Below are 72,089 nucleotides of genomic sequence, written 5' to 3' on the forward strand. Positions count from 1 at the left end.
TTTTTCAAATGTTCTGTATAATTTACATAAAATAACTATACCTAAATGTAATACTATTTGTTTCTATATCAAACACATTTGAAACAGATTATGAAGCAATCATTTGTTTCAAGTCCAAAATAAAATATGAAATTATAAAATAGATCTAAAACAGATCTAAAAAGGTCTTATGAAAGGTCATGAAAGGATATTGCTATTACAAAGAAAAAAAACTACATGAAAACACATTTAGACATTACAAATAATATCTGTTAGTGAATGTCATTAACACATTCATTTAAACAATTTGTCCTTACTGTATATGCACACAGTCCATTGTGGAGTCACTAAGAGAATAAAAAAACATAATGAGATATCTCATCCTTTTAATTAGTAAAATTATTAGTAATTAGTTTCATTAAACGATAATTAGCTAATGTAAATTCCAGACATAATGAATCCCAATGCCCATCTACGGTAATTAGCATATCATCATTCTGCATCATATTTAACACAGGAAAGTTGAAGAGAGTCCAGATTGTGAGATGCAACACAGAGGGAGGGATGGCTGGTAATTAAAAATAACTCACTTTAGCATCATAGGGTTAATTATGATCTCTCCCAATGCTTTATGGTAGCACCACATCAACAGCACAAGTCTAGGAGGACATCCACAAACCAACAAGGAACTTTCTGTCAGTTAATCAAAGATGAGGCTACCTAATTTGCATTTCTAATTGGAATTACTGTAATGAGGGTGTCAATCAGTATGCTTGCCAAATTAGCCAAGTAGTTTTCTGTAAGTAATAAAATAAATGTGAATTCATTTGCCATGTTGTTAGATCTTCGGCAACAGTACAAAGCATGAGAGAGGTGAGGTGAAGTAAAGATGTTAACCCAGTAAGGATAATAAATATCTACAGATCAACATGCCAACATATCCAGTACCAACAAGAATTACAATTACACCATAGAGGAGTCGTCACCAACCCTGGTCCTGGAGTGTACAGGCTTTTATTTCAATCATCAATGGCTTGATCATTAGTGGAACAAAAGCAAGTGTTTAAAGTGTTGGTGTTTGGCAGGAACAGAAGTCTACACACCCTGTAGCTCCCCAGGACCAGTGTTGGTGACCACTGTGGGTAAGAGCAATATTTCCCATATGGTGGGTCACACTCTATGGCCACCATCTACGGTCCTGACTAAAGATAGATTAGGGTGGAATGTGTTCAAATCTATTGTCTTCATTTATAACTCTGTTGCCCTAAATCAATGAAAGTGCATCGTGAGTGCTAGCTTTTTTTGGTATTTAGATAGGTCATCATAGCAAAGTTTAGCAGCCAATGTTTAGCAGCCAAAGTTTAGCAGCCAAAGTTTAGCAGCCAGTACTGCAGAGAGCAAACAAAGCATCATTAGTAACTTTATTATTATTTATTTCTCGTGTTACTATTTTATTATTATTATATATGTTGTTTTTTTTAACTCTGCACCGTTGGTAAGGGCTGGTAAGCAAGCATTTCACGTTAAGGTCTACAACAGTTGTATTCGCATGTGACAAAAATGTATTTTTATTATTGAGTTGCAGGCTGTACAGTGGGAAATGCCCGTCAGTGTTTTGTTCTGGGGGTCACAAGAACATTCAAAAGACTCTAGATGGGTCATTATGGTACAAAAATTGTTTGGAACTGCTGGTGTAGGGAAAAAGCAATGCTTCATTACTGAATTGTACATTTCATTGCAGGAAGTGCTTGCACAAGCATACAGGCTTTAATTTTTAAATCATTAATGAAATTGGGTACAATATACTCTTTGTTCAAGTACAGTGGCTTTATGCAATACATTTTAAGAGGGTGGAACTGATGGAAGGCTCTGGCATATATACGTTTATTTTAGTTCAATATTAGCTAATACCTATTCATGATACTGTAGGTACTGTACATCTTTATTTTTTGATGCAATGGACTATGGATCTCTCCTCTTGCCCACTTCTGGTTGGCAAATGTAGCCTATCTTTCTGTTACTACTGATTTGGTACATCCTTTGTTTGATTATAGAGCTGGGTTCATTTTAAGATGACTATGAATCCCTGTACAGTGCTAGATTTCTTAAAACCCAAGGGTCTCAAGAAAGAGGATCTCCTGTTCATAGTTACCTATGGGTCCACTACAGTAGGCCTATCAAGGTTATTAGTAATACCTGTACAGGAAATGAAGGTTATTCAAAAGAAAGGTATATAACGTCAGTAGAAGATAACAGCACTGTGTACAGTACATGATATCTAATATGACACAAAGCATATTTATAAACCCAACATTTTATCCACAATGCACCAACAATTACTTGGTTCCAGTTTTCCAAACTTCAACATGTTTGGCAACATGATCAGCTCCCCAAAGCGTATATGGCACACGACCTTGGATGAGGTACTAATTCAATTGTGTTTTTGAGGGCATCACCTCAGGCTATTCACTCACCAGAGGGGCCAAGAGATAACTCCAGGCACTTGTCTGACAGCAAGCAATTTTCTATCACCAGTAACTACTTTAATACTTCATTAACAATTAATTAAATCAAGTCTTTGAGGAATTATGTCTTAAAAGTAAGATCAAGAGTAGAGACCATGTTCAATTTGGTAGTTTGGAACAGTCTGGTATGACAGTAGAATATGATCTTTAAAATATGTTGCTTAGTGTAGTTTGGTTCAATACATGAACCGTAACAAACTCTGCTTCTTATGTTGCGATTGTAAAATGCCTCGTTATAAGAGTTTTGGCACTGTACCATGAATATCTAAATATGCATATTTGTGAGAAAGCAAAGAAATTCTCAGATTCATTTTGACATCAAAGTTCTGATTTTATTCCAAAAGTGTTGAATAATTGCTGGAACCTTTTAACAATACAATAAAACATGTTAAAATCAATCCATAATTTAAACATTCAGTCCACAAAAATAACATCCATTTATGTATGTATTATTAACGGTTGTTACAAAAAGCTACAAAATGACCGATTATCTATCCACAGAGTACAAAATCTTGTAAAATATCAAGAGTAGTGTGACTGTACATTGCAACTTGTTTTAGCTTTCCTTGCTTCCTCCAGTATAGGAACTCAGTAGATGGAGAAATGTACTTCTCTAAAACCTTCTCATCTTCACCTTCTTGTCTTCGCCATCATGTGAATTTATATGTGAGATTGTTAAGGAAAGTTGTGAGCTGGGCTTTAACAGAACAACAAAGTGGATATCACAATAAGAATCACTACAATCAATTGACACAATCTTAAAACCCATTATTTATTTAAAAGGATATGATTCATAATCCATGTTCTGTGTCAATACTCCAGTCAATATAAACTCAGCATTGTGAGTGTCTGTTTGGAAGAAACAGGGGAGACAAGAGGTAGGTTTAGGCTAGAGTCAAAACAGGATGTTGAAACAATCAGCCACATCCAAAGCACATGTACGTGTGTACATTTACGGGTTTCTCTTACCAATGTTCTTCAAGAAGTACTCTCTACATAGATGAAGATCATTCTCACAGGATATCAGGATGATCTCAGGAAGGTTCTGAAAATAACAGAAAACATTTCATGAGTTCAGTAATAGAAGATCACCTCTGTCACATTCTTCGAGTACACATTTATAACACAATGATGTGACTACATGGAGATGACCAGTACCTTGTTCTGCTTGTGCTCCATTATTTTGCGGAAGGATGGCTGCTTGGAGAGCACCTTGCCTCCTGCGCTCTCTACGATGGCTTTCATAGTGGTAAGTCTGGGACAGATCCCAGGGGTAATGTAGAAATACTTGCCCTAGGGAGGGAGAGAAAAACAGAAAGACATGTTGAAGAGCCAGTTGGGTATCTAATGTAGGGCTGCACGATATGGGCAAAACATTGAACTGTGTTTTTTTTAACCAAATATTGCGATAGCGATTTGACTTGTGATATACACTGAGTGTACAAAACATTAGGAATACCTTCCTAATATTGAGTTGCACCCCGTTTTGCCCTCAGAACAGCTTCAATTCGTTGGGGCATGGACTACAAGGTGTCGAATGCGTTCCACAGGGATGCTGGCCCATGTTGACTCCAATGCTTCCCACAATTGTGTAAAGTTGGCTGGATGTCCTTTGGGTGGTGGACCATTCTTGATACACACAGGAAACTGTTGAGCGTGAAAAACCCAGCAGCGTTGCAGTTCTTGACACACTCAAACCGGTGCGCATGGCACCTACTACCATACCCCATTCAAAGGCACTTAAATCTTTTGTCTTGCCAATTCACCCTCTGAATGGCACACATACACAATCCATGTCTCAATTGTATCAAGGCTTAAAAATCCTTCTTTAATATTAACACTGATTGTAGTGGATTTAACAGGTGACATCAATAAGGGATTATAGCTTTCGCCTGGATTCACCTGGTCAGTCTATGTCATGGAAAGAGCAGGTGTTCCCTAATGTTTTGTACACTCAGTGTAGCTCAAAACACTTGGGTGACTGTTGGAATCATAGAAATAGAATGATTTATATTAAGAAGCAAAGTACCATCATTCTTGTTTGGAATAATCTGTTGACTGCATTTGACCTAATAGAACAGCATGCAAACTTATAGTGAATCTAACAGCGGGGACGAGGAACTGCGCTGCTTGAGTGACAGGGGGTGGGGCTTGGTGTGTGGGAAGAAGCCGCAAAAGCAGAGGGAGAGCGACGACAAACAGAGTAAACTATACAAATGGACGTTACATGCGGCTGACTGGCGTTTCAAAATATTGCATGTGATATGGATCTCTTGCAATATGGATATAGCACATGTCAATATTGCGATTTCGATGTGAATTTGATTAATTGTGCCCTAATCTAATGCATCCAATCAGACAAATTGACTCGATAACAATCTGATGACTCAACAGAACAATTAAATAAATATTTCCAAGTATGCACACATTGGTGTCCACTGTCCAGGCAGATAGACATTGGGGATATATTCCATAAGTGCATGGTTTCCACTAACCTTGAAGAGTGGTGCAGTGTGGGCCCTCTTCAGTGACTCTTCCAGACTGAAGCCAAACAGCACCTCTGCTTCTGCATCTCTCAGCATGTAGTTATGCTCATCTGGATAAACAAACACGTACTATAAGAATACACACATACTGTAGTCTAAAGCAGGGATCATCAACTAGATTCTGCCAAGGGACGATTCTTTTCTTGAGCGGATGGTCAGGGGGCCGGAACGTAATTACAAGTCATTTGTAGACTGCAAATTGACAGCAAGAAGCCCAAACAGATCATATTTGACTAAAACATAATATTTTATACCTTGCTTAGATTTGTATACGATCACATATACTGTATCTATCTATTATGCGTGGGAATACTTTAGAACATATTTCCAAAATTGGTTGTTTTTACAGTCTTATGTCCAACAATAATTTTTCAAAAAACGTTTTATTTGTTTTGCTCTGAAAGCTTGATGGGCTAAATAAAATCACTTGCGGGCCAAATTCGGTCAGCGGGCCACCAGCTGGGGAACCCTGCTCTAAATAATGTACAAATACTCTAAAACCAAACACACTCCCTTTAAGAACACACATACACTCTACAAAACTACACACTAAAAGTAAGCAATCACAACAGTATCTCGCAACATGAAACTCCCTCACACAGATCTATTATCTAATAACTGAATGCCAATTTAACGTACCAACAAACTTCTGGCTCTTCCAGCTCTCTTCTAACCACTCAGGGGTGACGATGTGCTTGACGATTGACATGGCTGTGAGAAACTTCACCGTCCTCGTCACCTTGTTGGCCACCAGATGGGTGCACTTCTGAGCACTCTCTGCAATCTCCCCTCCAAGGTTGTGCAGCCTCTGGAAAGACAGAAGGGGACATCGGATGCATTGTTAGAGGCTGGTCTGTGAGTGCTGAGAATCAGATGTGATCCTGTAATACGTTTTGCTAAATATCGGTGATTGATAACAATAATTCAAGACAATGACTGTTTCCTGCAGACTGTGTAGCTGTGCAGAGGCATAAAAAGGCAATTACCTTCATGAATTGCTGGACCTGTGTTGGCTCAAAGCCAGTAAAGAAAATGTACGGTGTAGACTCTGGTGGAAGCTTCTTGGTTGGGGATTGAATCTCCTCAAGTCTACAATTGAGAGAACATTTGGGTCAATATTTGGGTCATTGGGAGAGAAACTTTAGGTAATTGAGTTGTATCCAAAGATTTTTTTTAGAAACAAAGATTTTTCCAAACACACATTTTGCAGATTGACTCATTCAACATACTGTGCTACACAACACTGTGAAAAGTAGAGTGATGGAGACGCACCTTGGCTTCTTATTTGGAGGCTGAGAGTTGGACTCAGACTGTTTCTGCTTCTGTTGCAGTTGCAATGCCGCCAACGCATCAGGTGAAACCTTCACAGGAGCCCGCCAAGCACCTAAAATCAAAAGGAGAAATCCACACCTGTGTTTAAGAATTTTGTCCATCCCCCCAAAAAAGTGTTTTATCATCACCCATATGCAGTGCATTCGGAAAGTATTCAGACCCCTTGACTTTATGCACATTTTGTTACGTTACAGCCTTATTCTAAAATGTATTGAAAAAAATATATATACACACACAAAACCCCATAATGACAAAGCAAAAACAGGTTTTTAGAAATTGTTGCAAATTTATTAAAAAGAAACAACTGAAATATACATTTACATAAGTATTCTGACCCTTTACTCAGTACTTTGTTGAAGCACCTTTGGCAGCAATTACAGCCTCAAGTTTTCTTGGGTATGACCCTACAAGCTTGGCACACCTGTATTTGGGGAGTTTATCCCATTCTTCTCTGCAGATCCTCTCAAGCTCTGTCAGTTTGGATGGGGAGCGTCGCTGCACAGCTATTTTCAGGTCTCTCCAGAGATGTTCAATCAGGTTCAAGTCCGGGCTCTGGTTGGGCCACTCAAGGACATTCAGAGACTTGTCCCGAAGCCACTCTTGCGTTGTCTTGGCTGTGTGCTTAGGGTCATTGTCCTGTTGAAAGGTGAACCTTCGCCTGAGCGCTCTGGAGCAGGTTTTCATCAAGATCTCTCTGTACTTTTCTCCATTCATCTTTCCCTTGATCCTGACTAGTCTCCCAGTCCCTGCAGTTGAACAACATCCCCACAGCATAATGCTGCCACCCCCATGCTTCACTGTAGGGATGGTGCCAGGTTTCCTCCAGACGTGACGCTTGGCATTCAGGCCAAAGAGTTCAATCTTGGTTTCATCAGACCAGAGAATCTTGTTTCTCATGGTCTGAGAGTCCTTTAGTTGCCTTTTGGCAAACTCCAAGCGGGCTGTCATGTGCTTTTTACTGTGGAGTGGCTTCCGTCTGGCCACTCTACCATAAAGGCCTGAATGGTGGAGTGCTGCAGAGATGGTTGTCCTTCTGGAAGGTTCTCCCATCTCCACAGAGGAACTCTGACGCTCTGTCAGAGTGACCATTGGGTTCTTGGTCACCTCCCTGACCAAGGCCCTTCTCCCCCGATTGCTCAGTTTGGCTGGGCGGCCAGCTCTAGGAGTCTTGATGGTCCTAAACTTCTTCCATTTAAGAATGATGGAGGCCACTGTGTTCTTGGGGACCTTCAATGCTGCAGAAATGTTTTGGTACCCTTCCCTAGATCTGTGCCTCGACACAATCCTGTCTCGGAGCTCTACGGACAATTCCTTTGACCTCATGGCTTGGTATTTGCTCTGAAATGCACTGTCAACTGTGGGACCTTATATAGACAGGTGTGTGCCTTTCCAAATCATGTCCAATCAATTGAATTTACCACAGGTGGACTCCAATCAAGTTGTAGAAACATCTCAAGGATGATCAATGGAAACAGGATGCACCTGAGCTCAATTTCGAAGTCTCATTGCGAAAGGTATTTCTTTTTTAAAATAAATTTGCAAAAATGCCTAAAAACCTGGTTCGCTTTGTCATTATGGGGTATTGTGTGTAGATTGATGAGGATTTGTTTTTATTTAATCCATTTTAGAGTAAGGCTGTAACGTAACAAAATGTGGAATAAGGGAATACTTTCCGAATGCACTGTAAAGTCCCCTTGCCCCCACTGTAATACTTCTGAACCCTGTACCCAGTAGGTTCTGAACCAGATGCTGGTTGGGGATGAGTGGTTCCTGCAGGTTGAAGTTGGAGTATCTGCTGTGCTGGATCTGCCGGAGAGCCTCAAAGTTCCCCAGGAGGATGTCACAGAGCCACTGGGCGTTGACGCAGGGGATCCTCCACTCCTTGGCCTTCTCATACTTCAGACCACTGGGTCTGAGGAGACAGGGAGGAAGAAAGGGTTAATACAGGGGATTCCAACAGTAGAGTAAAACAGACATGATGCAGGCATAACACACACACACACACATAAAACCTGCAACCCATTCACTCAAATTCTGAACACGATTACGCCAATGACTTGATTGTGTCTACACCATTTACATGCCATTCTAAATAGGTGAGAGCATATCAATATCTTCTCTTACTCTTTACAGATGAGCACGGTGTTGCTACGACAGAGGTAGCCTGTGTATCTGGCTCCTGTCAGGTAGGCCATCAGCTTTAGGTCATCGCGGTCTGAGTCCACAAAGCCAGTCACAGAGATGATCTGAGGAGGAAAGAATGTTAGGAATGTCAATGGACATACTATAGAAGCTATGAACTCTATTTCTGAGCTATTCATTACATAGGCCTAGTTCTCCTTGGAAGTCTAATCATTACCTCATGATACACCAATGCAAAATGTATGATTGTACCCAGGGGTGTAGTGCTGCCGGAGCCACTCTCCCCCACTTCTCAGAATGCAACGGTGCTCATTTAATAAAGTTTAAGCTGAATCACAAGATCATTTAATGATTCATCAGTATTCAACATAACAAACCAAATATAATAGCTAGTATAATGTTACTGTTAGACCAAAAAACACGTAATTTCGTATAAGATTTTAGGATGATTGTGCTGAATGGTAGCATTTTTTTTATCATGCAGCCAAGACTCAACAGAACGCGCCACTAGGCAGAATATGTGCTTCGCCAAACAAAACACAGGTAGGGTGTAGCTTGTTAACACCATCTGCTCTAAAATTCACTCAAACAGTAGGTTTGTGGTCAAAAGTATTGGTCTTCACAAAGCTCGCTGCTTCAGTATTATGAGATATTTTTGTCAGATGTTACTATGGTATACTGAAGTATAATTACAAGCATTCCATAAGTGTCAAAGGCTTTTATTGACAATTAAATTAAGTTTATGCAAAGAGTCAATATTTGCAGTGTTGACCCTTCTTTTTCAAGACCTCTGAAATCCACCCTGGCATGCTGTCAATTAACTTCTGGGCCACATCCTGACTGATGGCAGCCCATTCTTGCATAATCAATGCTTGGAGTTTGTCAGAATTTGTGGGTTTTTGTTTGTCCACCCGCCTCGAGGATCGACCACAAGTTCTCAATGGGATTAAGGTCTGGGGAGTTTCCTGGCCATGGACCCAACATTTCAATGTTTTGTTCCCCGAGCCACTTAGTTATCACTTTTGCCTTATGGCAAGGTGCTCCATCATGCTGGAAAAGGCATTGGTCGTCACCAAACTGTTCTTGGATGGTTGGTAGATGTACCATTGTTCAAAATGTAAAACATATGAAAGCAGTTCCCAACCCATGTTAGATGTTTTGAATGTGGCGAGATAAAGAGGAAGTGATGCATACGTGTTGTGAGCAGGGCTTGGCTCCAGGTGGGAAGGCGAAGGGGAGGTGTAGTGTTCTGTGGGGAGGAACCATCTTCTTTTTTTTCAGGATTGTGTTCAGCCAGTGGGCAGTGACACAGCGCCTCCCCTCCCGTAGAGCCTGAGGTACAGCAACAAGAGAGATTACCTTTAAAACGCAATATAACTGACACACACACACACACACACTAGTCCTACACGGGTCAGTTTTTTGGAGCCGCACCTGCCCCACCCGATATACCCAACATCAGGACAGATTTTTCTCGCAACCCGACACACCCACATAGAATTGTTCTGAGAGCCGATCTGTGACCCGCCAAATAACATCATTTTTTAAAAATTGTTAATTAATTGAATAGAAGGCTATTATTCCCCTTCCCTAGCCTGTATGAATTAATGTGTCTGCATGTCTATTCAACATTTGGATGAAAGGAAACCATGCCATATATTTGTATTTTCACAATGAGATGCGGCACATTGACGACTCAAATCGCTTTGAAAAAAAGGGCCTTCTAATTAGCCTTCTTACCTAATGAAAACCTATAGCTGACATAACAAAACAACACCTTTACATTCAACATTGTTTAGATAATAAAATAGTTTAATTGAAACTTAAATAAACAATTCCCAGAATCGAATATAGGATGCAAAAATAAATGTATTTAGTAGGCTATACTCACAACTTTTACCAGGCACACCGGTTTAAAGTTGATATGGCCTGTGTATGGTCTAAATGAGTGGTTCCCAAACTGTGGGGTGCGCAGGGGTCAGCGGGTTCCAAAAAGGAACTCAGTCCAGCTTTAAAACGTAAAAGTTGTAATAGTAGAATGCACAAGGAGCAATTTAGAAATTGGGAATTGCATCATCAGTTCCTCTTGTCATGTCAGTCATTGCAAACCTTAGAGAGCTATTTATAACTTGTCAGAAATGTCCAGGTCAACTAGCCCATGTCAGCTAACGTTTTCTTATTTAGGTTTTGTAGCCCAGATATTGTTGTAATTTTGTTGTCACTCAAATATCACATGAACACACATTCGACATGGCAAAATGTATAGAATGGTAAGACAATTTGCTTTAAAACTGCTAAGTTATCTTTGCACCCCATGACAAAATGTGTAGAATTGCAGGAAATAAGCTTTAAACCTGCAAAATTCTCTCCACCAACAAGAGGGGTGTGAACAGTTTGTATCATGAACAGTGCTTGTGCCCATTGCAGAACGTTCCCCAATGCTGGAAGAGGGGCCACTGAGTGAAAAAGTTTGGGAACCCCTGGTCTAAATGAACAAAAGCCTGAATAAACGGGATAATAAACGGAATTAGCTGTGTATCCATCTACCGGGTTGTTGTCCTTGTCCACAATGACTCCAAAATCCTTCCCAAACCAAACCAAGGATTTCACCCACGCAGCACCTATTTCCACAATTATGAAATTCATTACCTTCTTTTTATTTCTCTAGTTACGTTAGCCATTTTCGTGTGATCTAGGCTATCCATGGAAACTAGGCCTAAACTTGGCAATGTATTCTCACGTGGGGGATGAAACATATGTTTCAGCACCACACAAATAATGGACAGTTCCCTGATCCACTGCATGCGTGGCTGATAGCCTAGATGTTTGCCTCACCACTCACAGAATGGAACTCACAACACAACAAGCTCCTGGGTTTGTAAAAAAAATATTATCTTGATTGAAAACGTTTCTGACCCGCAGTATAATTGTTCTGAACCACGAGCCGACCCGCGGGTTGAAAGAATGCTTTCATTACACCCGCCAGCTGATTTTTTTTGCGGGTCAACCGCGGGTATCCGACCCGATGCAGGACTTGTCCTTCAAACAAGCCTTTAGCCGAGATGAAAAACTCTTTAGTGATGCTTACCTGGACATACATGCTGCTGACTTGAGTTTCACAGAGCAGGTGAGTGCAGCGGTTGTTGAGAGAGGAGTCCACAATTCCACCATAGGCCTGGATAATCTGTGATTCACAAAATACAACTCAGCAATGCAAGGGGAAAAACAGTAGTTGAACAAATGCTGTTTGCTAAGACACAAGATAAGTCCAAGAAAAGAATGAACTTTTTTTTTTTTCTTACTCTCTTCCATGTGGCAAGGAGCTGCTTGTCTGCCATCTGCTCTGGGTAGTCAGCAACAGCAAACACACAGCCCACCAAGAAGCCATCTTCTGGAACTACAGCAGCAAATAGAACGATGTTTGGTTAGTCAAACAAATCATCACTATAACCATTAAAAACAGCATGATGATCATTGGATGTATATCATCTGATCACGATTGTTTCATGTATTTTGATGACATTTTGTACTGTATTTTTTTGTATTGAACTGTAACTGAAATTGAAACTTAAGAGAACTTACTCTCTTGTCCTGGCTCATGGCCAAACAGCTGGTGCACTTGAGGCGGCTGGAGCTGAGGCTGTAGTGATCCTTGCGGCTGCTGCTGGAGTGGCTGCTGGCTAGGATGCTGCTGCAGCGACTGCTGCTGGCTCTTCAGATGTTGCTGCTGCTGCTGTTGTTGGAGCTGCTGCATGTGCTGCTGCTGCATCTGTTGCTGCAGGAAATGCTGCTGCTGCTGCTGTTGGAGGTGTTGTTGATGGAGTTGCTGTTGCTGCTGGTTCTGCTGCTGTTGCTGCTGCTGCTGTTGCTGTTGGAGCTGTAACTGGAGCCTGTGCTGCTGGAACTGCTGCAGCTGCTGTTGTAAAGCATGCTGCTGCTGCTGCTGGAGCTGCTGCTGCATCGGTGGCCGGAGGAGCTGCTGCGGTCGCAGTTGTTGCTGCGAGAATGCATGTGGTGGTTGTTGTTGCTGTTGTTGCTGGGTGAAGATCTGTTGTTGGTGAATCTGCTGTTGCTGTGGCTGCTGCTGCTGGATGAACTGATGGGCTTGTTGTTGTGGCAACTGAGGAGGGAAACCTGGCTGAGGAACCTGCGGCTGCTGCTGCTGCTGCTGCTGCTGTTGTTGTTGCTGGTGGTGCAACTGCATGAGCTGCTGTGGTGGGAGATGCTGCAGCATGGGGTGCTGCTGCTGTGGCAGCTGCTGAGGTGGGTGTTGTTGTTGTGGCTGTTGTTGTGGCTGTTGTTGTTGTTGTGGCTGTTGTTGTTGTTGTGGCTGTTGGGGGACCTGATGGGACTGCTGCTGCAGTAACTGCTGCTGTGCTTCGGCTGTGAGCTGCTGCTGACCTTGGGGCTTGGCTTGGTTGAACAGGAGCGGGTTGGGTTGGGCGTTGGGCTGGCCCTGGTTCGTTTGCTGCTGCTGCTGCTCCAGTGTCTTCGTTGAGGCAGAGAGACTCTGTAGGATCTGTGGTAACAAACCAAACAAATGTTGACATTTTATCAATGCTGTTAGAAATGGACCAGGAAATTTGGACAACCAAGAAGGATTTTACACAGGGTTCTACACTAACTTTTTCCACTGGTGAAACTGGTGCTACCAACTTTTTCAGTTGATGGCATCGCACCAATTCTTTGCCGCTACGTGCCGATAATGACCTGAGACCCGTGACCCATATGTACCTGCATTCCATACAGAACCAGGCTAATAATGACTAGCCATATTTTAAATTAGCATGCCCTTGTGTTTTTAGATTGATTTGGATAGATTTACTCAGGGTTTAAAAACCTACTGGTCCGAACAGAATTTCTACTGGGTAGTTTGACTCTCCTCTCTGTAACTAGAACAAGAGTAGTTGCTTTGAAAACTGTATTCTTCCCGCAATTGCATTTTGAGCAACGGTCATATGCTTCTGTGCTTATTAGAATGCATCCCTCTCTCCTCCATGCGCAAAGTAGGAACAGGGAGTGAGAGTGGCTCGCTCACACAGCAGCCGACAGCCAAACAGGGACAGGCAGATACTTTCATATGGTTTATTTTTGGTTAACTGCACATTACGGTTTGAATAAATCATGCACATTTATTTTTTTTTAAAGCAAGTTGTTAACCAAAAAATAACGTGACCAGCTACATAAAAAAATTGCAAGAGCCATTTCTAACCCTGATTTCACACCACTACTGCAAAAGAAACCAAGCAAGAAAGAAAGCTTGAGAGAACGCCAAAGAACGGTGTTCTTACGTGTGCAACGTTGGAGGGCCTTGTGGTCTGCTGGATGTCAGAGTTGTTGGTGATGTTCCTTAGTGTCCTGGCCGCTGGGCTCCAGCTTGCCATGCCCTCCGTCCTCTCTGCCCCTGGCTGGGCACCACTGGGTACTAGGGCAGCCCGGGCTTCTGATGGCCCTGCACTGCCCGGCACAGGGGGCACACTGGCACAGAGGTTGATCAGGCCAGAGTCCTTCCCTGGCTGCAGTCTGCGTTTGGGACCTGGGGGCGGACCAGTCATCTCTGCTGGGGTCCAGTTCAGGTTCCGCTCCTCCTTCTCCGTGGAAGAGTCATCTGAGTCATCAAACATGAGCTCGTCTCGTCGCTCGGCTTTGGGCGAGGTCCCTCCTCGGCCGCTAGCAGGGGAGTCGTCTCTTGATGAGGGGCTGGATCTCCGGGACCTAGGGCCTGGGCGCCTGCGGCCTGGAGGGCTGTAACTGCCCTCGGAGCACGACTCGTACTCGCTCTCCTCATCCTCTTCCACCTCCTGGTAGGTCAGCCGAGGGTGGTACAGAGCCTCGTCCTTCCTGCTCTTGTCTAACGCTGAGTGTGTGATCCACTCCGGCGTGACAATTTTGATGCTGCTGTGCTTCAGGGCAACCTCATACTTTTCCTGGAACATACAATTCACGGCGTGAATCTACAGACATACGTTTCAGGTGTATGATTTTTTTCTGTGTACTGCAAAAATGTGTGTTTTTGTATCATCTGACTAACATAGTACAGCAATCAAGATGTCGAGATTAATTGGTTCATTAGAATACAACCTGAAGTAACACAAAGACGTGTTGTGTTCAGGCATTTCTCAGTAGCCAAGCAAAGACTAAACACTAGACAACAAATGGGGAGGCTCTACCTCCTGGTGCCTGAGCATAAATACGGCAGTAAAACAAGACATCCCCTTCCTGCAACAACCATCAGACAGACCAGTGCCAAAGCAAGGCTTATAAAATGTCCAACACAAGCAAGGTCTCAGCAGGCGCCTCAATAGATCCTAAAAATAGCAACATTTACATTTACGTCATTTAGTCAGACGCTCTTATTCAGATTGACTTACAGTTAGTGAGTGCATATATTATTTTAATATATTATTTTTTTCATACTGCCCCCCATGGGAATCGAACCCACAACCCTGGCGTCGCAAACGCCATGCTCTACCAAATGAGCTACATCCCTGCCGGCCATTCCCTCCCCTACCCTGAACGACGCTGGGCCAATTGTGCGCCGCCCCATGGGTCTCCTGGTCGCGGCCGGCTACGACAGAGCCTGGATTCGAACCAGGATCTCTAGTGGCACAGCTAGCACTGCGATGCAGTGCCTTAGACCACTGCGCCACTCGGGAGTTACATGCAGACATTCTTTTTAAAAAAGACTGTTCCAATTCACCAATTTGTCCATCTTCTCCAAAAAGGGTGAACACTTTAAATCATGTTTTTTCCCCCATATTTTCCTTTGAATCGGGAGAGTACTGGAATTATTTTACATTAGAAAAACACAAACACCACACAAGAATGACAAAACTTCATTTGGCAAGAACAGTATTGAAAAGTAATTACCCCTTTTGGCTCTGGAACAATCAGGTGAGTACATTTCTTGTTTAGGTTGAGTTGACAGTCACCGCCATAAAAAGTGATCAAGGCCCAAAGAGTGTTCAGATCTTCTGGTAGCTAAACAAAGAAATGCATGAGAAAGATCTTAACATTATATAAAATACTTATCCTAATAAATCCATAAAACAACATATATGTAAAAGCACATACTTTAGGCAGACATGCCGTGACACCAAAGAATATTTGTCCTGACTCTGGGGAGAAACCTGTAACTCTGAATTATCTTTTGTTAAGAAAGTCATTCAACTCAAATGCTAGGCTATTTGTTCTAAAACATAAATCAATTGCTCATGAAATTCATTTATATGAAAAGATACGGTAGCAGGTCTCCACATCTGACGGACAAAGTCACCCAAGATGGCTGAAAAACAAGGAAAACAGAGTTTAATGGTTGAACTTTTCTTCTTCCCTTCACACCACCAAGGCTACAGGTTTTTTAGTGAATTGACTACATAAAGGGATATACAGGTAACTGCCAAAAAACCTGTGTTGAGTCCCTCCAATAGAGTTCCAGACACTTGTAGAATCTATGCCAAGGCACATTGAAGCTGTTCTGGCGGGTTGTGGTGGTCCAACGCCCTATTAAAACACTTTATGTTGGTGTTTCCTTTATTTTGGCAGTTATCTATGCATAATCCACACCCTTACCTTGACAACTGGAAGGTCAAAGACCTCTCGTGACTCCCCAACCTCTGGGTTATCTCCATCCTCTGCTATGATGTGTGTAGCCAAGGCATTGTATGAGACCTCCTTGCCTTTCCCCGCTTTCAGCAGCTGGATAACCTAAAGTTTACATGATATCACATCAATGAAATAAAACAGACACCTGGGGGTCGATTGCACCTGTTATATGCGCATGATAAATTCGTGTGTAAAATTCAAACCAAAGTGTGATAAGGAAAGGCAGTAGGCATCAAATACGTTATTCATCAATCATGAAGTGGCCTGTATATTTAAGAAATTGACGTTATCAATGAGAAGTAGAAGATACTGTTGATTGCGGCTTTATTATTAGCTAGCTAGTAAATGACAAAAATATGCACGGTATAGGCCAAATCAATATCAGTGGGATGAATTATTTAAGGCATAGTTTGAAGGAACTATTTGAAATGTTAGTGTTGTACTTAACTGGGAATATACACCGTATGTACACGATAAATCAGTTTATAAACACAGGCGCGCAAATGAAAGGCATTATTTGGCAGGAAGTTGCAACTTGCATCTCTACAATGGCGGATTTTTCCTCGCATATGCGCAATGACAGGCGCAGAATTCAGCAAGCCGACGATGGGCTCTCACCTCAAGATTATCAATCCATCTTGTTCTAGCTATGGTAATCCATACATATACAACTACAATGCAAAACATGTAAAATGTATATTTATTGTATTACTAGCTGCATTGCAAATTGGATAACCAAGTCCTTAGAATGCCAGGGTAATGGTTGGCTAGCCTGCACTAAACTGGCTAGCTAGCTAAGCATCCAACTGGCTACGGTCGCTAACCTCATCAATGACAACTTCATATCTATTTGTAAAACGCAATGCATGTATTCATTTATAAAGCAAATCTGCAAACAATACGGGTTACAAAAGTTAAATGTAAACCGTAGACTGGTCGTTAGCGTTTCGCTATGCTAACCGGCTAGTGCGACAAACGTCATTGCTTGGCTAACATCTAGCTAGCTAGCTATATGGCAACAGTGATAGCTTCACCTTTTGGTCAATGTCCCCGACCACGTAAAATTTAACATCTTTGAAGAGCTCTTCTGGGACCTTCGGTTCTTCATCCGACATTATTATCCATAAAATGCTAATCGAGATATGTAAAACAAAATCACAAAAAACATGAAAAAGTTATTCCACTCAAGACAACACACTAGTCTCTAGCGCCAAATCTCACTGAGCGCGCCTGGAGGACTAGAGCGTGACAATAAGGGGGGTGGAACGGAATAACATTGTTTCATTTGTGTATTGTTTCTCAGATATAGTGATGTATTGTGTTATCCATATTAATTATATTCATTACTAACTGCATCGCCTTACATTCAACAGACCTCTACAAACATTTGTCAAATTGAAATGCTACCCCACAACAATATGAAACATGGAACGTCTATGGGAGGAGTTAAGTAATGACGCAAAGGTGAAAAGCCATGCTGAAGTGCCAAAATACTGATCAGTGCAGAGGGTAGGTACAAAAGGGGTATTTTCTTAACTACCTTTATTGGAAGTTAACCAGGGATCTCTTTACCAGCTACTGAAAATAGGTCTCATGCAGACAGATATAATAAGGCAGGTAACTGGAGAAGCTTGAGGTAATTAATGAACTCTGTTAAAAGCTGGAGATGCCCCTGGGGTCAGAGCCAGTGGCCCCCAAAGCAAAACTGTCCTCATGTCAGGCAGCTCCTACACTCCTAGAAAAAATGGTTCCAACACTTTTCTTCGGCTGTCTCCAAAAGAGAACCCTTTTTGAGTTCCATGTAAAGGGTTCCACATGGAACCCAAAAGGGTTATTCAAAGGGTTATCCTATGGGGACAGCCAATTAACCCTTTAAGGTTAGAGATGGCACCCTTTGTCTAAGAGTGTAGACAGGGCTTGATGCAGATGTTAGCCTTGTGGTGATGGCCTTTTATTTAGCCTAGCAGTGGTAGAGCAGGAAAAGTGCCATATTATCAGACTGTAGCAGACACAATGTATGGTTTAATGAGGCAAGTCCTGCAAACAAAGATATCATACTGAAAAACGTATAGAAAATGTATTATATTCATGTTTGTGGGTGATGACATGTATGTTAGATTAAGGATTGTGACTGCTATTAGGCTAACATCTACTATAGGACTGATATCGCCAAACCCACTGGCTCCAGGTCATCTATAAATCACTGCTAGGCAAATCCCCGTCTTATCTTAGCTCACTGGTCACCATAGCAACACCCACCCGTAGTCTGCAATCCAGAAGGTATTTCTCACTGGTCATCCCCAAAGCCAACACCTCCTTTGGCCGCCATTCCTTCCAGTTCTCTGCTGCCAATGACTGGAACGAACTGCAAAAATCTCTGAAGCTGGAGACTCTTATCTCCCTCACTAACTTTAAGCATCAGTTGTCAGAGCAGCTTACCGATCACTGCACCTGTACACAGCCATTCTGAAATTAGCCCACCCAACTACCTCATCCCCATATTGTTATTTATTTTGCTAATTTGCACCCCAGTATCTCTATTTGCACATCATCTTTTGCACATCTATCATTCCATTGTTAATTACGAAATTGTAACTATTTTTGCACTATGGCCTATTTATTCATTGCCTTACCTCCATAACTTACTACATTCGCACACACTGTATATATATTTTCAGTTGTATTTTTGACTTTATGTTTTGTTTACCCCATATGTAACTCTGTGTTGTTGTTTTTATCGCACTGCTTTGCTTTATCTTGGCCAGGTCGCAGTTGTAAATTAGAACTTGTTCTCAACTGGCTTACCTGGTTAAATAAAGGTGAAAAAAATAAAATAAAATAAAAAGATTTACAGTACCAGTCAAGAGTTTGGACACCCCTACTCATTCAAGGGTTTTTCTTTATTTTTACTATTTTCTACATTGTAGAATAATAGTGAAGACATCAAAACTATGAAATAACACATATGGAATCATGTAGTAACCAAAAAAAAATTAACAAATCAAAACATATTTTATATTTGAGATTCTTCAAAGTAGCCACTTGGCATTCTCTCAACCAGCTTCATGAGGAATGCTTTTCCAACAGTCTTGAAGGAGTTCCCACCTATGCTGAGCACTTGTTGGCTGCGTTTCCTTCACTCTGCGGTCCAACTCATCGAAAACCATCTCAATTGGGTTGAGGTCAGGGGATTGTGGAGGCCAGGTCATCTGATGCAGCACTCCATCACTCTCCTTCTTGGTCAAATAGCCCTTACACAGCCTGGAGGTGTGTTGGGTCATTGTCCTTTTGAAAAACAAATAATAGTCCCACTAAGCGCAAACCAGATGGGATTGTGTATCGCTGCAGAATACTGTGGTAGCCATGCTGGTTACGTGTGCCTTGAATTCTAAATAAATCACAGACAGTGTCACCAGCAAAGCACACCATCACACCTCCTCCTCCATGCTTCACGGTGGGAACCAAACATGCAGAGATCATCCGTTCACCTACTCTGCGTCTCACAAAGGCGGCGGTTGGAACCAAAAATCTCAAATTTGGACTCATCAGACCAAAGGACAGATTTCCACCGGTCTAATGTCCATTGCTCGTGTTTCTTGGACCAAGCAAGTCTCTTCTTATTGGTGTCCTTTAGTAGTGGTTTCTTTGCAGCAATTCGACCATGAAGGCCTGATTCACACAGTCTCCTCTGAACAGTTGATGTTGAGATGTGTCTGTTACTTGAACTCTGAAGCATTTATTAAGCAAGAGTGTGCAAAGCTGTCATCAAGGTAAAGGGTGGCTACAGTGAGGGAAAAAAGTATTTGATCCCCTGCTGATTTTGTACGTTTGCCCACTGACAAAGAAATGATCAGTCTATAATTTTAATGGTAGGTTTATTTGAACAGTGAGAGACAGAATAACAACAAAAACATCCAGAAAAACGCATGTCAAAAATGTTATACATTTATTTGCATTTTAATGAGGGAAATAAGTATTTGACCCCCTCTCAATCACAAAGATTTCTGGCTCCCAGGTGTCTTTTATACAGGTAATGATCTGAGATTAGGAGCACACTCTTAAAGGGAGTGCTCCTAATCTCAGCTTGTTACCTGTATAAAAGACACCTGTCCACAGAAGCTATCAATCAATCAGATTCCAAACTCTCCACCATGGCCAAGACCAAAGAGCTCTCCAAGGATGTCAGGGACAAGATTGTAGACCTACACAAGGCTGGAATGGGCTACAAGACCATCGCCAAGCAGCTTGGTGAGAAGGTGACAACAGTTGGTGCGATTATTCGCAAATGGAAGAAACACAAAAGAACTGTCAATCTCCCTCGGCCTGGGGCTCCATGCAAGATCTCACCTAGTGGAGTTGCAATGATCATGAGAACGGTGAGGAATCAGCCCAGAACTACACGGGAGGATCTTGTCAATGATCTCAAGGCAGCTGGGACCATAGTCACCAAGAAAACATTTGGTAACACACTACACCGTGAAGGACTGAAATCCTGCAGCGCCCGCACCGTCCCCCTGCTCAAGAAAGCACATATACATGCACGACTGAAGTTGTGGTCAATGAACATCTGAATGATTCAGAGGAGAACTGGGTGAAAGTGTTGTGGTCAGATGAGACCAAAATGGACCTCTTTGGCATCAACTCAACTTGCCGTGTTTGGAGGTGGAGGAATGCTGCCTATGACCCCAAGATCATCATCCCCACCGTCAAACATGGATGTGGAAACATTATGCTTTCGGGGTGTTTTTCTGCTAAGGGGACAGGACAACTTCACCGCATCAATGGGACGATGGACGGGGCCATGTACCGTCAAATCTTGGGTGAGAACCTCCTTCCCTCAGCCAGGGCATTGAAAATGGGTCGTGGATGGGTATTCTAGCATGACAATGACCCAAAACACACGGCCAAGGCAACAAAGGAGTGGCTCAAGAAGAAGCACATTAAGGTCCTGGAGTGGCCTAGCCAGTCTCCAGAACTTAATCCCATAGAAAATCTGTGGAGGGAGCTGACGGTTTGAGTTGCCAAATGTCAGCCTCGAAACCTTAATGACTTGGAGAAGATCTGCAAAGAGGAGTGGGACAAAATCCCTCCTGAGATGTGTGCAAACCTGGTGGCCAACTACAAGAAACATCTGACCTCTGTGATTGCCAACAAGGGTTTTGCCACCAAGTACTAAGTCATGTTTTGCAGAGGGGTCAAATACTTATTTCCCTCATTAAAATGCAAATCAATTTATAACATTTTTGACATGCGTTTTTCTGGATTTTGTTGTTGTTATTCTGTCTCTCACTGTTCAAATAAACCTACCATTAAAATTATAGACTGATCATGTCTTTGTCAGTGGGCAAACGTACAAAATCAGCAGGGGATCAAATACTTTTTTCCCTCACTGTATATGAAGAATCTCAAATATAAAATATATTTTCATTTGTTTAAAACTTTTTTGGTTACTACATGATTCCATATGTGTTATGTCATAGTTTTGATGTCTTCACTATTATTCTACAATATAGAAAATAGTAAAAATAAAGAAAAACCCTGGAATGAGTAGGTGTGTCCAAACCTTTGACTGGTACTGTATTTTCTATAATCTTGAGACTGTATTATGTTTTTCCCCTATATTCCAGACACATGTAATTCACTTTTTTGGAGATGTCATCTACTCTGGAATTCATTCCTCCACAGTTCTTAGTTAATTGGCCTAATTACTTCATTAATTAGAAGGTGTCAAATTGAAGTCCTATCAAACCGGCCATAGCAGGGGTGTGTATGATATAGCCATAGTGAATTATGGACATCAGTGTGAAAAGACCTTGACAAACTCTGAAATGCATCCAATTAAAGCTGTAATTGGATCGCTTCACTGACAGCTACATTACGTATGAGAATGTGACCTTGTGACCTCAGAGTTAGAATTTGACATCCTTGATCTGGAGCTTTTGACAAGGTGAAGCAGTTTGATTTAAGTCAATTTTACCCATATGAGCATATTGTCTTTCTCCTTTACAGGTATAGCATGCTCAAGAGCATTATATTAATCCAGCATGACTATCAAGGTCACTCGCAAGCACATTGGGGTAATGCCATTTAATAAATTAAGTATAGTGACCATTATGGCTATATGATTTCATGACAGGGAGTCCATCATGAAGCCACAGCTAACACACTGCGCCGAGGTCCTTGGAAACATTTTGGTCAGAGAAAATGGTTCATATTTTGAACATCAGAAACATCTGATCATTTATAGAGCACATTAAAAAATAATGTTGGGTTACTGATTCTCTGGTTCCATAGGCTACTTTCTATGAGGTACATTTGGATGAACTTTCCATTTAATAATCCACTTTATTCTGAATCTGTTTTTACCAGGACTCAAGACGACACACAGCATCACAAGTAGACCTTGTAGTCTATTTTTTATTTTAGTTATTAATTTGAATTACACTGAGACACCCATCTTCTCACTAACAGGTCTGCCACCAGGCTCACCAGCATCAACCATCCTGTATCAGTCCCTTCCATTCTGAGGCAGCTTCCTACATAGTCCTGGTGGGGGACTGACAGTCAGCCTTCCACCCAGAGATTTATGGGAGCAGGGCCAACTTTTCCTCCCTGGATCGACTCCATGGTAACCGTTCTGTTTCTTATCCCCAGCTGTGCCTCAGGTTGTGAAGATGAGTGTGTTCCAGCCATGGATCACATGTAGCCTATGTTGATCATTTTGTAATGACAATTATTACTTTTATTAACATAACACATTGTTAGGGCAATTACCATAAACTAGGTTTTTAGTTTATTTACATTTTAGTCATTTTGCAGACGCTCTTATCCAGAGCGACTTACAGTTAGTGCATACGTTTTTTTTTTATATACTGGCCCCCCGTGGGAATCGAACTCACAACCTTGGCGTTGCAAACGCCATGCTCTACCAACTGAGCTACACGGGACCAACTGAGCTACACGGGACCATCATGTTTACATGGTTAAAAAAATATGCTAATAAATCTTAGTTTTCTTAGATTACAGTTGGAAAATCAACTGAAAGAAATTAGAAAAAAAGTATTTAATAAAATCCCGTGTGCATCCAAAATATCCTAACCCAAATCTACCACTAGAGAGCACTGTTTACACTTTCTCTTATACTCTAGTTATTTACAATCACTCAGGATAATGCAAAGCAGAGACCCCTGCTGGAAAGCGACAACATTAACTTTATGAATTATTTTGCCTCTGAACAGAAATTCAAGAGCTACTTTCTAAGTGAGAGCTGGGATTGAAATCACAGAAAATCACTCACACAAACATGTGCATTTTGCACACACTTCAACGCACTTTCAAACAGTTTGTAGGGCAAATATGTCAAACCACCAACTTTTATGGTACAGTATACCTACTGTTGAAAGTTCAATATGGGGGTAACATCAATTAAATTATGGACATATTCTCTAAAGAAATAGTGAGCAGATCATCAGGGCTATTACATTTTAATAACATTCTGTTAATTGAAAACCTGAAAATGACCTGCTGGAGCAAAAGGGAAAGAGCCAGCATGTCTAATAAAATATCCCTGGGGTCCATATACAGTAGTACTTACACAGAGATTCAATCAGCAAGCTCAGATTAAAAAAGGGAGAAACACATTTTTAATTAGGGCATTGTTCCCGTTATTCTGTCAGAACTACTATTTGGTTGATGAAATAACACCACTAAAGTACTGTAAAGGAGATGGCTTCTAACTGTTATTTTATATTAGGTCAAGGTCATAAGGTTATCAATGCATATTTGTTTATGAGAAGTTATTGAATACACTCATATTAGTTATTATATGTAATTTAATGGTCAATTATAATGCTGAATATTCAAGCCAGTTACACCAAGCACAACACACTGTAGTGGTCTGAATCTTAGAAAAGTTCAATATGTCTAACTAAGCCAGTGCCTTTTGTAATTTGCTTCTTTGAACTGAGTACAGTATAGGCTATTGTTCACCAGTATAGGCTATGGTTACCATTCATGCTGACAGAGATTATTGTCAAATAATATTTAACATAAAGCAAAAGCATTTACTGCACTTGAACTGAATAAAGTTTTGCACAAAAATTCTCACATTTCTGCGTTCCACACTTTTTCATCTTTCCTTGTCTCTTTAGCTCTGAGAAAGAGTGAAGATCTTCATGAAGTATTCTTAAAATCTATGCTACATGAATATGACAAAATGCATTATAATGATAAGTATCTCTTCTGTCAAATCCAATGTCACATATGAGCCATCAAAAGATGTCACACAACAGTGGAGCATGCCATAATTTATTACACATTCACTATTGAATAAAGCCTACCTATAATACTTTTTAATGTACATATACATATTTGTACAGGGCATAATTAAGGGTACAAGACTAAATGAGCGTAAAATCATATATTAGAATAGATGATTGATAAACTTTCTATATGATGATCAATTAACTTAATACATCATTGACTACTGAAGACAAGCAAAAGACAACTAAATTCCTATTATGCACATGCGAAAACACATGGCTGGAATCCTTATGTCTATAAATGGTGACAGAAACTATGATGGGGAAAATGCCATCAGGATCAAGACAATTTGCTTAGCATTATCAAGTGGTCCTAAATTGCACTGCTGGTGTCAGTTAAATTCCAGTAAATGTAATTAAAGATGCAATTCTTTATATTTCTATAGGCCTATAATCATGTATCAAGTAGCCATAGGCTATTTCACTGAATTACGCTATCATTTATTTCCTGAACTGACCGAAATTTAAATACAATTGACTAAAAAACGTTTTTTTTCCCCGCTGTAGCCTGATATATGCTATAGTTGCTGCAACCATGGTCACCAAAAAGTAGAGGAAAAGGCTGGAGTGGAGTTGACTAGAGAAACCCAAACTGGCTCAGTTTTCAAACGACTATTCAGCTGGGATTTATCCACGCCAGGGCGATCAGGGGGATTAACCAGTAATTAAACCCCATAAACAATCGTCCCCTTGGCCTTTTCGACGTCTTGTTGAAGGACACTTGGTCACTTTGCACATAAAGGAAAGTGCGGACAGAGGGAGGGACAGTTTAGATCAACGATATATGAGTAAATAGCAAGCACGTCCTAAAGTATTTCAAATGTCATTTATCCAATAAATTACGTTTATGGAAAACTAGACATTAAAATGACACGTAGCCTATACGCCCACTCTACCTACATTCAAGTGAAAATATTGACAGCAAGCAGTTGAGTTCACGATAAATTTAACTGGAATATGACTATATGTGACGGGGTAAACATAATTAACGGGTTATGAGTATAAATAAATTCGCATAAGGACAATTAAAAATGTGTCGGGAGATTAAGTCATGCCTGTAGATAATCTACATAATCGAACCAAAAGAAAACCACTATGAAAGTTGGATAGGCTATGTCCTGGCCAGAAAAACCTTATCAGGGTTGAGACCAGCGTGCCGCACAGTTTTCACCAACAGCTTTCCAGACTATAGGAAGTGGTCAGTAGGCCTAACCTTTATCCTCATCCTCGGGGACCCCCTTAGTGTTTTCTCTCTCCGTTTGTTTTTCAAAGGCCAACAGGAAGCGCCAGGATCCCACATGACCCCTGCATTGTTACAGAGCAGATATCACAGCCATTCAATGGAGCACATCTGTGTGCTGGTGATCTGGGCTATGATCTGTGAGCTGGAGCCAATGCTATGGCGTTCATTCACAAATCCCTCTGCCCCTGTAGCATAACCCTTTCTGAGGGAAAGTAAACCAAATAGAAATAGACATTTACCGAAATAGAACGTTTTGGCTGAGTTTGGAGAGCTAGGATGAAAGTAACGAAAATGGGCACCAGATTGGGTAGGCCTATTAAAAATGTCAGGGGATGATTCTGTTAGAATAGGCTAGACTGGAATTATTGGACTCATAAGGAAATATTTTTCCAACTGCCAATAATTGGCTATACAGGAAAGTGTTTTAAGAAAAGTTGCATATAGGTTGAACTGCGGTTTTTAAATATGAGCAATTAATAATTTAGAAAAGTTTGAGTTGGCCTACGACTAACTCCGTAAAAGGACGATTGAACATTTGCAAACAATATGCCTAATTCTATTTCTGTTTGACAGCCAGTTTGGCAGATTGTGAGAGTTGGGGATGTCACCATGAAGGACAGAAACGTCCGTCAAATATATTTAAATGGCTAAAATTCACATCTCTGCACATTTGTTAACCTTTCCACATGAATTGCAATATTTCATAAGACAAGGTTATGAATGCAATTCCTAAATGCAATAACATGATTATAAGCTAACTAAATTACACAATAAAGGAAGTCACCATTTCAGTAGGCTATCGAATCTGCATGAGCTTGGATTGAACATTTTACACCCTTGTTGTGGTTTATTAATTAGTTAAAGTTACTGCTTAAAAGTGACGTGAGTATTTAGGACTTTTAAAGGTGTATATCCCCTGGAATGAGGTTAAATAAAAGGTCATTGGAGAGTGGATCTACTTTCTCCCACCTGCCCTGATTAAATGACGGAAAAGTTGCCTAGGCCTATAGAATGTAATTCTAGGATCCTTGTTTTGCGTGAGAAGTTCAAATCAGGTTAAAATACATTTCGAATAAGTGTGCAGGAGGGGGGGCTTAACAAAACATATCTGCTTGGACCTCTGACAACTTCAAGCTGCATGTCTTTTCGATTACAGGGTCCAACTTCCCCAACGAGTCCTGGTTCATTTGCAAATAAGCATTGCAGAACAGCGTAAATAATTTCAAATAACGTCAACAAGTCTGCAAGTGTTTTTCCGCAATATGGAATTGGAATTTCAGTGTTTGCTTCGTCGCATGTAGACAAGGCACACCTAGCCTACATGCAAAGCTGTCCTTTTAAATGCTATAGGCATATACAGTATGAATAGTCTATATGTCGCATTTAATGTTTGGTGCAAACATTAGGCCTTAACAATCAATATGACATTTACATGCAAAAATAGGCAGCCTAATATCCTGTATCAGGACAAAAATAGGCATACCCTAAACAAAACTAATCACAAAAATGAATTAAGACACCAGGACTACAAAAAAACACACATTTTGCTGAATTTCAAACAATTGTATTTTTGGAATATAAATTATTTTAAAAAACACGTGTATGATTTAATACAGCCATATAACGCAATGATTTTACCATTATAACTCAGTATTTCATGAACACATTGTTTTTTTCTCGGTTTTTGCTATATGCAAAGGTTTTTTGTTCTCTCCGTGATGTAGCCTATAACCCCGTAACCTCTACATCCAACTATTAAGACAATGACAAAGGGAAAGGGAGAATGAATACTAGATCAGATCAATCCAACTCAATATTCTCAAACAAAAGCCAGTCTTGGTCATTTTCTAAGGAGCTGTCCAAAACATTAATTTTCTTATGAGTTGGGTTTACAACCATTTTCAATCCCATCAAGACAGGACAGCCTTATGTATCATCATGATTATCAATAGGCTATTAATGTGCATTATTTGTTTACAGTAATCTTTTGCGGATCGTTGATAACATCTGGACTAACTTCTGCCTTCTACCTCCCCAACTAGGCTATAGGCCAACAATAATGTTCAAACGCTGTGTAATAACACAAAATAATGGATTCAGACATGGCCAATCCCAACAACTAGGCTAAATCGTGTTTTTGGCTGATGCCAAAGGCACTGCATGGCACATAGGCTATCAAATAGAAAATAACTATTTGCTCAATACGGCTACACTATATATAATGCACACCTAGTTCACCAAGTTTGGAGAGCAAGATCCGCGCGTGTTGACCTGAGCTCATTTCGCTCATCAATATGTCGAAATATGACCCACTTCGATTCTATAAGACAGTCAGAAAGTCTACATTTTACCGAAAGACTTGACCTGAGGACATCACCCATAGGCATAGGCCACTGAGAGAAGAATAGTCTTCAATTCTTCACGGCAACATGTGATATCACAGCTGTTTGATGGCATCGCCAATTTTTAAAGCGCCACGGTCCTTTTTATGCGCAAACCGATTTTGTCTATTGACTGGACTAAAGACCAAACAGATTGTCCGCGTCCACTAGGGCAACAATCTTATGATAAAACTATAAATTACATTACCCATGCCCTATAGTGGTTATAGATAATATTGGATAACCAGAGACCAACGGATGACTATTACACACCATCTTTGATTAGGCTACCTTAACAACATAGGGGTATATTAAGTTGCATTCCCGTATAATTTGACATATAGGGCTACATCAAGTGCAAGAAACGAGTAGCCTAGCAAGTGCACCACCCATCGTGTCCCCCTAGCCAACTATGCGCTACTCTGGGAAACACCGTTGGAAACTTATTCAGTAATGTTGGGCACTGCGAAAGCATTTTGCGGAGTGATGGCTCATCCCTGTTTGGTAATCTTCCTCATTAATATGATTTTTTTTTACAAACACATTAGAAAAACATATTTGAGGTTTCACACCCCTCCCCCATTCGAGGATACCCCATTTTCATGGGCATGCCTTATGTGCGCTTTGAACCGAAGAACCAACGAAATGTGGAGATTTCTCTATAACAAAAAAACTTTAAAAAACTCTCAGCAGAAAATAGTTTGTTTTTTATTATAAAAAAACTAACTGGGAAGGTTGACTGAATCAAAAATGGTGTCCTACTTGTTTATGTATTTTGAATACTACAGCTTTGAGGATTGGGTGAGGTGTAGGGGTGCTGTCATCGGTCTTCTAGTATTCTGGAGTCATTGGTCATGTGGTAACATTTCACGAACTCTATTGGTCCAAGGCACGTGTCTTAGATACCGGACTGCAACGTCACTGGGGGGACTCGTAGCCTATTAAAAATAAGAACGAAAATCCATAGTGAAAGTATTTCAGGAGCAGTTAGCGCCTCTTTATCTACTCGTAGTTTAGTAGTTGAAGCATCAAGATTGGATTGGTTCTGAAAGGGGACCACTACTACTCAGTATTTTAAATGGTAGATTACTTTCTCAACAAATAGATCAATCATAGCAAGGCGGAAAAATACATTTGAAGTATGTTTTTTCTTTGTGAAAAAGGCAAGAGGCGTGGTTTTATTACTACCAAAACTAGATACTGAAAAAAAAAACGGATTTCGTTTTTATTTCCAATAACATTTTATTTAAAAAACGCAGTGGACAAGGAAAGCTAGAACACTCATACATTGGAATTCATAATTTTGTGTGGGAGAGAGAAAGGTAGGCTACCAGAATTGGACATTGAGTATTTCACCATGGAAGAAGATGATAATCGCAATGGAGAGCGTCAACATTCGGGAGAAGAATTCAACAGAGCTATTCTTCCTCTTCTCCAAGCACCTGGGAACCAGCAACCGCACCGAATCACCAACTTTTACATTGATAATATTTTGAGACCAGACTTTGGACGGCGGAAAGACGGGACTTTTAATTATGATGAGAATCACCTCAATGGACGAGAGAATAGTCCTCGCCTTCCCCCCAAATCTGGGCAGTTAGGTGGGACGGTGGCAGGGGAAGGAACATCGAATTCTCGTTCAGTCGGTGAGCCCAAAAAAGATATTGTTGGAGATGCGCCTCTCAAGCCCCGAGGAGAAATTGGAGATCAGTGCCTAAGCTCCGACTCGGATAGTTCTCAAGCCAATTCTGCACCTTCGTCGAAACCTATGCTCTGGCCAGCCTGGGTGTATTGTACAAGATATTCAGACCGACCATCATCAGGTAAAGTATAGTATTTTCCTTGCCTTAGTATTAAGTAAGAATATGAATACCATTAACCACTGGATCACTTGTGCAATATAAACTGACTCAGTGAACTAAATAAATCAAAATATAAACCTGAAACCATCTCCTGCAGCCACATTATACAAACATAAAAATGATCCCTTTGTGTAGCTTATTTTCAACTATTTGTCCAAAACTTTTAGGAAATGAATAAAATATATTCGAATGATATTTTCGTTGCCAATTAATGTTTTTATTTTTTATTGTTTTATCCATAACGACAAGGAAGACTTCGATTGAGCTAGAATTCTGATTGGATGATAATGGCGGTTACAAACCAAATATTAGGCGTAGGCCTATTATAGGTAATGTTATCGTATTGTTACTGTTATTATAAGTATCTCCATAAAACATATTTGGCAAGTCATGCAATTATTATCAAGCTGACAATTCCGTTTGAATAGCCCTAATAAAGAAAACAAGGAAAAGGATGAAGAAAATAGAAAAGTCAATACTTTTTGGAGAAAAAAAAAGGATTGAAAGTATCGAAGTATTAAAAATATTGAAGTATTTAACTTGTAAAGCAACATTTAAAGCAGTATTGAAACATAGTTTAACGCCAGTGTTCCTCACTCGTCTTTGTTAATATTTAATTAGCATATTTTTTTGACAATGGAGCAAGGCAAAAACTATCCCATCCATATGCGAAATGACTGAGATGCATGCAATCACACTTTTAGAGTGCAAAGTTTCGAAAAAAAACTGGACAGACATTAGGAATAGAAACGTCGTTTTGTAATTACTTTTTACTTCCCTCCTCTGATATATTTAGCATGTAGTTTATCATATTCTCAAACTATTCTCATATTAGGATATTAGGCCTAGCATAAGCGCTTATCTACTGCTGCAGGACGTGATTGTCAGATTTTCCATTATGGCCTATCGGCTAATGTTTGTTATGTTTTGAGGTTTTTCATATAACGTCGAAGTAAATACACTTCAAAGTGTATCAAAGTAACAATTATATATGTTGTCCATTTTAATTTCTAGGCTATTTAATTTCTAGCTAACATCGTTTAAAAGGAGCACATTGTTAAGCTATATTGCATTATCCATTCATCTATTTAGAAGCACTAACATGAAGTTAATATTGATAATATCCCATCGTCGTATAACCTATAGGCCCTATATTATGCATAATGGAATGAATACGTTAACTTCTCCGAACAACTCGAAAATTGTAACAAAATAAAGTTCCATTACTAAACAAAAAAAGTTACCACTGTGTTTTATGTTGGTCTCATAGCATAGGTCTGCATGTAACGAAATAAACGGTATTAAAAAAAAAACTTCATTCCAGGAGTACGGAAAAATAGATAGGCATATTGATCATAATAACGTTCAAATGCTATTGTGAATCCAATAAACGTGCAGCTGCGAATCGATCTCTTATTTGGTGTAGAACTAGCCAACTCAAAATCAGTTTCATGAAATGTTCACGATATTCATTACATATTTATGAAGCTTATAAATGTAGTTCCTATGGTAACAGTGATAAAGGGGCGCCTATACCCCCTCCCTCTAACCCCACCCCCATCAACACCCACCCATCATCCTCTCCTATGCACACAAAACCCCGCACCCTTTTAGAATATTTTAAATTCTAATACAATTTTAGGTCTATAGCTTATTGTGCCTATACTGGCAATTTGGCTAATATTAATACCAACACAATACTTCTTCTGCTACTAAAGGCCCATTGGGCCTAATACTTGGCTATTACTGCTATCCTACTAGGCCTATTCTAGCATGTTAGAGTCCTACGAATCCGTTTTGATCGTCATGATCATCATATTAATTAGTCAGGCATTAGTGATCATGTTATTGAGGACGTTGAAGGCATCGTTTTTGTTCCTTTCAAAGTCTGATCATTGAATGTATTCTAATCTACAGGGCCAAGATCTCGTAAACCAAAGAAGTCGACCACTACCACGACGACGACGACGACCCCAAGCAAGGATGACAAGCGTCCAAGAACGGCCTTCACAGCAGAACAGCTCCAGAGACTAAAAACGGAGTTTCAGACTAGTCGGTACCTGACCGAACAGAGAAGACAAAGTCTGGCACAAGAACTGGGCCTCAACGAATCTCAAATTAAAATCTGGTTTCAAAACAAGAGGGCCAAAATAAAGAAGGCTACCGGGAATAAAAACTCTTTAGCCTTGCACCTGATGGCACAGGGACTATACAATCATGCCACATCATCTAAGGATGAAAAATCAGACAGCGATTGAAGAAAAAGATACAATGCAATAAATAACTTTAAAGGGCCAGTGTACAAAAATACCAGCAAATATTTAAAACATGAATGAGACAGGATTTTGCAATATTCTGTAGGTATAGTTTAAAAAAAAATCTGTTACTTTGCTAGGTATTATTACTGCATTGTTGGAGCTAAAAACACAAGCATTTCGCTGCACCTGCGATAGCATCTGCAAATCTGTGTACGCGACCAAGACACTTTGATTTGATTTAAACCATTTTGTTTTATAAAACTTTTGCCATGTTCTCCCTGGAACTTTAGAATTGCTTCAGCATCAAAGTTTGTTTTGTTTTTAGTAAGTTTTGTTTTTATCACATTTGACCGAAATAATGGAAACATGCTGAAGTCCAAAGATTTGTTCTGCTGCATTTTGGAAACTGTGAATTTAAATAGCCTAAATTGTGTTTATCTATGTTTTGACGATTTTTTTAAAAATCACACTGTTTCCTTGTATTTTGATGTTCATGTTGAAAATGTTTTTTTTGAGGTTCCTTTGTTTTGTGTAAAAATACAGCCTGTCTGAGTTGATATGGAAGGAACCATACGCATTGAATTATGCGTATTATCTGATAACAATGCATTTTTATATTAAAATTAAAGTTCTGCATTAACTATAGCTATCTCGTGAGCATTAAATATTAATACATTCAGTAAAATAATTCATCTTTGGTTACATGTATTGATATGAAACTGAGATTTGATGAAAAATAAATACATAATATATTCAATAGGCCTATAAGTTACTTTAAACTTGACCCAAACTATAGAAATTAGTTGAGTCATAAAAGGAATGTAGCCTAACTTCACTTTCACTAAAGGACCTCTGTTGAAATACCTATAGCATATAGTAAGAAAAACAAAACAGTATTTTATCAACTGAAATATTTGCCTGGTATGTAATCGCATAACACGAACTTTCTTGCAAGTCTACCATTGGTTAAGAATGCTATGATTCACCCCAAAGTTCAAGTTATGCGCGCGTAGCTCATATCCAACGGTTAAATAGGGAGGAGTGGTGGGGGGTGGGGGTGGATGACAACAATGGGAATTGAGCAGATATCCATTTGGAATTATCATGGAAATGCATCCGTTTTGGGTCACTTCAACCACCAACAAAATCCAATTTAACCCCGGCTCAAATCAGGATTTCAGTGCCAAGCGAGGACCTTTAACTTTGTACCATAGGCCTATATGGACCATATGTCTTCACTTCAATCATTTTACTCTTATGAAACACTTCACTGCTGAAGTAACGTCAATGGGCATCATATATAGGTCTACTGTACAAATAATGTATATCAAATTGTCCATGCATTCCATAGTTTTAAATACATTTTATTGTTATTTGCAAATAACATAATATTCATATTTATAAACAATCCTCATAGTCTAAGCGGCCATATTGTTTCTCGAAAAGAAGCTCTGGAATGTTTACATAACTTATTTTTCTTGCAATAACTTCTTTTTGTGAATGAAACGTTTAGAGGCCTTTGCATGAAATCTGCAATCTGTATATCATGAGACAAAAGTTGCTGTATCTACCAAATTGTGGTCTTATGATGTGAATGATCTTTTATTGTCAATCTTAAGTGTGTGTAAATTAAAATCCAAATTGAAAAAACACACTTTGCCTTAAGAATTCTGTAAATGAACTTTTCTATGAGTACTGTGCTACAAAGAAATAACACATGAAATGTTTATATCAATAATGGGCTATTACCATTAGAGATGGTATACAATGTTAATTTACAACATAATTTTTAAGAATATGTATAAAGAACGACAACGTTTTGGTTGTATTTTTCTGTCAGTATTCTTTGATACGAGACAAATGTAAATAATTTGTATCATACTGTGTAATTAACCAATAAGTAAATAAACCACAAGAATACTAAGACAAGTTTAAATCCTTTATTTTTTTTATAGTGATATAAACATGTCAATAATCAGAGTGCTCTAAAAGAACGGGCTGACCAATAGCTTACTGTTAATTCAGAAACACCCACTCTGGGAACCATTGCTGAGGCATACATGTGATATGGCCAATCCACATGTGTGTTGAAATAACCTAATATCAATTTGTATAACAACTACTGGCCTGTCTTGAAGGTAAATGAAACAGCGAGGAGAATTTCATCCAAGTACAGAACAAATAGTGCCACTTAAAAATATTGTCCTCGGATAGGCAATTGATGGGTTTATGTATGATGCATGATCATTTCCTTGATACAAGGCCTGCCCCATGCCTCTTTCTGGATGGGCTAGCTCTCGATATACATATTTGTGGACGTGTTTTCTCATACAGAGTAGACTGCATTGTGTGATTGGCTATTTGCACGTGGTCATCAGCTAAATAAACCTATGAAGAAGAATACAGTATTTCATGCATGGAAATTATGATTATACTTGTTTTACAGTCTGCAATTTAAGTGGTGTTTACATAAATTACATGCTGGTAATGACCTAATATGCCTACTTGCATTCTGGTTTCTTTGGGTTTTATTCAAACAAGCAGCACTTACACAAAATGGTACCAGGTAGTTATAGTTGTGTTGATTTCTTGGAAGTGGTACCAGAAGTATCCATAGTTACTGCATCATGTCCTTGTAAATACCAGGGAAAACGCAGGTGAAACCGTAAAGTAACAGGACTGTAAAGTGTTAGTTAAATTACTACAGAGTTCAAATTACTTAAAAAAGTTGCACTGTTCAAGATTAAGTATGAACAGAATTCAATCAAACTTGGTATGCAGAGAAAGTATCTTGTCCCTGTGCCAGGAATGACATTTTTTTAAATTACAATGGAAAGGACAACTGTAGGTTTCGCCAGGCAAACATAGTCTACAATGTATTTACTAAATGCAAAATACTAAAAAGAAATGTTGACCACAAAGAAAAGTTACACATAACTTGCACCAATATGTTATAATCAGTCTAAGTTATATGCAGCAGAGTATACCTCATTTTAGTTTTACAATTGAGTAGTGTTCGGGTGACCGCCACAACTCATACCAAAGACAAAATACAGGTTTACATTTCTCAAGTCATTGGTGCGCAATGCTGAATTCAGGCCACCTATACTTAGGAGTCTTGAATAGAGTTTAAGAGAAGACCCAGCATCTCAAAAGGGAATGTTGTACTCCTTTCTGTCTCTCAAAAAGTGCTCTGCAATGATCTCGAAAGTGTTCTTAGAATCCCACGACAGCAATTTCACTCAGTATTCCACTCAGTTGCTATAACACTCACCTTCAAATAATTTGCTCTGTCAAACATATCCACAGCAGAATAACAAACTGGGAATTAAAAGCTTATGGAAACAATAAAACTAGTTGGTTCAATAGAATACATATCCTCATAAATGAACGTTTTGAGACTTGCATTGTTTGGTTACAGAGGAGGTAGTAATCCAGAATGCTGAATGCTTTCCCGTCACCAGTTTCTGCCTGTAACAGAGTCTCTCATCAACAAAGTCAATTTCCCCTCACATACATCAACCAAGTAAGGTTGATCAAATCCAGAAAAAGAATGACACCTTTTGAATATGATCATAATATAGTTCTCATGTGGATTTCAAAACTGCCATGCATAACCAAACACATCAAACATGGCTGAACTTCAGTCACCAATACAGGTCACAACATTCTGCAGTCTCAGTATTACCTGATGCTCTCAAACATGTATAAAAGGCCCCAAAAAACTGAAAAAGGATCCAAACACAAAAGGGAGAGCTATCTGTGTGGACCATTCTCAGCATTGACCTGCTCCTCAATGCCCCAGAACCTCATCTGCATTTCTATTCTGGCCCAGCTTGTGAATGTGGAAGTAACGCCCAACGGTCACTGACTTGATGAGCTCTCTGGGTTAGAAAAGCTGGTGCCTTAGACGCTGAGCTGAGCAACTCGGTTAGTTCCTCAATGGAGTCTGTGGCTGGGAGCCCCTGATGAAGGTCAAAGCCCTCTGTCACAGCTGCAGGTGGCTCATTTCCTTTAACCCATCACTTCTTCAACACCTCGGAATTCAAAATGTCCCTAAAAAAGGAATCTCATTAAATTATGTACATTTCCACAAAAATTCCATCCTCAAAAAGCTTGTATGTTCTCTCCTCCAACTCTCCATACCAGTGATGCATGATATCTTTTGAGCATCAAATACACAAAAAGTTCCTGCATAACTCTTCATGTTGATGAAAGTTAAAGTTTGGATAGAAAGTTCTGCCACAATTTCATTCCCTGCCTCTGGACATGAAAATGAACATGATTTCATCCACCACATTCCAGCCACCACTTTAGTCACAAGACTTTAAAAAGGTCCACATGCAAATGCCCAGACAATGAAGAAATAAATAGCCTGCCCTACATCTTAGTTATCATAAGTTCACATATCCCGTGTCATAAAATTTAACCTCTCCAATTGGCAGAGGCAAAGGGCAGTCATATCAGAAAAGTATTGATGTCTCTTGTGTGTCTCTCAAACAAAAGACCCATCCTGTCCCTTCCCCCACTGAGTTATTTATCCATAGTTCTTAAATGCTTCCTAGTCAAACTTGAATATGGAATGAAGCGCTAGGGCTTTGTGGCGGAAATATAATTAAGCTGGTGAAAGATGTATATGGTGAAGAATGGGGATGACATCAGGCCAATTTCACACTTGGCACTCGGATGGCCGGGCCCAAGCTAGGCTCTTGCCACGCAACACAGATCAAAGCACACTGCCACTACCAAAAAGGCAAAGGAGGACTTAAGTATGCTAATCTCCAGGACAAATATATTTTAATCTTGTTAGAATACAAGTTAATGCTGCAGATCAGTGACTGAACTTTATAGAGAGTAAGGGAAAGATTCACTTTCCCAACATTTCTGAATGAGATGGTCTTCCTGGACCATTGAAATTGCATTTAAGAAATTGTACAAATGGTTTATCATATAGTCCTCATTACCTGTGTGAAGGTTGCATTTCATCTGAGAAACCCCCTCCAGGAGTCCACTCAGCATAGTGCAAAGGCACTAACATGCGTAGGAAATGAGCATTTAGTGGTCCAGTTTGCCCCGCCACTTTGAGCCCCTTGCCAACAGCACCTTGGTAACCCTTGATCTGTCATGAAGTTAAGCTCAAGCCCTAGACATCCAGAGACAGCTATGCACACAAAGCAAAGCTGACACTTTCTTAAGCCAGAAGAAACTCCCAACACAAAACTTCTAGGAATATGCAACAAGTTGAAAACTTTTGTTTTAAAAGAACTGGATGTGCAGTTGGGGGAAAATGCTGTAATTCCTGATAATGAAAATTATATATCCTGTTTGTATTCAACTTGCCTGCTTCATAGGGTTTGTTTTCAGTCACATGTAGCCAGTGGAAGTTTGACACATACAAAACTTGACCCATGCATTTGTTCTTTGTTCCTTAGCAAAGGAGGTTTGAATTTCTTTCTCTAAAACTGACCCAAATCTTTCCACAAATAGGTGTAGATACATGTTGGGTAAAACTGTCTAAAAATGCTAAATAATATTTAGATCATAAAGCCCCAAAATACATATGTGACTATTTGTTATTATTGGATGAAGCTGTGAGGGTCATTATATGAAAAAGGAACAACATTGTCCATGAGGTTTTGCATTTCCCTGGCATATAGCAATGTGTTCAATCTGTAGATGGTGAATTTACAACCTGTGTGCTCTGAGACATGAGTGTTCTCAATTTTGATGATAGTTTACTTGATTTAGAAATGTTTTTATAGGGAAATAAGCATATCAGGCACTGTATAACTATCAATGCTCTCCTGTAGGTTCTTTTTACCCACCTTGCATTTTTTGTTGTTGTAACATTGCTAATTCTGCTTATCACCGATAAAGGGAGATCCATTTGGATACATGTTCTGATCTATATTATAAAAAAATGGGTCATAACATCACACAAAGTTCAAATAAAGAAATACATCCCAAAATAATATCAATCAAAAGGGGTATTTTAGAAAAATTGTTGGATCAATTGTCATACTTCCCCATATTTCAGAGCACATACTAATGTTTAAAATGATACCACGACTGGAATTCAATTGTTGGAGACAGCAGATGATGGGACGTAATGGGACTGCCCATTTCAACTCTCTCCTCCACCCAGGACACACAGTGCAAATCAAATGCAACCTGCCATGCGGAAATCCACTATCTCAAACGGTTGAATTCTGGACCAAGAAAAATGGTCTGTACAATCAACAGATTTGGAATTCTGTGACATTACAAACAATTCTAAAACTGATCAGCTGATGAAGGTGAAAGCATTGCTGATCCAGCTCATTTTGACATTGCCTGTAGGACACTAAGCCATCTTTTTTGACATGGCTGCTTCCTTACAGTCCCTCAAGGCTGAGTACAGCACATTCAAACTTGGTTATTTATTTTTACACCAATCTTATCATTATTTTGAGTGCCACTTCTTCCTCCTGCATATTTAAGAAATGTATAATTTATGACTTTTTGACGACACAGCACCCATCTGGAAGTTACTAGGACTACCTCTAAAGAAACACACCTGACTTTCTATATCATAATACAATTCCGTGGATTTGACAACGTTAGTCCAGTATCTCAATTCAAAATAGAAAACTTTATTTATAAGTATTCAAGTTGATTGATACAATATCCTTCAAGAATGATTTCTTCATTTGAAATATATATCTAAACTGGTCCGGTCATTGGCAGCGGAGATGCATGCAAAACTATAGTTCGTCACTCTGGAATTTGGTGCCTTTACAGTGATCTGGAAATGAAATATTGACAAAAATGAGTTCGCCATCTTGACAGATGGCCTGTTAAAAATAACTATAAATAATTGCAGACATCCAGTAGAAGACATACCATTTACTGCAATGACACTAGCAAAAAACTAATTACATATTGAAAAACATACAGGAGATAGGAGCTGTGGTTTCTTTCTGATGATAAATTCCATATAACCCTGATACTCAAATAGCAGCGATGAAGCCAAATCCGGCCTGACTTTCTTAACCTAGCACGTTCAAACTATCGGCCTACGACCACGATCTTGTTGAACAAAAATTGCCCTTTAGCTTTTCTAATGGAGTACTAGTTTCATACAGGTTCACAACATCATCCTCTGAGATTCTATAACAGTTAAATAAACTGTTTCTGCTCAGAAATAGTACTTGGCCAGTTGCGCTGCTGTTTCAGAACCCTCACTTAACAGGGTTGAAACAAAATGGTGGATCAAAGACGACAGTTACATAAGGGGAAAATCATGACACTACAATCAGCGCTGTAATAAAGGTAGTTAGTGTCTGGATGTATCCATGTTCATATTCTGTTTTAGGATGCATAATAAACAAGTGGTCATGTTTGTATTCCCTGGTAGCTACATGGTACTCTTCTAAACATGTTTGTATTCCCTGGTAGCTACATGGTACTCTTCTAAACATGTTTGTATTCCCTGGTAGCTACATGGTACTCTTCTAAACATGTTTGTATTCCCTGGTAGCTACATGGTACTCTTCTAAACATGTTTGTATTCCCTGGTAGCTACATGGTACTCTTCTAAACATGTTTGTATTCCCTGGTAGCTACATGGTACTCTTCTAAACATGTTTGTATTCCCTGGTAGCTACATGGTACTCTTCTAAACATGTTTGTATTCCCTGGTAGCTAAATGGTACTCTTCTAAACATGTTTGTATTCCCTGGTAGCTACATGGTACTCTTCTAAACATGTTTGTATTCCCTGGTAGCTACATGGTACTCTTCTAAACATGTTTGGGGTAGCACAATAAAAAAACAGCAACATTAAAATGTTCTGATCACTAAATTGAGTATTTTGTAGGGCATCTGTCTGCTATTCTTCACAAATCAAAGCTCTTCAAAGCCCAAACACCCAGATACAGTGATTATTTGTTCATATAAAAAAAGAGTGAGTAGTCATTTTAATAAACTAATATAAACGCTAATCACTGGTGTTTTCTAATACTCCATTTGGGTAACGATGTGAGTAATAACATAGTTCTAGTTAGTATCATTTGGGTAACGATGTGAGTAATAACATAGTTCTAGTTAGTATCATTTGGGTAACGATGTGAGTAATAACATAGTTCTAGTTAGTATCATTTGGGTAACGATGTGAGTAATAACATAGTTCTAGTTAGTATCATTTAGGTAACGATGTGAGTAATAACATAGTTCTAGTTAGTATCATTTGGGTAACGATGTGAGTAATAACATAGTTCTAGTTAGTATCATTTAGGTAACGATGTGAGTAATAACATAGTTCTAGTTAGTATCATTTGGGTAACGATGTGAGTAATAACATAGTTCTAGTTAGTATCATTTGGGTAACGATGTGAGTAATAACATAGTTCTAGTTAGTATCATTTGGGTAACGATGTGAGTAATAACATAGTTCTAGTTAGTATCATTTGGGTAACGATGTGAGTAATAACATAGTTCTAGTTAGTATCATTTGGGTAACGATGTGAGTAATAACATAGTTCTAGTTAGTATCATTTGGGTAACGATGTGAGTAATAACATAGTTCTAGTTAGCATCTATGCAGTAAGGGGCAAACAGGAGGCCTGGTGAGAGAGAAACCACAACATCTCTGAAACCGTACCTGATACTTCATTGCATAACTTGTCGACCACATGGTCGGTCTCTTTGGCAAAGAGAGAGATGATATCATCTTCAAACTCCTCCACAATGCTTTCACACTGTAACAGTAGAGAGGGGATAGGTTACCACTCGACAGACAGCAAAAACAGGTCTTCCGCACATGAGAGGTTCACAAGCATGTAGTTGGGCACGGCCGTGAGGCAGACTGCCATTTTTCCTCTCGCCATGCCGTTCAGCCATCTTGGATGACTCATGTAATCTAGATAGGCAACACGATTGTTGGCGATTCCACACACACACACTCACAGACAGACATCTTTGCACATCATACAATTTCTTACTTGTGGTGCCTAACTTGATCTTAAATATGCGCAAATTACATGTAAGACCACAATATAATTCTAAATTAACAAAGGAAAATATGTTATTGCCTGCATTTTGGGTTAACATACAGTACACCCCTGGCACCAAAATGACAAACTTCAACATTGAATGTTACACTGTATAACTGTATAAAATACAATAATAATGAAAAATACAAATGCAAGATTTAATCCACATATTTCCAGAGTTCTTGTTATAATTTAAATTAATGGCTTTCTATATTACAGACTACGGTGCATGAAATAGATCTTAACTAAAAAGGTGATAAGTAAAGTGGAAAAACAATATCAATGTACGTTTTAATGTTACGGGCACAATTATCAAGAATGTAACTGGATTTTCAGATAATATCAAGCTGTGATATCAAAGGCCAAGGTATAACATTGACTTCTGTGCTTTAAATTACATCAAAGTTTCATCCTGGTTAACAAAACATAATAAGCAGTTTCCCTCTGCTACCAATATCTCTATTCACTTTTGAAAGACTTAGTTAATACTTTTTTTTAAAGACTTGGACATGCAGAACATAGGAAAAAATTTAGCTACTTCACCTGCACTTTGAAGTATGTACAGCATGATGTACAGCATGAGTGAAAATAAATGAATAAATATGTGAGTAAATTAATAAATTATTGCCACACTTACCACAAATTTTAGGGCATTGGATCCCTCTGGGCCATCAAACTTAAAATTTTTAAAATCAGGAAAATCCCCAGCATCAGAACTTCTTGGAGCAAATCTTTTGTATTGCTTTTTCTTGGTGTCTGGGTCCACATGAAGAGCATAGTCACTCATGCTACCACAAACTCCATCCAGAAGCTCACTCAAGTTGGTCTCAGATCTAGCAAGAGGGACCTGGTGGATAAAAACATACAAATAAAATATAATCACATTATTTAAAAATTCCAGTTCTATGAAGTTGCTTGGGATCCGACCGGGTCATGTTGGTGACCCCTAACTTCCATTCCCATCACACAAACAACCCCTACTTCCCCTATGCTGAAACTATGACATTTAACCTGTAGAAGTATACCCCTTCCCCTTGGAAACAGGACAACACATGCAATGGTGTCTAGACAGGTCAAGGTGCACTATGCTCCCGCCCCCGTGGCCTCCCCGGAAGGAGAGAGGGGAAAGGGTGACGGGGGGCAGTGAAAGGGCCGGGGAGGGGGGCTGAGTTAAGGAGCAGGGGGAGGCCTAAACAGCAGCCAAGTGCAGGGTAAACAGTTCAGTCTCATCCTTTGGTCCCTTTTGGCGGTTCATCTCCTCCACCCTCCAATGATCAAAGCAGGAAGTTTTCCTTGTCAATCCCGGTCAAAAGGTGCTGGGCGAGGGGAAGGGGGGCATATTGCAGATGAACTGGATTTTGTGCAATGTAGATATATCCCTGACCCTATTGTCCCCTTTCAGCCTCAGTATGGACCCTTCCGGACCCACTGATTACATTATAGAAGCATTTTCCCCCTCCTCTTTTTTTATTTTTTTATATCTGACTCTTAGTGACACAAAGGGGCTTCCGTGGCTCACTGCCATCTGCTCACAAATAAGATAAAAAGGTCTCAGGGAACTGCCTGAACCTTGCTACACATTTCTCTCCTTTTTCAATGTACAGAGAGATAAGTAGTTAACATTGAGGATGGTCTATCAAAAAAAATGTATGGTTTGACTACTTCGTCATTAATGTTTAACTGTTAACTAATAAGTCACTTCAAAACAAAAATGGGAATATCAAGTGTGCACTGCATTCAACCATAGCAGCACTTTTTGGCAAAAATTGTGATCATAACATTTTGCTATTCTGATTATTATTACTATTTTTTTTTACACCATAGGGGTTTTCTATGAATATGTATGATGAGATTTTAACCTAATTGGTCAGAAAAATCAGCCTTAAATGCTTTTTTTGTTTTTTTAAACAACATCCAGCATGAAAAAGTCCAACCTCAAGCCAAATCCTTATCATGCAATCCTGAAAATGGTGTGGAATTAAATTCCTTCCTTACCAGTCTAAGGGGTTTGAAAGGGACCTGTCAATCACACATTTCCTGAAGAATGAGGAGGGGACTAGGCAGACCTTGCAGAGAAAAGGCTTCTCAGAGATGCTATCCTCCATTGAATTCCCATTGGAAAACCAGCCATTATTGGAAAGGGGCTTTCAATTTCTGGTGTGAATAATATGGACCAATGAAAACACATTCATAAAAACTAGAACCTATTAATTCCACAATTTACAACAACGTGTAATGTTGTTATAGTCTTCAGATAAGGAAATATGTGCATAAACACACAGATAAACGATTGCTGCAATATTTACCTTTATCATGACAATCCAAAAAATGCAATTAATGAAGAGTGACAGCCATTTTTTTTTCATGGTCCAACCAGAAACATTAAAAGCCATTCATTGAGAATTAATACATTTATGATATACTATCTATATACGAACATAAAAACGTAAGACATGAACAACTTTCATCAACTTATTCATCTAAGTTCAATGTCTTTGGCTTAATGATTCATTGTTGTAGGTTTAACTTTGTGGTGTGACTGGTGTCAACACTGCCTTCAGGGAGCCCCGCTGCTTGCTGAGGAGAGCAAAGGAGACTTAAGACCAGCAAATCTCCGATGATGGCATCTAAGCTTGGACACCCCTCCCACCTTGATTCAGACAGGGTCAAAAGCCAGTGCGGTGGGGTGGGGGAGGGTTTCTTGGATTTATGCTCAGAAGTCAAAACAAGCCAGTGATTAGTGCAAAAGGTACACTTCCATAGGGCAGTAAGTATAGAAGTTGATCAAAAGAGTTGATCAGCCATCACGGTGTGTTGGTCATTTCACTTAAAAGTCAATGTGCTTACTGTTCAGAGCACTGTAAAAACAGGTACATCATTAAATACTTAACTCTTCTCTTACTAGTATTCATTTTGATTCAGTGATTATAGTGGAGCTATATCATTGCATTCATAAACTCTCTCTCTACTAACAACAACAGGGGTATTGCAGAGGCACACCCACACAGCTTGAGGGCAAAATAAATGGAATATGAACAAGACTCACAGAGGTATAGGAACTGTAATTAGCATTTCTTTTCAAATTAACCCTCTTTTAGGAAACACTTAATGAGAGTCTGTGAATATGACATACAGAGCTGATCCATAGACTGAGCATAATAAACAGGAAGGACAGAGACTAATTGATGTCAAAAACTATTCATGTGGCAAGAGAAGGTCAAGACGATACTTCAAGTAAAAACTCATCCAACTCTATAATGTTTGTTATACTATGCCTATGGAATGTTTGATTGAATTCAAATCAATATGAATGAGAGAGAGTTGGAGTTGTCATATTATTAGATATATCATAATCCCTTTTACTTGAAAGTTAACTTGAAATGGCCACAGGGGAGAGGAAAAACCACAAACAGCCTAGCTAAATAAACAGCATGTTACTAGCTATCAATTACCATCAAAAGGGGATTAACCCCTGAGATCAATAGGGGAGCTGACCAGCTAATGACAGTCCCTGGACACTAGTGATAGGACACTGGAACACTACCAGACCTGACCTCTTCACACCACAACAATGCTTGGGTCGAAATATAGGGAAATACAGTGGTTTGAATTTCCAGATGGAAATTCAGGTGAAACTGTAATAAAGCGGGTCCCAATGCTTACAACCACCCAAAATGAAATTAAGTTACATACTGATCTGTAGTCCCGTGTAGCTCAGTTGGTAGAGCATGCGCTTGCAACGCCAGGGTTGTGGGTTCGATTCCCATGGGGGACCAGTATGAAAATGTATGCACTCACTAACTGTAAGTCGCTCTGGATAAGAGCGTCTGCTAAATGACTAAAATGTAAATCTTTATTTTCTTGTTTCACACTACACTAAATTCCATTTCTCAAGGTACGAGATCCAGGAAACCAGGAACTACTATGAAACCACTATACCTATGTTTTGCCAAGTATTTTAAGTATGAATATGCATTCTTCACTGTATAAATGATGCATCGATCTCTAAATTCATAAATCATCAAATGTTTTATTTCCAGAAAATTCAATCGATAGCTTTATGTTTACTATGAGATGTTTTGCTCCAGTGGAGCGCACTTTGGAAGAATTTCGTACTTTTGCAAAATGCTTTTACTGAGGTAGCTACCTTTTTATCAGTCAGGCTCCCATCAGGGTTGAGTCTGAAGCCTCCCACATGGATAGTCTTCTTCGGATCAATCTGACTGATTGAATAGTTGAGCTCATCAACAATAGCCCTGCATGCTAAAAGAAACTGACATAGGTTAGAACAATCCACAGCACTCATTTACTATAAAATAAGTATATTTAGATCCATAGTATGCCCACAGCTAAAGAAAAGCAAAAGTAAAACTGCAATAAAATTATTTTTAATGAAATAAGCTTGAAAATCTGATGATTAACAGCATGATAGCAACATTGAGAACATATACAGTACCGGTCAAAAGTTTGGACACACCTACTCATTCAAGGGTTTTTCTTTATTTTTATTATTTTTTACATTGTAGAATAATAGTGATGACATCAAAACTATGAAATAACACATATGGAATCATGTAGTAACCAAAAAGGTGTCAAACAAATCAACATATATTTTATATTTGAGATTCTTCAAATAGCCACCCTTTGCCTTGATGACAGCTTTGCACACTCTTGGCATTCTCTCAACCAGCTTCACCTGGAATGCTTTTCCAACAGTCTTGAAGGAGTTCCCACATATACTGAGCACTTGTTGGCTGCTTTTCCTTCACTCTGCAGTCCGACTCATCCCAAACCATCTCAATTGGGTTGAGGTCAGGGGATTGTGGAGGCCAGGTCATCTGATGCAGCACTCCATCACTCTCCTTCTTGGTCAAATAGCCCTTACACAGCCTGGAGGTGTGTTGGGTCATTGTCCTGTTGAAAAACAAATGATAGTCCCACTAAGCCCAAACCAGATGGGATGGCGTATAGCTGCAGAATGCTGTGGTAGCCATGCTGGTTAAGTGTGCCTTGAATTCTAAATAAATCACAGACAGTCTCCTCCTCCATGCTTTAGTTGGGAACTACACATGCAGAGATCATCCATTCATCCACACCGTGTCTCACAAAGACACAGCGGTTGGATCCAAAAATATCAAATTTGGACTCCAGACCAAAGGACACATTTCCACCGGTCTAATGTTCATTGCTCGTGTTTCTTGGCCCAAGCAGGTCTCTTCTTCTTATTGGTGTCCTTTAGTAGTGGTTTCTTTGCAGCAATTCTACCATGAAGGCCTGATTCACACAGTCTCCTCTGAACAGTTGATGTTGAGATGTGTCTGTTACTTGAACTCTGTGAAGCATTTATTTGGCCTGCAATTTCTGAGGCTGGTAACTCTAATGAACTCATCCTCTACAGCAGAGGTAAATCTGGGTCTTCCATTCCTGTGGCGGTCCTCATGAGAGCCAGTTTCATCATAGCGCTTGATGGTTTTTGCGACTGCACTTCAACAAACGTTCAAAGTTCTTGAAATGTTCCGTACTGACTGACCTTCATGTCTTAAAGTAATGATGGACTGTCGTTTCTCTTTGCTTATTTGAGCTGTTCTTGCCATAATATGGACTTGGTCTTTTACCAAATAGGGCTATCTTCTGTATACCCTACCTTGTCACAACACAACTGATTGGCTCAAACGCATTAAGAAGGAAATAAATTCCACAAATTAACTTTTAACAAGGCACACCTTTTAATTGAAATGCATTCCATGTGACTACCTCATGAAGCTGGTTGAGAGAATGCCAAGAGTGTGCAAAGCTGTCATCAAGGCAAAGGGTGGCTATTTGAAGAATCTCAAATATAAAATATATTTTGATTTGTTTGACACCTTTTTGGTTACTACATGATTCCATGTGTTATTTCATAGTTTTGATGTCATCACTATTATTCTACAATGTAAAAAATAGAAAAAATTAAGAAAAACCCTTGAATGAGTAGGTGTGTCCAAACTTTTGACTGGTAGTATATACAGTATCTCACAAAAGTGAGTACACCCCTCACATTTTTGTAAATATTTGAGTAGATCTTTTCATGTGACAACACTGAAGAAATGACACTTTGCTACAATGTAAAGTAGTGAGTGTACAGCTTGTATAACAGTGTAAATTTGCTGTCCCCTCAAAATAACACAACACACAGCCATTAATGTCTAAACCGCTGGCAACAAAATTGAGTACACCCCTAAGTGAAAATGTCCAAATTGTATGTCACAGTATTCATGGTTCCCTCAATGAACTGTAGCTCCCCAGTGCCGGCAGCACTCATGCAGCCCCAGACCATGACACTCCCACCACCATGCTTGACTGTAGGCAAGACACACTTGTTTTTGTACTCCTCACCTGGTTGCCGCCACACACGCTTGACACCATCTGAACCAAATACGTTTATCTTGGTCTCATCAGACCACAGGACATGGTTCCAGTAATCCATGTCCTTAGTCTGCTAGTCTTCAGCAAACTGTTTGCGGGCTTTCTTGTGCATCATCTTTAGAAGAGGCTTCCTTCTGGGACGACAGCCATGCAGACCAATTTGATGCAGTGTGCGGCGTATGGTCTGCGCACTGACAGGCTGACCCCCCACCCCTTCAACCTCTGCAGCAATGCTGGCAGCACTCATACGTCTATTTCCCAAAGACAACCTCTGGATATGACGCTGAGCACGTGCACTCAACTTCTTTGGTCGACCATGGCGAGGCCTGTTCTGAGTGGAACCTGTCCTGTTAAACCGCTGTATGGTCTTGGCCACTGTGCTGCAGCTCAGTTTCAGGGTCTAGGCAATCTTCTTATAGCCCAGGCCATCTTTATGTAGAGCAACACTTCTTTTTTTCAGATCCTCAGAGAGTTCTTTGCCATGAGGTGCCATGTTGAACTTCCAGTGACCAGTATGAGGGAGTGTGAGAGCGATGACACCACATTTAACACACCTTCTCCCCATTCACACCTGAGGGCTTGTAACACTAACGAGTCACATGACACCGGGGAGGGAAAATGGCTAATTGGGCCCAATTTGGACATTTTCACTTAGGGGTGTACTCACTTTTGTTGCCAGCGGTTTAGACATTAATGGCTGTGTGTTGAGTTATTTTGAGGGGACAGCAAATGTACACTGTTATACAAGCTGTACACTCAATACTTTACATTGTAGCAAAGTGTCATTTCTTCAGTGTTGTCACATGAAAAGATATACTCAAATATGTACAAAAATGTGAGGGGTGTACTCACGTTTGTGAGATACTGTATATATATACAGTGGGGAGAACAAGTATTTGATACACTGCCGATTTTGCAGGTTTTCCTACTTACAAAGCATGTAGAGGTCTGTAATTTTTATCATAGGTACACTTCAACTGTGAGAGACGGAATCTAAAACAAAAATCCAGAAAATCACATTGTATGATTTTTAAGTAATTCATTTGCATTTTATTGCATGACATAAGTAGTTGATACATCAGAAAAGCAGATCTTAATATTTGGTACAGAAACCTTTCTTTGCAATTACAGAGATCATACGTTTCCTGTAGGTCTTGACCAGGTTTGCACACACTGCAGCAGGGATTTTGGCCCACTCCTCCATACAGACCTTCTCCAGATCCTTCAGGTTTCGGGGCTGTCGCTGGGCAATACGTACTTTCAGCTCCCTCCAAAGATGTTCTATTGGGTTCAGGTCTGGAGACTGGCTAGGCCACTCCAGGACCTTGAGATGCTTCTTACGGAGCCACTCCTTAGTTGCCCTGGCTGTGTGTTTCGGGTCGTTGTCATGCTGGAAGACCCAGCCACGATCCATCTTCAATGCTCTTACTGAGGGAAGGAGGTTGTTGGCTAAGATCTCGCGATACATGGCCCCTTCCATCCTCCCCTCAATACGGTGCAGTCGTCCTGTCCCCTTTGCAGAAAAGCATCCCCAAAGAATGATTTTTCCACTTCCATGCTTCACGGTTGGGATGGTGTTCTTGGGGTTGTACTCATCCTTCTTCTTCCTCCAAACATGGCGAGTGGAGTTTAGACCAAAAAGCTCTATTTTTGTCTCATCAGACCACATGACCTTCTCCCATTCCTCCTCTGGATCATCCAGATGGTCATTGGCAAACTTCAGACGGGCCTGGACATGCGCTGGCTTGAGCAGGGGGACCTTGCGTGCGCTGCAGGATTTTAATCCATGACGGCGTAGTGTGTTACTAATGGTTTTCTTTGAGACTGTGGTCCCAGCTCTCTTCAGGTCATTGACCAGGTCCTGCTGTGTAGTTCTGGGCTGATCCCTCACCTTCCTCATGATCATTGATGCCCCACGAGGTGAGATCTTGCATGGGGCCCCAGACCGAGGGTGATTGACCGTCATCTTGAACTTCTTCTATTTTCTAATAATTGCGCCAACAGTTGTTGCCTTCTCACCAAGCTGCTTGCCTATTGTCCTGTAGCCCATCCCAGCCTTGTGCAGGTCTACAATTTTAACCCTGATGTCCTTACACAGCGCTCTGGTCTTGGCCATTGTGGAGAGGTTGGAGTCTGTTTGATTGAGTGTGTGGACAGGTGTCTTTTATACAGGTAACGAGTTCAAACAGGTGCAGTTAATACAGGTAATGAGTGGAGAACAGGAGGGCTTCTTAAAGAAAAACTAACAGGTCTGTGAGAGCCGGAATTCTTACTGGTTGGTAGGTGATCAAATACTTATGTCATGCAATAAAATGCAAATTAATTACTTAAAAATCATACAATGTGATTTTCTGGATTTTTGTTTTAGATTCCGTCTCTCACAGTTGAAGTGTACCTATGATAAAAATTACAGACCTCTACATGCTTTGTAAGTAGGAAAACCTGCAAAATCGGCAGTGTATCAAATACTTGTTCTCCCCACTGTGTGTGTGTGTGTATATATATATATATATATATATATATATATATATATATATATATATAAAATGGTGTGTATAGACAGTATGGACAGTTTATGAATAGAAAAGGTGTGAACAGCAGTAGTTATATAGGATGAGCCATGACTAGAATACAGTCCCTTCAGAAAGTATTCATACCCCTTGACCACAGGAGGTTGGTGGCACCTTAATTGGGGAGGACGGGCTCGTGGTAATGGCTGGAGCAGAATCAGTGGAATGGTATCAAATACATCAAACACATGGTTTCCATGGTTTCCATGTGTTTGATGCCATTCCATTTGTTTCTTTCCTGCCATTATTATGAGCCATCTTCCCCTCAACAGACTCCACTGCTGACTTATTCCACATTTTGTTGTGTTGCAGCCGGAATTCAAAATTGATTGAAAATGAAATACAGAAATATCTAATTTACATAAGTATTCACACCCCTGACTCAATACATTTTAGAATTACAGCTGTGAGTCTTTCTGGGTAAGTCTCTAGGAGCATTCCACACCTGGATTGTACAATATTTGCCCATTATTCTTTTCACAATTCTTCAAGCTCTTTCAAATTGGTTGTTGGTCATTGCTAGACAACAATTTTCAAGTCTTGCCATAGATTTTCAAGCAGATTTAAGTCAAAACTGTAACTCGGCCACTCAGGAACATTCACTGTCTTGGTAAGGAACTCCAGTGTATATTTGGCAGTGTGTTTTAAGTTATTGTCCTGCTGAAAGGTGAATTCATCTCCCAGTGTCTGATGGAAAGCAGACTGAACCAGGTTTTTCTTTTCATCCTGAAAAACTCCCCAGTCCGTAACGATTACAAGCATAACCATAACATGATGCAGCCACCACTGTGCTTAAAATTATGGAGCGTGGTACTCAGTAATGTGTTGTATTGGATTTGCCCCAAACATAACACTTTGTATTCAGGATAAAAAGTTAATTGCTTTGCCAAATTCTTTACAGTATTACTTTTGTGCCTTGTTGCAAAGAGGATGCATGGTTTGGAATATTTATATTCTGTACAGGCTTCCTTCTTTCCACTCTGTCAATTAGGTTAATATTGTGGAGTAACTACAATATTGTTGATCCATCCTCTGATTTCTCCTATCACAGCCATTCAACTCTGTAACTGTTTTAAAGTCACCATTGGCTTAATGGTGAAATCCCTAAGCGGTTTCCTTCCTCTCCGGCAACTGAGTTAGGAAGGACACCTGTATCTTTGTAGTAACTGGGTGTATTGATACACCACCCAAAGTGTAATTAATAACTTCACCATGCTCAAAGAGTTATTCAATGTCTACTTATTTTTTTACCCATCTACCAATGGGTGCCCTTCTTTGCGAGGCCTTGGAAAACCTCCCTGGTCTTTGTGGTTGAATCTGTGTTTGAAATTCAGTGCTCAACTGAGGGACCTTACAGATAATTGTATGTGGGGGGTACAGAGATGAGGTAGTCATTTAAAAATCATGTTAAACACTATTATTGCACACAGAGTGAATCCATGCAACTTACTGTGTTGCTATGCACATTTTTACTCCTGAACTTATTTAGGCTTGCCAGAACAAAGGGGTTGAATACTTATTGACTCAAGACATTTCAGCTTTTCATTTCTAATTAACATAATTCCACTTAGAAATTATGGGGTATTGTTTGTAGGCCAGTGACAAAAATGCTAAATTTCATCCATTTTAAATTCAGGCTGTAAAACAACTAAATTAGGAAAAAGTCAAGGGGTGTGAATACTTTCTGAAGGCACTGTACATATAAAGTCGGTAAAACAGTATGTAAACATTACTCAAGTGACCAGTGTTCATTGACTCTATGTACATAGGGCAAAGCAGTCTCTAAGGGGCAGGGTAGAGTACCGGGTGGTAGGCAGCTAGTAACAGTGACTAAGGTTCAGGGCAGGGCAGGGTGGTGACTGTTTAACAGTCTGATGGCCTGGAGATAGAGGCTGTTTATCAGTCTCTCGGTCACAGCTTTGATGCTTTGATACAGTAGGCTACAATAATAGCGTACTGTGCTGAGAGTTTGCATTGGTAGCTTGACAAGTGTTACATAGTCATGCAAGGATGACTCCAAGGTTTGGTAAGACTGCAGTGTCACTTGAGTTTAAAGAAAGAAAATGGTCACCAATGACATGTGATGAGCTGCCTTTCACCAAGTTTAATTTGGCTTTTTAAAACACAATTGCTAAAACGATGTAATTGCTGGAAAATTTGAAATATTATGATGGAAGTTTTCCATAGTGCGCCTTTCTTATTTTTAGATAAAGAATATTGTAAATTGTCTCTGTCCTTCTACACTTTTGAAAAAAACTGCATGCACAAAGAATAACACCTCAAAATAGTTTTACTAATATAATGAATGTCCAAAATTGCACAGATGTAGAATAGGAAATGCTGCCCTGGCAGGTCAAATGATAGGGAACGAACTTACAAGACATCAGTTTGCTTGAGTTAACTTGTCACAAAATAATATATTTTATCACAATACTTCACAACACTTTGCAAATCTATGGTCTGTATTGACTATTAACAGGTGCTGCATTACATGTAGGCCTAAGTCCTGAAAAAAGCATATTGATAGGTAGAAAAGGACAATTTACCTGAACAATACAGCACTTTGTCTTTATTCCCTTCAGTAGTTTCGATTAAGATACTCATTGCCACCAAGGCAATTTGAATAATCCATGGTGCCATATTCGTACCCTGAGGGAAAGAGATATGTATAAAGCAGGCAAGCAAAGCCAATTCATTATTCAAATTCAAAAAAGGTATTTGCCATTGAGCGCCACCCACAGTCTATCTAGCAAGAGTCATATTCTGAAATCAGATTGTGAGGCAAATTACTACAGAAGTAACCTTACTTTAACACAAAACAACAATAAAACTGATTTCCACAAACTGTCTTGACGTAACAGAATGTGTTGAGCTCCAAGAAGTTACACTATCTGTGAAGGGGTATAATTGTACAGAGCTAGAGTGAAACTGGGTTTAACATGGGCCACAAAACTGAGTGCCTCTCCACAAGGGTGTGGGGGGTTGGCCACAAGTTGTGTTATCTTTAGATCACATATTCAAACAGAACTTAGTCTACAACTTCACGGTGGTGAGAAGTATTGAAAAATAGTGAACAGAGGTGGAATACAACCTGGTGTTAGCGGTCCTTGATGTGCCCCTCGGTCTAGCAAAGCGTTACGAGTGTAGTGAATGATGAATGTTTGCAGAGTCTGTGTAGTCTAGAATAGTGGAGTATAAACAGACCCTTAAGCTATGGTCGCAAGTCCTTTATTCTAGCAGTGATATATTTTGATTGGATGCTGAAGCTGAACACAGTTTGAATGAGAGAAAACGTTATTGTGAATCTACCAGTGTTGTTATGGGGTTGATAGCCTAGATACTGTTAAAATGTCACAAAGTATCTTTAACAGTAGAATCAACAAAATGACATTGCAGGAGCAGCACTGCAGATATTATGATGAGCAAGATACAAGACTTCGCTCTCACACAGTCACACAATGTATTGGTGCATGTGCATGGGTTCTTACAACATGGTAGCCATGGGACCAGTGCCGCCTCTGTCTATACGCAGACTACGCGCTGCGCGTAGGGCCCTGAAGCCGCTAGGGAGCCCCCGACCCCCAAAAAAGTAAATTAAAATAAAATGTTGGAACTCAGTCGCGGTTTGAACTTACTGTTATGAGTGATAAAAGTAGAATACACAAGGTGCAATTTAGAAATGTGGTAGTACATCACAGTTATCCACTTGTTATGTCAGTCATTGAGCACGGTTACATGCACAAAATAATATGATTATTGTGGATAGTCAGATTAATATAATAATTCGATTAAAACATTTACATGCATTACAAGAAGAACGATTTCCCTCATAATCCTGTTTACATGGACACATCTGAAATCAGGCTACTGATGGCACTCTGATAAATGCAGAAATTCGCCAATCAAAATAAACGTTCTACCACAGCGTCCATATTGTTTTTGGGAAGCATATTTGATTCTGAGTTCGGACATATAAAGCTTGTATGCGAATCGCATCTCTGCATGTCTGGCAGACATATCAGTGTGGATGTCAGATCACCACCTCAAGCTGAACCTTGGCAAGACGGAGCTGCTCTTCCTCCCGGGGAAGGACTGCCCGCTCCATGATCTGCCATCACGGTTGACAACTCCGTTGTGTCCTCCTCCCAGAGTGCAAAGAACCTTGGTGTGACCCTGGACAACACCCTGACGTTCTCCGCTAACATCAAAGCGGTAGGTTTGTAGGTTCATGCTCTACAACATTCGCAGAGTACGACCCTACCTTACACAGGAAGCGGCACAGGTCCTAATCCAGGCACTTGTTATCTCCCATCTGGATTACTGCAACTCACTGTTGGCTGGGCTCCCTGCCTATGCCATTAAACCCCTACAACTCATCCAGAACGCTGAAGCCCGTCTGGTGTTCAACCTTCCCAAGTTCTCTCACGTCACCCCGCTCCTCCGCACACTCCACTGGCTTCCAGTTGAAGCTCGCATCTGCTACAAGACCATGGTGCTTGCCTACGGAGCTGTGAGGGGAACGGCACCTCCTTACCTTCAGGCTCTGATCAGTCCCTACACCCAAACGAGGACATTGCGTTCTTCCACCTCTGGCCTGCTGGTCCCCCTACCTCTGCGGAAGCACAGTTCCCGCTCAGCCCAGTCAAAACTGTTCATTGCTCTGGCACCCCAATGGTGGAACAAGCTCCCTCACGACGCCAGGACAGCGGAGTCACTGACCACCTTCCGGAGACACTTGAAACCCTACCTCTTTAAGGAATACCTGGGATAGTATAAAAGTAATAATTCTACCCCCCCCTACCCCACCCCCACAAAATAAAAAAATTATAAAAAATAAATAATAATAAAAGAATTGTAAAGTGGTTGTCCCACTGGCTATCATAAGGTGAATGCACCAATTTGTAAGTCGCTCTGGATAAGAGCGTCTGCTAAATTACGTAAATGGAAATGTATGTGAAAACTACTTCTAAGACGCATACATTCAGTTGTTCCGAAATCACTTCATTTGGGCTAAAGAGGGAGGCTTGCTTGGCTGGTGCTAGCACATGCGCAGATCATATACACGGCTGGAACGCCGATTAAGGTGTTTACATGTTCTAATAATTCGAAAGATTGCTCAGAAAACCAGGTGTTTTAATTGGCGTATGCTTACTTCGATTTTGACCTTACGCTGATTAAGATAAGCAGAGTAATGTGTCCATCATCAAGTTTGCTGACGACACCACGGTCGTAGGCCTGATAACCAACAAAGATGAGTCAGCCTATAGGGAGGAGGTAAGTGAACTGGCATTGTGGTGCCAGGACAACAACCTCTCCCTCAATGTCAGAAAAACAAAGGAGTTGATTGTTGACTTCAGAAACATGTTCTGATCCACATCAATGGGACTGCAGTAGAGAGAGTCAGCAGTTTTAAGTTCCTCTGCATCCACATCACCGAGGACTTGACATGGACCAACAACACCACCACTCTTGTCAAGAGGGCGCAACAGCGTCTGTACTTCCTAAGGCGGCTGAAGAAATTCATCATGCCACCCCGGGTCCTCTCCAAGAACTACCGCTGCACCATCGAGAGCGTCCTGACCGGTTGCATCACGGCCTGGTACGGGAACAGCTCTGTCCACGACCACAAGGCCCTCCAGCGGGTGGTGAAGACAGCCCAGTACATCACTGGGGCCGTGTTAACACCAATCCAGGACATCATCTCAAAATGGTGCCTGAGTAAGGCCCGCAGCATCATCAAGGACCCCACACACCCCAGCCACGAGCTGTTCACTCCCTTACTGTCGGGGAGATGGTATCGGAGCATGAGGTCTGATACCAACAGCCTCAGAGACAGTTTCTATCTACAAGCCATCAGACAGCTGAAAACTTGAACTGGACTGACCTCCTGCTCTGATTCTCCACACACACACACACACACACACACACACACACACATACACACCTGCTGCTACCAGACTCTTATTATGATTGCTAAATACTGCACAATTTAAACACTTGCCTGCAATCCTCCCTTCCCCAAAACATGTGTAAATATTGGACTATACATTTTGTCTTCCTGTATTATACTTATGCTAAAATGTTTTGCCTGCGAGGGGGGCCCCCCAACCAAATCTCGCTTAGGGCCCCCAAAAGGATGGAGGCACTGCACTGGACCAAAACAGCAGAGAAGTTTAGCCTTGCTGTGCTCCAACACTCTTAGTTGTTGTGGAAATAATTGACCCACTATGCTGTTTACTTTGTTCATCTATGTCATATTACTGACTCTATCTTTAAAATCAACTTCTGGTAGATCACTGTGAAATAATCAAAGGCATGCAGTACGAAGAAAGCATGGTAGTGGTGGAAAGAGGGCAGGAGAAATGCTATAATAGCCTACTTGTATAGGTTGACTGACCTCTATAGGCATATTAGTTAAATCTATACTCTCGTTAAAATGCATTACAAAGAAAAAGTTCAACAAATAATTAATTTTAAATAAAAATTCTGGATGCAAAGCACTGTAAATTGACCACAGCACTGTAAATGTGCCTTTTGACGCCTTTATCTCATTGACAAACAGAGGATTGACTGCTTTCTGGATGCATCACTGTCAGCGCGTTAAAAGCAGAAAAAACGAAGCCTATGTGAATACAGCATTCAGCCAAGATACAGTTGTGGGGCAGCCTATTTTCATGTAGCCTACTCAGGTCAAAAACATTATAAAGAAAATCCAAATATGCTACCCTGCCATTTTCTACCAATTCCAACAGTCTGGTAGCATAATACTGGCTTGCAATAGACCCTTGGAACTTACCTGGTTCAACAGTCAGGTGAGTAAGAATTAGGAACTTTTCAGCACGGTAGGCTATAGCAGTGAAGTCGGATTCAGACGCGAGGGACAACGTTGTGGATACTGATTGAACATAAAACAAACGGCTAAAGTGAAGTTCGTTTTTTTATGTTCCCCTGTTTTGAATGAAACGTGATAATATCTACTTTACTGTCAGTGGACAGTGTCTACTTACGTGCTTGTTCCAGGCGTTGCCACGTTCAGCCAGGAAGCAGAACAATGACAGCTGTGTGAGCCAATGGTATTGTAAACTCAGCACAGATATCCAATGACTGAACGCTGCCTCGCGGGAATGAACATACTGAGAACACCGGGCGTAGAGTTGCTCTGAGGTGCGTTCCAGATCGACAACAATCACCTGCTTTTGAGCTAACAGTAACTTCATCATGCTTGTTAATGAATGAGTCGACTACATAGGCGCTGTGCAAATTTGCTCCATCTTTCCAAGTAGTCCTATCCTTTAATACCCTTATCAGTCGACTCTTGTGAATAAGCACAATAGCCTAATAATGCAATAAGAAGGCTATGCTGATCTCTTTGTCAAGTGACCCACATCATGTGGGCGCATTGCTGCAAAAATGTAAGCCAATTTGCTAAGCACCACAATAACAATCACACAATTTATACAATGTGTTATAACTGTTTATTACATATCCTTAAACTATATATACTAACAGTTAACAGTTTGTAAACTTCTTATAACCCCTTTAACATTTATCAAATAGGTAATGGTCAATACTGTATCCCTACTTTATTGTATAATTACCATTGGCATGCTTTTAGGATTACCCTTTCACCCCAGTCCATTCTATTAGAAATCAACAATTAGTCATGTTAGCTTAGCTTAATTGTGGTCCTGTGCTTAAGGAGATTTAATTGCTTGTGTTGATTTAGACATAATTGTTTTGCATTCATGGGCAAAATGATGAGGTCATGCTGCTCATTTTCTATACATCAACAATTTTAGTCTCTTAATTTTGGTGGTTAGTAATTCAAAGTAGTCAAGCACTAGCAGCAAACTAGAGGTGTGCTACAGTGACCGTTGGTTTCACATTGTGCCTCCAGCTAGTGACAGGTGGTCCCTTCAGAGGGGAATTTGACCTGGTTTTCTCGCCAGTAACTGCATATTATCCACAGATCACCTTCTCTTATAAAGGGGGAGTGTGTTTACATTGAGAAGTCTCAATAGAGATGAGACAATGTCATAGATTTGATAGAGCTGGTTCTTTATGCTGAAAGAAAATGGTTTGATCAGTCAATTATTAGTTAAAATAGACACAATTTTGATACAATATATTTATATGCATCAATGTGAAGCTTTCTACAGAGCCCCCATAGAATAGGTCTTGAAATGCAATTGGACGCTACATTTTTGATATATTTATTTCCATCAATGTGAAGCTTTCTACAGAGCCCCCATAGAATAGATCTTGAAATGCAATTGGACAGTACGTTTTTAAAACCATTTGGCATGTACTGTATATCGTGTAAAATTGTCTGATACAATTCCAATAGTATATTATTGTCTACTTGGTCTTCAGTAATGACTGATAGTGATGTACTGATAGTAAATCTTGCTCCCAGAACTGTGCTGGTATGTCAGATGAAGAGCTGAATGATGACCTTTAGCACAGTGAGCAGGAGGCCCAAACTAAACTTTTTTTCCCATCTACAGTCAGTGGTAAAGGTGAGCGGTTAGTTGAAAGTTTGCTTTTTTATGTCCCAGAGAGCTTCTGGATGAGAACAAGGACAGAGTAAACACGATGTGTTATCTACTCCTGACAAATCAGCAAACAGGGATTACGTGACTGCGTTGACCAACATACATTTGAAAAACTTGGAACCAGCTTGGCACCACAGGAGCATGCCTGAACAGTTTTCACATGGATTAATAGTATTTTGAGGGGAAGTTAGTGTACATCACTGGAGTTGAATTACAGCAAAATGAACAGGGGTCAGTGGTGTTCCCCCTCTTCTAGCCATGACCTAACAGTATGCATATAGCCCACCTTACATCTTCATAGGACCCGCATAGGAACCCTTGGGGGACACATATTACTAGATGTCTATGTGAACTGGGGACTGAAGATTCTGGAAAGTGCAGAAGAATATTGAGATGTGAGAACGATGAGGTAGAGGTGGATGGAGACCAAACTACACACACTGAAGGACAAAACGTCCAGGCCAGAGTGAAGCCCACATAGATGACATCCAAATCAATGAGTCTCAAGGTAATGGATTTCAAGTGAGTCTTCTTTTCTTTTGTATCTCCAAAGATAACATTACATTGGCATTTTACAAAAGGTACAATTTCAGATCTATTCCAGTCCTGGGGGATGGATGGATGGAGGGAGGGAGGGCTGGGGTTGGGGAGGGGGACGATCACATCTATTATCACTCTCTAGCAGTTTATTTGTCCATCTGTGCCCTGACTGACAAAGTTTGTGCTGACAGCTTGTTTGGCAGAACTGACTGTCGTCCTTCTTGCTGCGTTCTGCACTGACCTTGGGAGCTGAAGCCCTTTGGAGAGAGATGCATTGTGCTGCAGAGATCCACTGCCAATTACCAGTGACAGGTAATACAACGGCCTCTGTCTACACTAAGACTAGATCTGATAAAGTTATTCTCTGGATAAAAGAGTATTGACCTCTTTAGTTGAATATAATGAGGTCTTGGATGTGATAGGATAATTGTTGCTCCTCTCACTTTGTTTTTTTACATTCTCATGACACACTAGATTACCTTGCTGCTGTTGGAGTGATACCTCTCCATTGTGGTTGATTTTCTGTTCCTCGCACAGGATTCGTGCAAGGACACCGTAGAAAAACCCACTCTCTTTATCTACACCATAGATAAAGATGTTGCTTCCTGTAACGTCGCAGGACGTTGCTGCAAAGTGTTGTAATGCTTTTTGAATCCTGGTATGCAACCAGATAATAAGTTATTACGTATTTTATGACTTTATATTTAGCTAACAGTCCTGACCGTTGACTGAATTGAATTGAATCATATACCGTGTCTATGATGTTACCCCTAGTTTGAGTAATCACAGTTTTCTTTTAATGAAACTGACGACTCATGGTCACCAGTCCATCTTTAAAAATGACCTTTTGTTACTCACTGACGGACCTCTTATAGTGACGGACTCTAGAGTCCTGATAAACATGTACAGATGGCTTCCTCAGTGAGATCCACAGTATATTCATGCTGCAGGCTCTATGCCAAGCTAGTTTGCCATCATCTATAGCAGGGAGCCACATTGTTTGTGTCTGGAGTGGGGAACAAAAGGGCAGGGAGAGGGGGATTTTGGGGTGGGTGGTGATGCATGGAGAGAGGGGGGTAGTAGGGATGGTTCACAGAGGGAGATTGGTCGCTATACAAATGTGACAGGCACATTGCTGTTGTTGACGCACTCTGTCATCTTTACTTTTTATGATGCCATCCATTTTTACATGTCTGTTGATAAGTATTTAAATATATTGGGCTGTTTTATCATTCACTGATCTGTGAGAATTAAACTCAGATGTGCCATTTATGTCTGAAAATGCACTATTCTGAAACACAGGATCACCTCTCTGGATGTAGGCAGATGAAATATTGTGTTAACTCATAGTATAGTAGTGGAGCCAAATGTAAATGTTATTTCTGTTTGTCATCACTTTTGACTTCATGTGACAGGTTTTTTATCGGTTGGAAGCACTCCAAGCCCACTGATTGGAGATGTCATCTGAAATCATCTTATTACGTAGGGTGGTGGAATGAATCTTGACATTAAGTACCAGAGAAATAATTGATGATTCACAGTATTAAAGGAGATTGCCTGTCAGTTTTAATAATATGGTATGTTTTTACTATGTATTAAAGCTTCGATCTACAATTCCAGACCTATTCCTATTAAAGCAGGTTATTTCCACAAATTGCCTGTGTTATTGATTTGAACAGTGACGTGCGGTGAGGTCGGTGGCTGGGTAGACACTGGCTATTATCAAAGCCAGATTTACTCACAAATAAACCTTGATGAAGCTCAAGTTCACATACAACAGATAACGCCTACAAACCGGAGTGACATAGGCTATTAATATCAATATATGGACACATTTAATCGGAATAATTCTCAACGCAAACCTCATAGCCTTTTACAATGGATTTACAATTCTTCCAACGCGTGGCATGCGCAAACACACACACACACACACACATACACAAATACAAATATTATTATGTGAAATATTATTACGCACATATACACTGAGTGTACAAAACATTAGGAACACCTTCCTAATATTGAGTTGCACCCCCTTTTGCCCTCAGAACAGCCTCAATTCGTCGGGGCATGGACTCTACAAGGTGTCGAAAGTGTTCCACAGGGATGCTGGCCCATATTGACTCCAATGCTTCCCACAGTTGTGTCAAGTTGGCTGGATGTCCTTTGGGTGGTGGACCATTCTTGATACACACGGGAAACTGTTGAGCGTGAAAAACCCAGCAACGTTGAAGTTCTTAACACATTCAAACCGGTGCGCCTGTTACCTACTACCATACCCCGTTCAAAGGCACTTAAATCTTTTGTCTTCCCCATTCACCCTCTGAATGGCACACACACACACAATCCATGTCTCAATTGTCTCAAGGCTTAAAAATCCTTCTTTATCCTGTCTCCTCCCCTTCATCTACACTGATTGTGGCATCAATAAGGGATCATAACTTTCACCTGGATTCACCTGGTTAGTCTATGTCATGGAAAGAGCAGGTTTTCGTAATGTTTTGTACACACAGCGTATAATAAATGAGGTTCTAACCAAATGTCCATATCAGCAATCAGAATGACTGAAAAATGTAGTTCAAAATGTCAATCAAAATGAAATGCTAGCTTGAAAAATCAAATGCACTCAAAGGGATGTTGTCTATTCTCATGATTCAACAGTAGCCTAACCCACAAATTGCAAAGGAAAATGCATTTAGGCCTACCTTTACTTGTAAATTAAGTCCATTGATCTGTCCTTCAGGGTGAACCTCTTGGTGACCACATTGTAGAAGTTACAACATAACCCCATGTCCATTATTTTATTCTGCATGCACACAGCAGGCCCACAGTCATATGGGAGACGCATCCCCAAGGCCTCCTTCGGTTCCATTTTCACAGTAACAAAAGTCATTCCCGTTCCCATTACATCCACAAAGCAAAAGTAAATGTCCAAGATGTGTAAAAAGTATTTTAATTGGTAATGACATTTCAGACAAGTGGACAGTCCAGTACTCACTGTTCACTTGCATGTCATGTCACATCTTGACTTTTAGAGCTCCTGTATGCTGCCTCTGTCTGGTCTTAACTTTAATTATAGTTGACGTTCTACTCTTCGAACCCTCCAAACGACGCATTACATTATTCCAACCTGGAAAATTGTTTGAGGTGCAGTATAGTGTCCATTTGTCAGGTTGTTTTTGCTAGCTGGCTAGTTTCGAGTTTGTTCAGTTCAAGGGATGCAAACGGCAAATGATGTAGACATGCCCCAAATGTGCAGCGCTTACCCCAGATCATACCCACACAACATGTTTAGGCAATATGCATGCGCAAAATAGGAAATTGGCAAAATATGAAAGCATTTTGCTGCACCCACTATAACATCTGCTAAACTGTGAACGCGACCAATAAACTTTTATTTGATTTCCAACGAATGAAGCTACTTCAAGCTAGGCAAAGCTATGCTGATGCTGTTTATTAACAGTGACTGGAGTCAGGAATAGCCACGACGTCAACGATTTGAATGGATTTGAATGGCTGGGAAAAAAGGCTGAATAACCTGCCACCTCTCCTGAGGTTTTAATGAAAAATGAGCATAAGAACCTCCAGAATGATTGAGAAAAAAACATTGGATAACAAAAAATAATGACTATTCTTTATATCATTGTATTTTTTATTTGGCGGTTATACATTTTATAACAGCTTTTTTTTGTAGATTATCTCAGAGTGAGCAATACCTACCCTGACTGCACATCACTGGATTTCAATAGTGTTACCAGTACTAGCTTCTCCTCAGAAGCTGATTTCTGAAATATTATAAGCACTTCTCTTTCTCCATCATGTTTTTCCTACAGTATTTTAGAATGGCTATTGGTGTGTGAAGCTGCAGGAACCCCCATGGATGCCCTTATATTTGTATCTCAGCCTGACCATGTTTATGTAGTGCCTCTGTTTGCCATCCTCTCTGAAGTTGTTTATGATTTTCAGGTAGCTTCTGCCCTTCTATTGACATGTCCTTGTGGGTGTAGTATGAGTTTGCTTTAGAAAATGACAATTAAAACAAGTCATTTGCTTCTCTTATCCATGTTGATACATGGATTATGTTAGATGACTTGGCAGTCATCCATTGTGTGAGCACATGACATGAAATTAAATGTGTGCTTTTCCTGAGCTTTAGCATATTGTTCCTTGTTTTTAGGATTTGAATGAAATATTTTTTAGAGCTAAGAATCTAAAAGCATTTAAATTAATAATACAGTTGTCTACCATAACTGTCCATTTCATAGTCCCTTTAGTCATACTCTGAGTTTTCAGGTGGTGTGTAAGAGAGGAAGTCTTGCGAAAGCAGAGTCAACCGGAAGGGTAAAAGCATGGATGAACAGTCAAAAATAATACTGTACACTCCTCATCTACCGTGGCATTTCTCAGAGTCTGTTGACGGCTACTTGTATGTGAAGTATTCATATACAGTATATGGAGCATGTCAGGGTTGTTGGCTTTCTTCAGTGCTCCAGGTGATGTTCACTAAAAGGATGTCACAGGAGATTCAACTGTAGGCCTACAGTAATTGATCTTTACACCACTGCTGTACAAGGTATAACCTCCACAGACAGTTACATGTTCATTATAGTGTTTGCCAAAAACAAGCAAAATACAGACATACAGTATAGTATACCGTTTCACAAACTATGAATATGCTGCTCCTTGTGTTTTTGTTTCCAAAATGAAGCTTTGCCAATGTATTTAGCTAGTTGCCCATTGTAAATAGTTGGATGTGTAATATCTGTCCCTCCGTCTAGTTTGTGTTCTACACTGATGGTCCACTGATGAGTCATTATTATCCGTCGTTCCTCCTGAGTATTGTCCTGCTCCTGGTTTCAGTTCAGGCCTCGTCTCCAATCACAGCTTTAATATACACAGACAGCCGAGGGGCTTGTTCCGCGCGTCAGGCCAAAATGTGCCCCCGCTCCCTCACCCCTCGACAGGCTCAATTTAAGCATGGGGTTGTGTTCTCCTCCTACCTGCCCCGGGGTATTTCACATATTTGGTGTCCTATGTGCTCCTCAACTAAATGTGTATGATCTGAGTGTGATCGTAACGATGAGGAATAATGTTTGTGCTGTTATTTCACCACACAACAGAGCACACAGGCATAAACTATGTGAAACGTGTTTTGGGAAGAGGTTGTGTGTGATAAAGTTGAAAAGTGAACAAAGAATATGAAACACCTAAAAATTGACAGAAAGGGATGGATGGAAAGGGACAATATTGGAAAGATATTGGATTATAATGTTGAGATATTGAATAAATAGAATTAAGTGTAAAAAACTAAGTGTTTCTCCCCAGCACCTAGTTGGCACAGCTCTGTTACTAAATAGTGTTACATTCACAAGCCTGTCATGTTTAAAAACCATTTCTACAATCAATATTTTCATCATGTTAACCTCTGCCTCAGAGGACTGCACATCCTCGGCTTACCTCGCTGTCTCTCAGGCCAAATGGAAGATGTGTATGTAGGCCTACAGCTACTACAACCCCTCTATGCTTTCCAGAGAGAGAGTGTTATGTTCATTGTCGTTGTATCGAATGGTCTCCTTCCTCTCATTGCTGTGCCCTTGATGTGCTCACAAACCAAACACAAGCCTGCTGTGGGTCCCCAGAGACAGCCAGAGAGTAGCAGCTGCTCGCTCTTTCTCCACACCAACATGGGCAGCACACACATGGGGCAATGGGGTGGGGGGCGGCGGATGAGGGGGTACTATTTAACGCTCCGCCATGGCTAAACACTGTTGGAGAATCGGTAAACATTGATAGGCATCCTTGCACAACTGGAAATGTTTGATATGAGCTTCAGGGATTTAATTATTTATTTAATTTAGAGGGCGAAGGGTGGGGGCTTAGTTTTGCTGTGAAGGATGAAGGATGCAGTCATGGGTTTAGCATATCAAGCCGTACCCCAATGATGGAAACTAAAAAGAGGTTCTAAAAAAGTGTAGTTTTTGTGTATCACTCTCTTTTGGCTCTCTGCCTATGAGCTTTTCCATTTATGTCTAAAAAGTGGTGTGAACAAAAACTTTGGATAGGTGAAAATGTAATCAAAGTTTAAAAAATCAATTATTGAGCTATCCCTGGTTCAGTAAAGTGATTAATTCTAACCTTATAAAGAGTCTAAACAGGCTGTGGAGATCTGGCATCTAGCCCCCTCCAGCGTGCAGTAGGCTAGGCGGCACCTCTGGTATCAGGTGGCTCTGATTGACACATTGTGGGGCAAGCTTATTAATGCTAAAGGGGGCTGGAGAAAATGAGGTTCCAGTCTGGGTCACAGCCAGGCTATGTATGCCAAGCCAAGGCATTTACACATCTCAGGGATAAGGGGATGCTTCCTCATTTTGAGCATTTTATTTCCCCAATGTATGTAAGTGAAGCTGATAATACAGTGACTGTATGTTGAGTCCTGGGTAGTGAAAGGAAGGCATGACGGCCATTTATTGCTGTCTGATCAGATTGTGAAATTAATTATGCAGACAGCATCAAGCTCAATTGCAGTTAATTTCTCTCCAAATCAATTCATTGAATGCAAGCCAATTTCAAGATGTGAAAGATTTCAGAGCACTGCTCTCATAGAAACCGTCCTCTCCATACAAATTGCTTGTGTTTCCACTGCCCATCCCACACCTCATCCCATAAAGTCCCATTGAACAGTTTATCTTTTTGTAAATGGAGGATTAGCCATCAGGAGAGCATGCTTGGTTATCACATTTTCACAAGCAGCTCCTTCCTGCATTGTTGTGGTTATTTTAATTAAATCCTACTGCGGGTTGGAACGGACCTTTTTAGAGGGGATGATTAAGCCCATAATGGTGAGGTACTCCTCGTGTCTGTCTGGTGCATAGTGTGGCTGATTAACTGAGTCTGTTAATGGGGACAAGGCTCAACACTGGAAGCTAGATTTGTTCAGTGGAGGTGTTTTGTTCAATCACTAGCGCAGATCACCTCCCTTACCTGCCTGCTGGACTGGAGGTCCATTAAGACGAATAAGGCCAGTTCTGTTTGGGGTTTTATAACATGTCAGATGATCACCTTTGCCTTTGCTGTTGTTCAACCAACCTGGTTGTTTTCCACAATCTGTTAAATATAATTTTTATCAGTCACTACTTTATTGTGATACATCTGAATCAGACTGTGTGTGAGCATTTAAGGGCAGTCTGCAAATAATACAGTATTGTGGGTCATTGAAATATTATGAGAATAAAAACTGCAGTGGAGTCAACTGGTCACTGTATCACTGTATTCTAGTGTTGCTTCCCTTTGTGGAGCCAAACATACATTGATCTCCTGCTGAGTGTTGTCCTGCACCCAAGGTGCAACAGAAGTAGAAATGTCACATCAGATCAGCGGAAGTGTATCAATACGGCGCCTCATGTTCACTTCCCCTCTTTTTATCTTTTCCGGCATTCAGAGAGCCAAGGTTCCCAGGACAGCATATGTTTGATCAGCAGACCCCAGCTCCACTCATGAATAGTAATGTCCGCTCCCTGGCCATGGTCCCATATAGCTTTTAGCCAGCCTGGGACTAGGGTTTTACCCACAGGACCAGCCCCCATGCTCCGTAGGGACACTGGGAGGCCCCTGCTTCCTGCCGAGGAGGCCCGTCAACATCAAGCCCACTGTCTGCTGCATGGAGCCCCAGTCTGAGTGGGACTGGGTTGGCCAACCCCAGGCACGGTCTCCCCCTAGACACAGTTGCATGCACCCCCAGCCAGGCCATGCCTTATTTCTCACAGCACAGGATCACAGGCAGAGGTAGTGAATGACCAGTAACTCTGTGTTATTCTCATGTATAAGTACTTTATGTTGCTTACAATACATACTGATGTAGTAGTAGTTGACACAAATGACACAAATGTGACAGATATGTAGGGCACTGGGATTACCATATTGAGGTACTCAATTGAGGTTCAAACTATTTTAAATTGTTACCTTCAGGATATTGTGATCCATTTTCTAAACATGATCCATGTTTACGTCTTTACACTTGTTTTCAGCGTATTACTCTGTTCAGATAAACCATAATTGAATCAAATGTAACAGTCTGTTTAAAATGTCATTGTGTCTTTGTATCACAGCCATAATAAATGCCTCATAGCTGGGTAAGAGCTATACTGCCCTCTAGTGCTGCCTTGAAACAAATGTCTTGTCTATGCTATTTTACTGAGAGAAAGGTATTACAGTAGTAACACTTTAAAAGATCTGTAGATATATTACAGCATCTCATCCTGCCCACCACTGAAAGTTTAGCTATCTCCTTTTTTAAACCATGCTATCTCTGAACAAATGTTAGTATTGTATCCTGAAGGGTTGAGCTCAACACAACAACAACATCAGCAGTTTGCCTTGGCTCTGACGAAGGTGAGAGCCAGTTACACTTAGGCTCCACTATGCAGACTCCCTCCTACCCTCCTGCCTGGCAGGCCTGTTGCCAGGCCAGACCACAGTCGTTGCCAGGGGAATGCCCATTACTGGACAGAAGCCCTCCACCCACGCCATAGCCCTCTGCCAAGGCGCTAGCTGTCAGTGCCCAAAGTGCCAGAGTGGAATTGGGTTCAAAAAGTCAAGGAGGAGGAGTGCCTGTCCTCTTAACAACCTCAAGCGAGACTACCCATCTATGCCATCCTCCATGTTCCGTGAGAATAAAATATTTATATTTGTTTCTGTTCAGCATGAAACTGTGAATTGTAATGCAGTGATAGGTCACTCATAATAACCTTTTTTTTTACCACATTCTCTTACCAAAGAACAGTGTAAAGTAACAAATATTTAGGCGTAAGAAACCACATTTGTTTTTCTCAAAATATCTATGTCAGATAATAGCAGGGTAGACCCTATACCTCTCATTCGAAGGTGTGAAGAAGAGGTATATTTCCTACAAAACAAGCCGATGAGAGAGACATGTATTGTCAGCACATAGACCTATTGCTCAAGGTCAAGAGGATTCAATGAGAGCTTTTCATTAGAGCCAATTATTAGGTCTGACAATGCGTTGGAAACAGATCAATAGCCATGGTCAAAGGGAGGATCTTCAAATCAATCTCTCTCACTGCCAGACACCCCTTTCTCCCTTTTTGATGTTGGAAATTGATGCAACCCTTCTAGTAATCTGTATAAATATATGTATGTTTCCAGTCTGTGAAGGACTGTGTTTTTAGGGAGAAGGTTTTAGAAGAGGAGCTATTGCAGAGTGTTACCTATATTAGCATTAAAGCCAGTCCCACAGAGTGTGGCACAGCAGTATGTCCCAGGCCAGCATGACAGTGCCCTCTGGCATCATCATGGATATTATATCTCAACCCAACCCTGAGGCTGGCTGAGGGGGCCCCTCTCCCCACCCGTAGAGTTACTTGATTAATGGATTTCAACTATATTCAAAGTGGTCCTTTTATTCAAGTCTTTACAATGCAGAATATACCAAGTTATAGATTAAATGAGGTATAGATGCCTGTAGGGTAGTGTATCAGAGTGGGAGAAACAGGAAATGGATGGGCATTGCATTTAATGCAAACATTTTAGGTATGTAATCTGGGAATTTGCCCTTACCTATCTTAATGAATGGAACAATTCTCTCTCATAGGTGGGAGTAAATATGCTGATTATCATATGCATGTTGAATTCGTTCCTCGGTTCAATGCAATCATTCTCAAATGAGCCGCCACTCTTGCCAAATAGCCTGTAGAATAAAGGCAGCGAAGGGCTGCGTGCTTTTGACTGGCAATGAAGATAACACAGTATCGGTCTTCAGATTGGTAGAGGTGGATGTCTGTGCACAGGGAAATATCTGCAGACAGCCAAATCAATGGGGTTTCTTTTGACATAATCGTGTAGGCTTGCTGAAAGGCAGATCTGTGAGATGCTGCTACCTTGGGACATTGTTCTCCTGTCAGTCTCGGCAGCCTAACAATGAAATCTCTCTCTCCTCTCCTCTCCTCTCGCCTCCTCTCCTCTCTCCTCCTCTCTTCTCTGCTCCTCTCTCTTCCTCTTCTCTCCTCCTCTCCTCTCCTCTCCTCTCCTCTCCTCTCCTCTCCTCTCCTCTCCTCTCCTCTCCTCTCCTCTCCTCTCCTCTCCTCTCCTCTCCTCTCCTCTCCCCTCCTCTCTTCTCTGCTCCTCTCCTCTCTCCTCCTCTCTTCTCCTCTCCACTCTCCTCCTCTCCTCTCTCCTCCTCTCTTTTCCTTTTTCCTGAGGAGCAAATATCCTTCAGGTAAACAGCAATACATGTCACCCCCTGAAGATGTGCAATTAATATTTTATGTGTTTGTGTGTCTGTGTCTGTGTCTCTGTGTGTGTCTCTGTGTGAATGTGCGTCTGTGTGTATGTGTGTGTGTGTCTCTGTCTCTGTCTGTGTGTGTATGTGTGTGTGTGTGTGTGTGTCTCTGTCTCTGTGTGTGTGTGTGTGTGTGTGTGTGTGTGTGTGTGTGTGTGTGTGTGTGTGTGTGTGTGTGTGTGTGTGTGTGTGTGTGTGTGTGTGTGTGTGTGTGTGTGTGTGTGTGTGTGTGCATACTCAAGAAAAAGAGCTGCCATAATGGAGGCGTTGGATTGAAAGGCTTATAGCTGCAGATAAGGGAAATTAATTTTTCATCAGGAATAATATGACGCTTACAGAAGGCACAAAGCGTAGGTGAAAGCAGACGGGGGAATTTGTCAAGTGTTGTCACTCCAGGATAATACTGCTTAGCGTTTGATTGGTGTAATCAAGGGGTGTGATGTCTAAGGCTGGGGGATTAAAGTTTTCGTTGGGCTGATTGGGAACCCATTGAATGCTGCTGTTTCACAGGAATTTTGATCAGTCTGATTTTAGATATGTCTCTGGACATGTTGAAGTATTGCCAACAGATGGAATTACCAGTTTATCTTGAAGGTGTGATCTTTAATGTTGAATACAACATATGCATCTACACCTTTACATTGTATGATTTAAGATGATAAACCGCATAGAGGCTGACAAATGTCCTCTAGGGTAGTCTACTATGAAAGGAAATTATCAATCTATTCCAATTACTTTTTAGTCCAGCTTTGTTGCTAAGATGCCTGTTGCTGTAGTTTACTGTAAGCCTACTGCCCCTGCAGTGCCAGTGACCAGTCTCACCTTTGCTCCTTCTCAAATTCATTATCTTAATATCTCCCTTGATGTTTTCCAGCGGAGTCACTAACTTGTTCAGTGGTACAGTGTGGCACGGTGTGGTGTGGTGGGTGGATGCTTACATGGAGTCCTCTCTAATTTGTTTCTGCTCCAAGGGTTCTCATTAAGGATCTGTGGTGGGAGGGCTCACAGTGAGAGGAGGAGAGGCCATGCAGCTAGGGAAGGTCACAAGGACAACAGTATATTGAGATTGCTGGTTGTACGGTAGCTCTACATAGGACACCGCACATGAATGCAATGCATCCATTGCATTCTTGCGTGGCTTCCTATGTAAGGCTAGTTGTACAGATGTGTCATTAATGGCACTCTATTCCCTATATACTGTAGTTTATTACTTTTGACCAGAGCCCTATGGGTCTTGTTTAAAAGTAGTGTACATTTTTACATTACTATAAAGGGAATAGGGTGCTATTTGGGACGCAACCTAAGCGAATGATAATGATGATAAAAAATGTAGGCTAATGATAATGTGTTGCATTGCTCTTGTTGATAGAGTGCATGGTTGTCTCATTATAAATGGCATATTATTATTATTATTATTATATTATGTGCCTGTTTTGAATCTCTGTGCTTTCTGTACCTGCCTACTGTGACCACCTGAGGGCAGAAAACAACACAATCACAGGAACTGGAATGCCACACACTGGGAACCCCAGAAGGCTCTCTCCATGAGGTGAGGTGATACTGGCTTGTTCACTGTTGTCAAAACATGTGATATGAACTGAAAGTATAGCCTATCAAAACTTACAGGAGCAAATGTAATTTGAATTGTTCATCTCACCTCTCTCAATGAGTGTCTCAATAAAAAGTCATTAGAAAATGACCTACAAGAATGTGGATTTTTTTGCCGGTCTATTATCTCCCATGTATTGAAACATCACGAGACACCAGAAGGGCAAACTAAATTGGTTGGCTCAGCATACTCCAGGCTCTCACGGCAGGTCTTTGTTCAGGGGCGCGGCAGTGCAGGAGCGGGCCAGATGGGCCGTGGCCGCCTGGTGCCAAACAAACAGACGAGAGTGAGGTGAGAGCAAAGGGAGGGAGCAGCGGACATTCACCTGTCCGCCGTGTCAATTGAAGGGCTTTCTTCGTCAGCAGCTGATGTCCCACTGAAAAACCTGCTGATGTCAGTCGGACCCATTCGGGTAGGTCAAACCTGCTCTGCGCGTCACGCTGTCAGCCTGTCTTTTTACTCAAGAAGATTGATACGATCAGTGAAATTTACTGTGAAACAGGTTAACCCTTCTAATGAAGGATCTCCTGTTTGGGAATAGAAAGAGATTCCCCTGACATCTCAAACACAGTCTATTTACAGCCTCCATGAAAGCTGTGTGTTTGTGTGTGTGTATGTCAGTGTGCGTGTGTGTGTGTGTAGGTGCTATGTTGGCCTGCTCATGTAATGTATAGTGTATACAGTGCATTCGGAAAGTATTCAGACCACTTGACTTTTTCCACATTTTGTTACGTTACAGCCTTATTCTAAAATTGATTAAATTAATTTGTATCCTCATCAATCTACACACAATACCCCATAATGACAAAGCGAAAACAGGTTTTCAGACATTTTTGCAAATGTATTCAAAATAAAAAACAGAAATACATTATTTACATAAGTATTCAGACC

The 72,089-nt window shown here is 40.5% G+C and overlaps 3 protein-coding genes across 3 annotated transcripts; 1 reads left to right on the forward strand and 2 right to left on the reverse strand.

Moving 5' to 3' along the window:
- Nucleotides 1-2,810: 2,810 nt before the first annotated feature.
- On the reverse strand, nucleotides 2,811-17,517 carry paxip1 (PAX interacting (with transcription-activation domain) protein 1). Its single transcript, XM_041842132.2, has 20 exons — nucleotides 17,164-17,517; nucleotides 16,097-16,231; nucleotides 15,766-15,809; nucleotides 15,599-15,662; nucleotides 15,395-15,505; nucleotides 13,816-14,451; nucleotides 12,107-13,043; nucleotides 11,827-11,921; nucleotides 11,613-11,708; nucleotides 9,719-9,856; nucleotides 8,507-8,628; nucleotides 8,110-8,294; nucleotides 6,323-6,434; nucleotides 6,037-6,139; nucleotides 5,690-5,858; nucleotides 5,000-5,100; nucleotides 3,663-3,797; nucleotides 3,474-3,549; nucleotides 3,293-3,353; nucleotides 2,811-3,170 (listed from the first exon to the last, which is right to left on the reverse strand). Exons 1-20 carry the CDS (start codon nucleotides 17,242-17,244, stop codon nucleotides 3,155-3,157), a joined length of 3,417 nt encoding a protein of 1,138 aa, XP_041698066.1. The 5' UTR covers nucleotides 17,245-17,517; the 3' UTR covers nucleotides 2,811-3,154.
- Nucleotides 17,518-29,058: 11,541 nt separating this feature from the next.
- Nucleotides 29,059-32,931, forward strand: LOC121535254 (homeobox protein engrailed-2b-like). The gene is made up of 2 exons (XM_041842133.1): nucleotides 29,059-29,897; nucleotides 31,854-32,931. The coding sequence occupies exons 1-2, from the start codon at nucleotides 29,432-29,434 to the stop codon at nucleotides 32,192-32,194; spliced, it is 807 nt and encodes a 268-aa protein (XP_041698067.1). The 5' UTR covers nucleotides 29,059-29,431; the 3' UTR covers nucleotides 32,195-32,931.
- Nucleotides 32,932-38,804: 5,873 nt separating this feature from the next.
- Nucleotides 38,805-57,286, reverse strand: cnpy1 (canopy FGF signaling regulator 1). Its single transcript, XM_041842135.2, has 7 exons — nucleotides 57,208-57,286; nucleotides 56,997-57,095; nucleotides 52,747-52,849; nucleotides 45,373-45,488; nucleotides 41,863-42,072; nucleotides 40,835-40,931; nucleotides 38,805-38,978 (listed from the first exon to the last, which is right to left on the reverse strand). The coding sequence occupies exons 3-7, from the start codon at nucleotides 52,838-52,840 to the stop codon at nucleotides 38,938-38,940; spliced, it is 558 nt and encodes a 185-aa protein (XP_041698069.1). The 5' UTR covers nucleotides 52,841-52,849; nucleotides 56,997-57,095; nucleotides 57,208-57,286; the 3' UTR covers nucleotides 38,805-38,937.
- Between the last annotated feature and the right edge of the window lie 14,803 nt (nucleotides 57,287-72,089).

This window comes from Coregonus clupeaformis, chromosome 21 (assembly GCF_020615455.1).
Source record: "Coregonus clupeaformis isolate EN_2021a chromosome 21, ASM2061545v1, whole genome shotgun sequence".
In the NCBI taxonomy this organism is placed as follows: domain Eukaryota; kingdom Metazoa; phylum Chordata; class Actinopteri; order Salmoniformes; family Salmonidae; genus Coregonus; species Coregonus clupeaformis.

Excerpts from the sequence above, each read along its gene's own strand:
- paxip1 (XM_041842132.2), bottom strand. The coding sequence starts at position 17,244 with ATGTCGGATGAAGAACCGAAGGTCCCAGAAGAGCTCTTCAAAGATGTT. Across the intron at positions 9,857-11,612 it reads TCAGCAGCATGTATGTCCAG|GCTCTACGGGAGGGGAGGCG; the intron begins GTAAGCATCACT and ends GCTGTACCTCAG. Across the intron at positions 3,354-3,473 it reads GTACTTCTTGAAGAACATTG|ACACTCACAATGCTGAGTTT; the intron begins GTAAGAGAAACC and ends TCTTCCAAACAG.
- LOC121535254 (XM_041842133.1), top strand. The coding sequence starts at position 29,432 with ATGGAAGAAGATGATAATCGCAATGGAGAGCGTCAACATTCGGGAGAA. Across the intron at positions 29,898-31,853 it reads TTCAGACCGACCATCATCAG|GGCCAAGATCTCGTAAACCA; the intron begins GTAAAGTATAGT and ends TCTAATCTACAG.
- cnpy1 (XM_041842135.2), bottom strand. The coding sequence starts at position 52,840 with ATGGCACCATGGATTATTCAAATTGCCTTGGTGGCAATGAGTATCTTA. Across the intron at positions 42,073-45,372 it reads GGAGCCTGACTGATAAAAAG|GTCCCTCTTGCTAGATCTGA; the intron begins GTAGCTACCTCA and ends TTTATCCACCAG. Across the intron at positions 40,932-41,862 it reads CCAATGCCCTAAAATTTGTG|TGTGAAAGCATTGTGGAGGA; the intron begins GTAAGTGTGGCA and ends CTACTGTTACAG.